Source organism: Lolium perenne, chromosome 7 (genome assembly GCF_019359855.2).
Source record: "Lolium perenne isolate Kyuss_39 chromosome 7, Kyuss_2.0, whole genome shotgun sequence".
Taxonomy (NCBI): Eukaryota; Viridiplantae; Streptophyta; class Magnoliopsida; order Poales; family Poaceae; genus Lolium; species Lolium perenne.
This window is the reverse complement of record NC_067250.2, coordinates 304,326,920-304,399,008: the sequence shown is the minus strand read 5'-3', so window position 1 is coordinate 304,399,008 and position 72,089 is coordinate 304,326,920. Positions and strand designations below refer to the sequence as shown.

The window sequence follows — 72,089 nt, the reverse complement described above, 5'->3', positions numbered from 1 at the left end:
CTCGATTTCTGACGAAACCCTAGTTACGTTGACCGCCGTCTACCCCTTTGATCGCATCCCATCGGGGGTCCCCGGTGGGCGTATGCCTACGTTTGAGCTTGGTTAGGTCATAGGTACATGTGGAAACAAGGATCATACCCTATGATCCCAAGGTTCTCTCCGGTTCACCTCCGAGGAGTTCCCCCTATACATGCGAGAATCCGCCTAAGTGTAGGAACCCCATGTCCGAGAAGCCGGGTACACCCGGAGGGGGTAGCATTAGATATAGAACCATCTCAAATCACTTTTGTGCATGCCATGTGGACACACACAACTTTTGGGGCCATTCCCTAGGTCCGATGCTCGATTTCTGACGAAACCCTAGTTCTGTTGACCGCGCCGTCTACCCCATTGACTGCATCCCATCGGGGGTCCCCCGGTGGGCGTATGCCTACGTTTGAGCTTGGTTAGGTCATAGGTACATGTGGAAACAAGGATCATACCCTATGATCCCAAGGTTCTCTCCGGTTCACCTCCGAGGGAGTTTCCCCCTATACATGCAGAATCGCCTAAGTGTAGGAACCCCATGTCCGAGAAGCCGGGCACACCGGAGGGGGTAGCATTGGATATAGAACCATCTCAAATCACTTTTGTGCATGCCATGTGGACACACACAACTTTTGGGGCCATTCCCTAGGTCCGATGCTCGATTTCGACGAAACCCTAGTTACGTTGACCGCGTCGTCTACCCCTTTGATCGCATCCCATCGGGGGTCCCCGGTGGGCGTATGCCTACGTTTGAGCTTGGTTAGGTCATAGGTACATGTGGAAACAAGGATCATACCCTATGATCCCAAGGTTCTCTCCGGTTCACCTCAGGGAGTTCCCCCTATACATGCAGAATCGCCTAAGTGTAGGAACCCCATGTCCGAGAAGCCGGGCACACCGGAGGGTAGCATTGGATATAGAACCATCTCAAATCACTTTTGTGCATGCCATGTGGACACACACAACTTTTGGGGCCATTCCCTAGGTCCGATGCTCGATTTACGACGAAACCCTAGTTACGTTGACCGCGCCGTCTACCCCTTTGATCGCATCCCATCGGGTCCCCGGTGGGCGTATGCCTACGTTTGAGCTTGGTTAGGTCATAGGTACATGTGGAAACAAGGATCATACCCTATGATCCCAAGGTTCTCTCCGGTTCACCTCAGGGAGTTCCCCCTATACATGCGAGAATCCGCCGAAGTGTAGGAACCCCATGTCCGAGGAGCCGGGCACACCCGGAGGGGGTAGCATTGGATATAGAACCATCTCAAATCACTTTTGTGCATGCCATGTGGACACACACAACTTTTGGGGCCATTCCCTAGGTCCGATGCTCGATTTACGACGAAACCCTAGTTACGGTTGACCGCGCCGTCTACCCCTTTGATCGCATCCCATCGGGGTCCCCGGTGGGCGTATGCCTACGTTTGAGCTTGGTTAGGTCATAGGTACATGTGGAAACAAGGATCATACCCTATGATCCCAAGGTTCTCTCCGGTTCACCTCAGGGAGTTCCCCCTATACATGCAGACCGCCTAAGTGTAGGAACCCCATGTCCGAGGAGCCGGGCACACCGGAGGGTAGCATTGGATATAGAACCATCTCAAATCACTTTTGTGCATGCCATGTGGACACACACAACTTTTGGGGCCATTCCCTAGGTCCGATGCTCGATTTACGACGAAACCCTAGTTACGTTGACCGCGCCGTCTACCCCTTTGATCGCATCCCATCGGGGTCCCCGGTGGGCGTATGCCTACATTTGAGCTTGGTTAGGTCATAGGTACATGTGGAAACAAGGATGATACCCTATGATCCCAAGGTTCTCTCCGGTTCACCTCAGGGAGTTCCCCCTATACATGCAGAATCCGCCTAAGTGTAGGAACCCCATGTCCGAGGAGCCGGGCACACCCGGAGGGTAGCATTGGATATAGAACCATCTCAAATCACTTTTGTGCATTCCATGTGGACACACACAACTTTTGGGGCCATTCCCTAGGTCCGATGCTCGATTTACGACGAAACCCTAGTTCTGTTGACCGCGTCGTCTACCCCTTTGACTGCATCCCATCGGGGGTCCCCCGGTGGGCGTATGCCTACGTTTGAGCTTTGTTAGGTCATAGGTACATGTGGAAACAAGGATCATACCCTATGATCCCAAGGTTCTCTCTGGTTCACCTCCGAGGGAGTTCCCCTATACATGCGAGAATCGCCTAAGTGTAGGAACCCCATGTCCGAGAAGCGGGCACACCGGAGGAGTAGCATTGGATATAGAACCATCTCAAATCACTTTTGTGCATGCCATGTGGACACACACAACTTTTGGGGCCATTCCCTAGGTCCGATGCTCGATTTACGACGAAACCCTAGTTACGTTGACCGCGCCGTCTACCCCTTTGATCGCATCCCATCGGGGTCCCCGGTGGGCGTATGCCTACGTTTGAGCTTGGTTAGGTCATAGGTACATGTGGAAACAAGGATCATACCCTATGATCCCCAGGTTCTCTCCGGGTCACCTCCGAGGGAGTTCCCGCCGATGCAGTGAGAGGATGCCTAAGTGTAGGAACCCCATGTCCGAGAAGCCGGGCACACCCGGAGGGGGTAGCATTGGATATAGAACCATCTCAAATCACTTTTGTGCATGCCATGTGGACACACACAACTTTTGGGGCCATTCCCTAGGTCCGATGCTCGATTTCTGACGAAACCCTAGTTACGTTGACCGCGCCGTCTACCCCTTTGATCGCATCCCATCGGGGTCCCCGGTGGGCGTATGCCTACGTTTGAGCTTGGTTAGGTCATAGGTACATGTGGAAACAAGGATCATACCCTATGATCCCAAGGTTCTCTCCGGTTCACCTCAGGAGTTCCCCCTATACATGCAGAATCCGCCTAAGTGTAGGAACGCCATGTCCGAGGAGCCGGGCACACCCGGAGGGGTAGCATTGGATATAGAACCATCTCAAATCACTTTTGTGCATGCCATGTGGACACACACAACTTTTGGGGCCATTCCCTAGGTCCGATGCTCGATTTACGACGAAACCCTAGTTACGTTGACCGCGCCGTCTACCCCTTTGATCGCATCCCATCGGGGTCCCCCGGTGGGCGTATGCCTACGTTTGAGCTTGGTTAGGTCATAGGTACATGTGGAAACAAGGATCATACCCTATGATCCCAAGGTTCTCTCCGGTTCACCTCAGGGAGTTCCCCCTATAAATGCGAGAATGCCTAAGTGTAGGAACCTCATGTCCGAGGAGCCGGGAACACCCGGAGGGGGTAGCATTGGATATAGAACCATCTCAAATCACTTTTGTGCATGCCATGTGGACACACACAACTTTTGGGGCCATTCCCTAGGTCCGATGCTCGATTTCCGACGAAACCCTAGTTACGTTGACCGCGCCGTCTACCCCTTTGATCGCATCCCATCGGGGTCCCCCGGTGGGCGTATGCCTACGTTTGAGCTTGGTTAGGTCATAGGTACATGTGGAAACAAGGATCATACCCTATGATCCCAAGGTTCTCTCCGGTTCACCTCAGGAGTTCCCCCTATAAATGCGAGAATCTGCCTAAGTGTAGGAACCCCATGTCCGAGGAGCCGGGCACACCCGGAGGGGGTAGCATTGGATATAGAACCATCTCAAATCACTTTTGTGCATGCCATGTGGACACACACAACTTTTGGGGCCATTCCCTAGGTCCGATGCTCGATTTCTGACGAAACCCTAGTTACGTTGACCGCGCCGTCTACCCCTTTGACCGCATCCCATCGGGGTCCCCGGTGGGCGTATGCCTACGTTTGAGCTTGGTTAGGTCATAGGTACATGTGGAAACAAGGATCATACCCTATGATCCCAAGGTTCTCTCCGGTTCACCTCCGAGGGAGTTCCCCCCTATACATGCAGAATCTGCCTAAGTGTAGGAACCCCATGTCCGAGAAGCCGGGTACACCCGGAGGGGGTAGCATTAGATATAGAACCATCTCAAATCACTTTTGTGCATGCCATGTGGACACACACAACTTTTGGGGCCATTCCCTAGGTCCGATGCTCGATTTCTGACGAAACCCTAGTTCTGTTGACCGCGTCGTCTACCCCTTTGACTGCATCCCATCGGGGTCCCCGGTGGGCGTATGCCTACGTTTGAGCTTGGTTAGGTCATAGGTACATGTGGAAACAAGGATCATACCCTATGATCCCAAGGTTCTCTCCGGTTCACCTCAGGGAGTTTCCCCCTATACATGCGAACCCGCCTAAGTGTAGGAACCCCATGTCCGAGAAGCGGGCACACCGGAGGGGTAGCATTGGATATAGAACCATCTCAAATCACTTTTGTGCATGCCATGTGGACACACACAACTTTTGGGGCCATTCCCTAGGTCCGATGCTCGATTTACGACGAAACCCTAGTTACGGTTGGACCGCGTCGTCTACCCCTTTGATCGCATCCCATCGGGGTCCCCGGTGGGCGTATGCCTACGTTTGAGCTTGGTTAGGTCATAGGTACATGTGGAAACAAGGATCATACCCTATGATCCCAAGGTTCTCTCCGGTTCACCTCAGGGAGTTCCCCCTATACATGCGTAATCCGCCTAAGTGTAGGAACCCCATGTCCGAGAAGCGGGCACACCGGAGGGTAGCATTGGATATAGAACCATCTCAAATCACTTTTGTGCATGCCATGTGGACACACACAACTTTTGGGGCCATTCCCTAGGTCCGATGCTCGATTTACGACGAAACCCTAGTTACGTTGACCGCGCCGTCTACCCCTTTGATCGCATCCCATCTGGGGTCCCCGGTGGGCGTATGCCTACGTTTGAGCTTGGTTAGGTCATAGGTACATGTGGAAACAAGGATCATACCCTATGATCCCAAGGTTCTCTCCGGTTCACCTCAGGGAGTTCCCCCTATACATGCGAATCTCTCCTGCCCTTTTTTTCCCGCCCATCCTTTTCCCGCTGCTTCTCTCCCGCCCTTTTTTCCCGCCCACCCATTACCGCCCCTTCTCTCCCGCCCTTTTTCCCGCCCACCCTTTCCCGCTGCTTCTCTCCCGCCCTTTTTTCCCGCCCCCCCGTTGCCCCCCCTTCTCTCCCGCCAAGTTTTCCCCCCGGTTAAGCCCCCCGTCGGCCGATATATAGCCCAGGCGTCTCCACAAACAGCACCCGCCACAATTCTCCCGTCATCACATCTCTCATGCAATAGAACCACAAAATCCTCTGAGCTGAGCTGCTGCTGAGATGGCTCCTCGTCGCCGTAGCAACACGGGCTTCATCGGCGTTCGCCTGCGGCCTGCGGGACATTTCGCGGCTGAAATCACCGCCGGTGGTACGCGTGTGTGGCTCGGCACCTTCTACACGAAGGAGGCTGCTGCCCGCGCATACGACGTTGCGGCTTGGAGGTTTGGCCGGCCGCGCCACGAAATGAACTTCCCGGAGGTCAGGTCTCTGACGGAAGCTCAGAGTCTCTCTACTGAGCCACTACTTCGCTCACAGGGTGAAGCGCGGCGGTACAGGGCTGGCCAGCGGCGGATTGATACCACCGAGGCGGACGAGCAGTTCATGGCACAGTGGCGCAGAGACCATCCCGGAGACGTCGAGGCAACGCGCGCATTCTGGAAGGAGAAGCAGACGTACAGGAGAGAGAGGAGGGCGGGAAAGCGGCAGAGGAAGGCCGAGGTTGAAGCAGAGTACGCCAAAGGAGAGGCGTCGACATGGGGGGAGAATGATGAACGGTGGTCGTGGAACCTCACAACCACCGCTTCAGAGGACACCCCCAGCGAGGATGAAGATTTCGACTTCTCTGATTAATATGTGTGTGTGTCGAGTCCGTGTGTCTAGCGGGTCATGTGTCGACCCAGTGTTAAGTGCTTTGTTCGTGTGTGGGTGTAGTTCTTTAAATGCTTTGGTTTGTGTGTGGGTCTAGTTCTTTAAGTGTTTTGGTTCATGTGTGTGGGTGTAGTTTCTTTAAGTGTTTTGCTTCCTCTGTGTGGGTCTAGTTCTTTAACTGTTTCGGTTCGTGTGTGGGTCTAGTTCTGTAAGCGCTTTGGTATGTGTGTGAGTCTAGTTATTTAAGTATTTTGTATCGTGTGTGGGTCTTAAGTTCTTAAATGTATCACTTTTATGCATGCCATGTGTACACACACAAGTTTTGGGGCCATTCACCCCCTCCGAGGTTCGATTTCTGGCGAAGGGGTTCTATACCGCCCTTATACATATATATAGGTTTCCCGCAAAGGGGTTCGCCAAAATAGCAGTGAGAAATAAATAAACAAAAAAAATGATTGGGATTAATAATTATATGGGTAATAATTATCTCTTTGATGCAAAAAAAAATGGAAAAACAAAAATGTGCATATCAGTCTATGTGCCGACGGCCAGCGTTGCGCCGAGGGTCACCGTCGGCACAACATTAGAAAGACCCACCTGTCAGTCTATGTGCCGACGGCCACCGTTGCGCCGAGGGCTACCGTCGGCACAGTTCAGACGGCTCCGTGACAGTTAACGGCTGGGCCCACCGTGTCAGCGCATGTACCGACGGCCATCACAGTGCCGACGGTGACCTTCGGGCACTAGCTTCCTGTGCCGACGGTCCATTTGGCGCCGACGGTGACCGTCGGTGTCGCACGCGGTGTGCCGACGGTGACTGTGCGCCGACGGGCAGCTCCGTCGCCGGTCGACGAACGCTTCTGTGCCGACGGCCCCGACATTTGGCCGTCGGCACATGGCCTGGCCGTCGGCACACGGCATTTCTCCTGTAGTGGTTGTGAGGTCAAAGTCAGACTTGTCCTGCTGCGTGCGAAATACCAGACGAATTATCAACATCAAATTTTCGGAAAACACAAAAGGCCGCCTTTCGGAATCTGGGTTTTTTTTCGAGAACCCGCAGGAGATCTGCGCGTCATTGTATTAAGAGGAGGAAAAATGTCAAATACAAGGATCCACATTGACGGTTTTGAGGCAGGATCCGCCAAACCTGTAAAGAAAACTAGCCTATTCCTCTCAAAGTCCCACCTCTACTAGCTAACCAAGCCTTCCATTCATCGACGATGATGTTGACGACGATCGGTGCAGCGGTGTGCTTGTTTTCAAAGACGCGTGCGTTCCGCTCAATCCAAAGACTACGCAAGACGAGAGTGATAAGGGAATTCGCGGCTTTGCGGTCTTTGGAGCTGAAACGTTGCGAAGCGGTGGTCCACCAGTCGTTGATCGCAAGGTTGGCGATGGGTGAGATGTCCGGTAACCGCAAGCGAAGGGTGATGCCGGCCCAAACCTCCGTCGCGAAGGGGCAATGAAGGGAGATGTGGTCAAGTGTCTCATCGACTGTGAGACAGAGAGGGCAAAGGGTGTGAGAAGGTAGGCCATGTCGCAATCGACGGTCGGCGGTCCAGCACCGACGGCGAAGGGCAAGCCAGGCATGCAACTTATACTTAAGCGGCGCGAAGGAGTTCCAGACGAGGGGCGCGGCCGGTAGGCCAATCACACCATGAAAGAGCATGCGATAGGCCGTGCGGGACGTGAACTGCCCATCATCGCGCCATTTCCAGCGGAAGATGTCCCTGCCAGAACCAACCAGAGCGGCGGGGCTGGCCCTCTGGACTGCCGTCCACAGACGCAAGTACTGAGTCACTATGTCGATCGTGAGGGGACCGACAATATCAGTGGCCCAACTGCTGTGAGCTAGCCCATCCGAGACGGAACGCCGCCGTCGAATCGCAGGTCGGACAGAAAGCACGACAGCTGGGGCGATCGCTGCAGCCGTCAAGCCGTTGATCCAAGCGTCTTCCCAAAAGAGGACATGGGCGCCAAATTGCAGTTCAATCCACACGGAGGCGTTGAACAGCGCAAGCGAGTCCTCATTGACGTGCACGCCGAGCCCGCTCCATGGCTTATCACCGTCGACCTTGTTGAGCCAGAGCCATCGCGCGCGTAGTGCCGTGTTTATCCGCCGGAGGTCATGCAGACCCAGGCCACCAAGGTGCTTTGGTTGGCAAACCAATCTCCAAGCTACAGCACAGCTGCCACATTGCGCGTCCTCTCGGCCCGCCCAAAGAAAGCCACGCCGCAACTTGTCGACGGCCTTAAAGAACCATGGGTCTAGGTCGATGGCGAGCAGTTGGTACACCATGGAAGCGGACATGACCGCTTGAACATAAACCAGCCTACCCTCCCGAGTCAGCAGCCTCGCCTTCCAGAACGGTAGTTTGGTGGCCAACTTGTCGAGCACCTGATGCAGCTCGGCCTTCCTGGGTTTGCCGATGGACAAGGGGAGACCAAGGTAGTGCAGGGGAGCTGAGCGATAGGACAGGACAGAGCTGGACCGATGGCCGCTAGCAGCTCGTCGGAGCAACGGACGGGCGCTGCGCTGCTCTTCGCAAGATTGGCGTTGAGGCCAGAGGCTAGCGCGAAACAGTCCAGAATCCCCCAAACGGCGCCCAATTCCGTCGGATCCGGCCTGGCGAAAATGACAACGTCATCGGCATATAGAGAAACGCGATGGCGCAGTCCAATCGAGGAGAGGTCAGCGAGAACTCCGGCGTGCTCGGCCGTCCGAAAGAGGGCCGAGAGAACCTCCATGGCGATGACGAATAATAAGGGAGAGATGGGATCTCCCTGGCGTAAGCCTCGGCCGTGCCTGAACGCGTCCCCGGCGATGCCGTTGATGAGCACGGAGGTGCTCGCCGTGCGCAACAGGAGCGTGATCCACCGAAGCCATCTAGGGCCAAAACCGCGCTGCCGAAGGATGCTCAGGAGAAACGACCAGGATATGCTGTCGAATGCTTTGGCGACGTTGATCTTGAGCCGCTCTTTCAGCTCAAGCTCATTGAGGCACCTCCGAAACATGCCAATAGCACGCCGATCCACATTTGGTGTGCTCTTGTCTGCCGCGGAGGTGATAAGGTTAAAATCGCCCGCAATTGCCCAAGGACCAGGTAGCAAAGGTCTAAGGGCGCGCAGCTCGTCGAGGAAGACCGGCTTGAGGTCGGCAGTGGTTGGCCCATACACCGCCGTGAGCCACAAAGGATGAGCACCAGCGCAGGAAAGCTCGATGGAAACGGAGAAGCGATCGACGCGGGATTGAAGAACATGGACCTCCTCGGATCGCCACACAACAATCACCCCACCCGCGGAACCAACAGCCGGCAAGTACACAAACCCGTCATAGCGGGCGCCAAAATATTCGACAATGTCAAAGGCAGATACAGATTGCAGTTTGGACTCCGAGATGCAAACTACCGATGCCGTTGCATCCTCTACCGCAACACGAACGGTCGTACGACGCGCAGGGTTGTTGAGGCCCCTTGCGTTCCAGACTGCTATACGAAGGTTAGGCGTATCCATGTGAAGCTCCTACCAACATCCACATTCACAGCGCACCATCAGGCGCAGGCCTCGGCCACCAAGAGATCCTCGCCAACCCCCGGGCAGCTAAGGCCGAAGAGGGCAGAGATGGCACTGACTTGCTCAGGTCCAAGCGGCGAGTAAAAAAGGCTCGCGTACTCCTCAAGCTGCTGGCTGGAGAGCCTCTCTTCCTCATGGCAGATCCCGAGCTTCTGCATCAAGATGCGTTGCGCGCGCTTCACAGCGGAAGAAGGTGCCCCGGCTCCTTTAGCTGCGAGTCGCCGGCTACGGCGGGCCAAAGCGTTAGGGATCAAAAACAAACAGCGATGAACAATCTTGGGGTCAGGAAGAGCTAGTAGAGGATCCTCCAACCGCTGCCGGAACTGACGGAGCAGCGCCGTTAGGGTTTCTACATCCTCCGCCCCCATCGCCTGCGGGGTCGCAGCATGCTCAGACAGGGCCGCAACATGGCCAATGGAGGGCTCTGCATGCTGTGAAACTTGGGCCCCACCACTAACACCCGCTCCCACAGGCGAACCGCCATCACGTGTCCGCGACAGAGAGACCGTGGAAGTGCGCTGTGGGAAAACAGGAGACAGAGAAGCGGCGTGGTCCTGCTCCATGTTGCGGTGACCCAGGGGGCTACCAGCCGAACCAAAGCGAGGCTCGGACAACGGAGATGTGTCCAAACGATGCCCATCCCCCTCGATCTCGCCCCGACGAGCGGACAAAAACACTTCTGTTGCCTCGATCGCAACACTGTCACCTCGGAGACAGGACAACCCAATGGGAGCTGCGCTGCACTCGGAGCCCACCTGGCATAGCCGTTGACATGGAGAGGCCGCCCTAGCCTGGGAGAAGGGCGCAGACACGCCACCGGTCCGGTCCAAGTGCAGCCGCGGGCTCCCGGATGCTGCAGAGCACGCCTTGGCAGCACATGAGGAGGCGCAGGACGACCGCTGCGTTGACTGCAAGCCACGGACAGCCCCAGACCCGCACCAAGGGCTGACGTCAGCCCTAATGGTGGTATCCCCATGATCGCGGGCGGCGCCGTGGTGGAGTTGGCCGCCGGAGCCCAACGCTCCTCCAAGCCACCGGACGTCAACGCCCCAAGGACAGTGGCCACGTCGCCAGCAGCGCCAGCAGCCCCGGCGCGGCGCCCGCGTCTTCTTCTGGGAGCCCTACGGCGCCGCCGGCGACGAGGAGGCACACCAGCATCTCCATCTGCACCTCGAGCTGCATCGTCCGAGCGGCCGGCGGGAGGCCGTGGGCTGGTGTCGCTTGCGGAGGAGGGCGTGTTGCCGATGAGCCACCTAACGACCCAAAAACGGATCCGGTACCACAGCAGCCTAGGCGAAGCCGTTCGCGGGCGCCCGTCAGACACTTGGAGCCGCAAACCAGACCCAGGCTCCGGCACGGCGAGCCACCGCACCGCCGGAATGGCGTCAACGTCATGAGTCCAGACGGAGAGTCTGAAACAGGACATATCTCGCCGAGTGGCCGTGGCGGGATCGACGACATCGATGATACCCGCCCCTTCCAGCATCTTGTGCGCGGTGCGCTCCGCCTAGGCGTGGCCCGGAATGCCCCTGATCTCGATATCCGCGAGGAACGGCGCCTCCCTCAGCACAGCGCCGACCTGCCGCGTCCAAGGCTCCAGATACAGGGTAAACTGCGCGGAGGACACGGAGCCCGCATGCACCATGAGATCACGCACGTCGACGGTGTTGCAAAGGACGAGGAAATCCGCGTGCTCACAGGCCCTGATGGAGAAGGCGCTGAGAGGTAGGTTGAGGCAAGCGCGGAGCTCCGCCGCAGCGAGCTTAGGCGTCACGTCTGACCGCCCTCCCGCAACGGTGACCATGACAGCACGATCGAGGTCATGCTCAAGCTGGACCATGCCCTGTGAAGGAAGCATGTAGCAGAGGTCCACCTTGTCTGGAACAGCCCGAGGCGGCTCCGCAAGCGGCGTGGCGGAGGGCGAGGAGGGGGAAAAAGGTGCGGAGAAGCCCACCTCGGCCGAGCCACTCCCGGCGACGCTCTCAGAACCGGAGGAGACCACGTCGCGCCACGTACGCACCGCCTCCGTGGCGTGCAAGGCAGCGACGGGCGCGCGCGGGTTGCCGCCGGCCGCGTCCAGCGCCCGCAGGGGGGGCGGAGCCTGCCGCGGCGGGGCCGCGTCGGAGGGGCTGCGGGCTCACTTGCAATCGCGGGAGGTGTGCTCAGAGCCCCCATAGCGGATGCACAAGGTGGCGTTGGTGACATAGGCATCCCCAATGGGCTGCCGAAGATGGTACCCGGGGTTTACTGAAGGCCCACGACCCGAAGGATAAGGAGAATTCGGAAGCCAAACTTGCTAGTTAAGGAAAGCTAGAGTTGTATTAGGAGAGAACACTTGTAATATTACGGGAGGAGTTGAAGACCTTCCCGGACTCTGTAACTTGTACATCACGAATCCCTCGGCTCCACCTCCTATATAAGGGGGAGTCGAGGGACAAAGAAAGCATCGATTCATTGTCTTACAAACCCTAGTTTTCATATCGTCGAGCACTTTTCGGCTGAAACCTTCGAGATCTACTTGCCCTCTACTTCTAACTAAACCCTAGTCTACAACCCGTAGGCATTGACAAGTTAATCCCTTGTCAATTGGCGCCGTCTGTGGGAATTAGAGGCGTCAAGGATCTGATCTCGATAGCACGTTCAAGATCGTCGACTTCGTCAACAGCAAGCAACGCGATGGATCGAGGTAAACAGATCGCAATTGGTCCTGTCGATTTTGTTCCTCACCCGCCCTCCCGTTTGAATGCATATGCGTATCTGGAGGAGCCTATGGAGATGACGTTCGGAAGGTTCCACTTTCGCGTCGAGAAGGAGGGAGCGTATCGTCTCGAAATTCCGATCTCGTCGGGATTATCGGCGGTCGATTCCGATTTTTCGAACTTCACATCGTCAATCGAGTCAGGCGAAGAGGAGACTTCATCGCCACGCTTCATCAGTACCAGGGCAAGCGAAAAGCTCGCCAAGATCTTCAGCGACATGTCCTTCGAGTCATCTGCGGACTTAGATATAAGCGATGACTCGGATAGCTTCGACAGCTTCAACTTCATCGACAGATCTACTACCATTGGCAAGGTCTTCACCAATCTCTATGATGGTGTCACCAAACTCAACATGGTTCAGCATCCAAAATATCACCAGATCTACGCAATCGGAGAACCAAGTCGCCCACAAGAGGAGACGTCAGAGAATTTCGACGAAGCAGGAAATCCGTATGTTGATCCTGCAGATCTCACGAGAGGTCTAGGAACAAAATATATCGGACCAGGAACACGAGAGATGGTGCGATTTCCGCAGGAAGTATGGGATCAAGTCGCAAGAGCTATTAACGGTACAGAGCCAATGACTGTAACGGCGACACCGGAGGAGTTACAAGCATACCAGTATAGGCTTGCACGTACCAGGCGGGAGCTCGATAAGCAGAAAATCGAATTGGATAGAAGGCAGGAAGCAGCCTCTGCATCAAGCAGGCGAAGGGCGGAGTTAAGTCGACATTCAGGAACTTCGGGAGATAGCCACAGGGAAGCTCGGAACAGAGCAAGATCAAGGCTGCAAAACATACCTGAGGGAGAAAGAGAGCACTTGGTTCAAAACCTCGACATGTCTTTTATGTCGATAGACACGAGAGGGAACATTATCCCCAAGACACCGGAAGCTGGGTATATGGCGACACAAGCCTTTATCCTTGCATCCAGGCCACCTCCCGGAGATCCAAGAGAGGCATTATACAATATGGCCATGGCAGGTGTAGGGGCCATGGGAACGGCGTTTGCAGCAACACCTCCCGAAAGAACAGCAAGGCAAAATAGTCCACGGCCTGCGGCAGCAACACCAGTTCCCGAAAGAACAAGTGGAGCAAGAGACACAGCAGCGCAAGCAAGGGTGGACAGAGCACGACAAAATAGAAGGGAACATCGGCATTCCCCAGAGTTAGATGATGAGGATATGTGTGGGCTGCCGTGCTTCACAAGGAGGGTCCGAAAAACTCGAGTTCCTTCGGGGTTCAAATTGCCCGATAACTTTAAAAAATTCGATGGCCTGCAAGATCCAGAGGATTGGCTAGTCGATTATCTCGAGACGGTGAAGCTGACAGGAGGAACTAGAGCAACAGCTATGCAGAGCATCCAGGTACATCTGAGTGGAGCTGCGCGATCTTAAATAAAGAAGCTTCCTCCAGGATCTATCGACAATTGGGATAGCTTCGAGGACGTGTTCGTCAAGAATTTCCGGTCCACTTGCAAAAAACCTGCATCACTAGAGGAACTGAGGGCGTGTCGACAAAAGCCAGACGAATCAATGAGGAAGTACATCCAAAGGTGGAATATCATTAAAAACTCGGCAGAGAATATATCTGACGAGAGAGCGATAGATGCGTTTGTCGCAGGAATCAGGCGGGGAGATTTTGTGGAGGACTTGGGGAGAACTAACCCAAAGACAGTATCCGCATTAATGGAGATAGCAAACAGATGGGCAGATGGAGAAGATGTTGTTCACAACAAACGGCATAGGTCACCAGAGGAGGACCGCGGTCGAAATTATCAAAATAGGCGACGATTTCCCCGGCAGTACTCGAGCTATGATGCTCCTGGACAAATTTCGGCGGGCTTCCAAGCAAGCGCTGGAGGAAACAATAGAGATGATTATCAGAGGAGCAACGAGCAGCGAGGCGACAATAGAGATGACTCCCGAAACAACAGGCAAAATAACAGGCCAAGGTTCCAGAGACCTTTCGTATCCCCCGAGGAGATGATGAACGGGCCGTGTCAGATGCATTTTTATCTCGACAACAACAGAAAGAGACAGTCAGGACACTTGCAAAAGGATTGCCGAAATTTTCAGGCAATGTTAAGGTGGGCAGGACACGCCAATGCCCAGGAAACACATAGAAACCCTCAAGGGCCCAGGAGTGAGATCCAGTTGCCACCTCCTCCCGCAATTACGGACGAAAATCGACACCAGCTCGGAATAGCGGCAGCACCTGCACCACCACCTTACGTTGATCCCAACTCCAATGGAGCGGTCTCGATGATTCAGAAAGGCAGGCCATCCAATAGAGCTTAGAAAGTAATCTCGCGACAGGTGTTCATGGCAGAGAAGATGCCTCCACCAACGGTCGAGTACCTCAATTGGTCAGGGCAAGACAGTGGCTTCACAATAGCGGATCATGCACAGCAAGTTCCTCGACCAGGGCAGTCAGCACTTATCTTACCAGCAGTAATTGCAGGATTCGACGTATCTCGAGTATTCATAGATGGAGGCAGCAGTTTAAACCTCATGTACGCAGATACACTAAGGAAGATGAACATATCTCTAGCAAATCTGAAACCAACCGACACACGTTTCCATGGCATCACGCCAGAAAAGCCAAGTTATCCGTTGGGGAAGATAAATCTCGACGTTCAATTTGGGACACGAGAGAATTACAGAATAGAGAGGCTGGAATTTGAAGTCGTGGATTTCCCATCACAATACCACGCTTTGTTGGGATGACCAGCATATGCCAGGTTTATGGCGGTACCACATTACACGTACCTGTTGTGGAGGATGCCTGGACCTAAGGGACCAATCACAGTTAAAGGAAGTTTCGCGCTAGCCGATAAGTGTGACAAGGATTTTCATCGACTATCAGAAACCTTTGGGATGCAAGCAGAGTACATGGCGTCAAGGCTCACGACTGATTATGATGTGTTGCCAGATGTAGGAAGGCCCAACAAAGAATCAACCTTTAATACTGAGAAAAATTCTAAGGAGGTGCAGATTCACCCGACAGATCCAAAAAAGACGACGTCTATTGCGACAGATATGGACCTCGTATAGGAAAGCGCGCTCGTCGAGTTCCTCCGTGAGCACTGGAAAATCTTCGCGTGGTGTCCAGCCGACATGCCAGGAGTACCCAGGGAACTCGCCGAGCACCACCTAAACTTGGATCCATCAGCAAGACCAATAAAACAACCTTTGCGGCGTTTTTCGGAGCCAAACCGCAAAGCTATGCTATGAGAGATTGATCGACTGGGAGAAGCTGGTTTCATCAAGGAGTTGCATACAGAGGCCACGTGGGTCGCAAACCCAGTATTGGTCCCGAAGAAAAACACTAAAGTCCTTCGCATGTGTGTCGACTTTACGTGTCTCAACAAACATTGTCCAAAGGATCACTTTCCCCTCCCGAGGATCGATCAAATTATCGACTCCACGGCAGGATGTGAACGTCTTTCCTTCCTGGATGCATATTCTGGTTATAACCAGATCAGATTGAAAGAAGAAGACAAGGTCAAAACAGCGTTCATCACACCTTATGGTGTGTTTTGCTATAGAACAATGCCTTTTGGTCTGAAAAACGCGGGAGCAACGTACCAGAGGATGATGCAGAAGTGCCTAGCAACACAGATCGGGAAAAACATACAAGTGTACATTGATGATGTCGTCATAACATCAAAAAAGGGGACAACGCTAATCGAGGATCTGAAGGAAACTTTCGACAACCTCGACAAGTTTTGCCTCAAGTTGAACCCAACGAAGTGTTCCTTCGGCGTCCCTGCAGGAGAACTTCTTGGTTTCCTAGTCTCAGCAAGAGGGATTGAAGCTAATCCCGAAAAAATCCAAGCTATCGTAACAATGAGGAAGCCAACAAAGTTGAAAGAAATACAGAAGCTAACTGGGCGAGTCGCAGCTTTAAGCAGATTCGTCGCCAGGCTAGGAGAAAAGGCGTTACCGTTCTACGCATTAATCAAGCAAGGTGAGAAATTCCAGTGGAACGAAGAGGCAGATAGAGCCTTCGAGGATCTTAAACGCACAATTTCAACACCACCAATCTTGGTGGCGCCGAAAGAGAAGGAAACCCTCTTGTTATACATTGCAGCCACACCTCAGGTGGTCAGCACGGCGCTAGTTGTCGAAAGAGAAGAAGAAGGAAAACTCCATGGAGTGCAAAGGCCAGTATATTTCATTAGTGAAGTTTTATCGCCTTCAAAACAGCGGTACCCGCAGTACCAGAAGCTAGCATATGGAGTGTTCACAACCGCAAGGAAATTGCGCCACTATTTTTCGGCACACCCGATAATAGTGGTCAATGAAGCACCTCTATCAAATATCCTGAATAATCCAGAAGCTACAGGTCGTGTCTCCCTTTGGGGAATAGAACTTTCCCCTCGGGACATCACGTATGAAAAAAGAAAAGCAATAAAGTCTCAAATTCTGCCAGATTTCATCGCAGAGTGGATTGAGCTGCAAAATACAGGACCCCCAGATTTATCGAGAACTTGGACTATGAAGTTCGATGGGTCCAAGAGGGTAGAAGGAGCTAGTGCAGGTGTGATACTTATATCACCTGAAGGCGACAAACTTAAGTATGTCCTACGGATGACGTTCCCAAACGCATCTAACAACGAAGCAGAATATGAAGCTCTCATACATGGGATGAAGATGGCGAAAGCTTGTGGTGCAACCCGATTAAAAATCTTTGGCGACTCACAGTTGGTGGCTCAGCAAGTCATGAACCAATGTGATGCAGTCAATGACAGCATGGTGGCATACAAGGAATTGTACAACGAGCTCGAGAAGTTATTTGATGGATGCGAAGTAAATCACATCAGCAAGATGAGCAATGATGAAGCCGATGTTCTCGCAAACATCGGGTCGCAGTGCCTCGCAATTCCGTCAGGCGTGTTTTGGGAAGAGATAACCGAGAGATCCACAAAGCCAAAAAAAGGCGCAGAAGAAGGAAAAGGAGGAGAAAACTTCGAAGGTTACCAAAGAAGCACTAGAGGAAGAAGAGGAACATGAGCTAGTGATGATGGTGCAGGTCCCATGGATGCAAGCGTACATATCATATATCTTAAGGAAATAAATACCCGACGACCCAGTTGAAGCAAGGCGAGTTATCCGACGATCCAAAGCCTTTACAGTGGTCAAAGGGGAGTTGTATAAGCGCAGTATTTAGGGCGTGCTACAAAGGTGCGTCGCACCCGAAGAAGGAAGAGTAATATTAAAGGATGTACACGAGGGAATATGTGGTCATCACGCGAGCAGTCGAGCCATTGTGGCCAAGGTTTTTCGGGCTGGATTTTACTGGTTGACAGCAATCGAGGACGCAAAGGAGATAGTACGAACCTGCGACGCGTGCCAGAGATTCGCCGCAAAACCCCACTCTCCAGCAGCAGAGCTGATGCCAATACCATTGTCTTGGCCCTTTGCCCAATGGGGTCTCGATATGGTGGGAAAATTACACAAGGCCTCGCCAGGAGGATACGAGTATATGCTTATTGCTGTCGACAAATTCACCAAGTGGATAGAAGCGAAGCCGATAAATTCACCAGATGCAGCGTCAGCAATAAAATTCGTGAAGAGCATTGTTTTTCGATTTGGAGTACCTCATAGCATCGTCACAGACAATGGCAGTAACTTCACGTCCAAGGAATTCAAGGCATACTGCACAGAAGTAGGCATCAAATTGCACTTCGCGTCAGTTGGGCACCCGCAAACCAATGGTCAAGTCGAGAAAGCCAATGGTATCATCTGCAACGGTATTAAGAAGCGCATGCTAGGACCGCTTGAAAAGGCTCGACATACTTGGCCAGAAGAGTTGCCAAGTGTTTTATGGAGTATTCGAACAACGCCAAATATAGCGACACAGGAAACTCCGTTCATTCTGGTCCATGGAGCTGAGGCAGTACTACCGATCGAAATAGAGCATGATTCCCCAAGAGTCACAGAGTATGATGAAGAAACTTCAAGAAGAGCATTAGAGGACGATGTAGATGCACTCGATGAAGCTCGAGACGAAGTACTATCACGGGTCACCAAGTACCAGCAAGACCTGAAAAACTACCACAGTCGACGACTGCGGCCAAGATCCTTTCAGGTCGGAGATTTAGTCCTACGGCTCAATCAATAGAGTACTGAAAAACTCGAGTCGCCATGGCTTGGCCCTTACATCGTCACAGAAGTAATCGAAGGAGGAGCATACAGGATCAAGGACAAGAAGACAGGGGTTCCCGAGAAAAATCCCTGGAACGTGGCGCAACTCAGGCGGTTCTACGCTTAGATTCGAAATATAGTCCTCCTTTGTAAAAATACAATGTACTGAAACGCCCGTGAGTTTTCAGACGCACTCTTTTCCTTTTCAGGGCACCGAGTGGGGCTGGAAAGGTTTTTAATGAGGCGGGCTCGCGGTGCTGCAATATAGTAAAAGATATTGGTGACATACATCTTTTTGGTCGACAGGCTCGGGGGCTCATAACCCACGACAGCAAAATATATATATTCTCGCAACATAGTAATTCATCGAGACAAAAAAATAGTATAAGCTCCGGCCAAAGGCTCGGGGGATTCGCAATATAGATTACACTTCACAATATAGACAACTTCATTAACACAAAGAATTCGACAAAAAATATAGACATGATTTCTCGCAATATAGTACAACTCAGTCAATGCCTAATATACTATCTATGGATAGACCTTTGTTATTTGCAGCAGTCATCGTATGATCAGCATAGCTCTCCTTGACAAAGAATTCAGAGTCCATCCGAAAAAGTTCGTCCATCATTTCTTCGGCTACAGGAGTCACAATGTCATTGATTTTGTCGACGTTACTTTTTCGCTTCGATTGCTTGGCCAGGCATTTGGAGACAATCGTCGTCAGGTCTAATTTTCGATGACAGATCTGTATCATGATCGTGGCGAATCTTGCTCCAGCAGTCAACTGAGCTCGTACAAAGTTATGAATACGAGGGGCATCCCGAAACTTTTCCATCAAACCGAGAAGAGTGTCGGGCGCCTCGTCCCGAGGAAACATCGTCTTGTAAACAAGGGACAATGTTCTAGTGCAGAAATCAAGGAACTCGCGAACCTGACAGGCGCGGTCTTGAAACCTGACAATCTGTCGGGTCCGCTCTGGAGTGGCCCAGAACAGAGAACCGTGGTCAAGAGAAAGGTTAACGAGAAGATTTGTCCTTACGTTTACCCTTTCATCTGCAGCAGTAGCGTCGAGAAAGGAACCTATTTGGCGACGGCACGAGAAATTCAAAAAAGGATACGACAGAAAGATAGAAGAAGTTCTGGCTTGAAAAAGCATACCTGACATATCCACACTGGCTTCATTCATCAGTTCGAGCATACAATTCTCTCGAGTGGTTGCCTTTTCAGCTTCAGAAACTGATGAGGACATCCCTACTACACCACTACCTCCGTCATTAATAAATGAAGATGAACCTGCTGTGGAGCTCAAGTCCAATGAAGTTCGGATTGGACCAATTACAAGGGCTCGTGCGAAGCTACTTAAACAACAGGTGAACTTGTTTCTAAACGGTACTTTGATTGATGAGAACTTTATACTGCCTAAGTCCTATTACTTATGTATCATCAGGTATCAAGAAGAGACGAGCATCGCACGAGGAGGAGAGGAGCAGCTGGACATGAAGATGGACGTCAAGATGGACGTGAAGCTGGACGTGGAGCTGGACATGAAGATATCTCATGGTCGCGCGAGGGAGGAGCGGGAGGCATGCGCGAGAGGAGAAGAAGACGTCCAGGCCGGTCCAGCACCCGGTCCGACCGGCCGCCAGACCGGCCAACCCGGTCACTGGCCCGGTCGACCGGGCGCCAACCGGACGCAAGTTTATCGTACCGGAAGAAAACCGGAAACCTCGCAACTATCCGGTTGCTGCCCGGTTGCCGCCCGGTTGACCGTACCCTAGACCGGCCGACCCGGTTGCCGCCCGGTTGACCGGACCCCAGACCGGCCGCCCCGGTCCCTGGCCCGGTTGACCGGATTCCAGACCGGATGTGTCCGAGTCTGTCTCGACCAGATCTATTCTGGGTCGGTTATTCTTGTATCTTTTCGACCAGAACTCGTCCCGGACGCCTATATAAGTGCCCAGGACGCCCCCCTAGCTGCTTTAGACCACGTTTAAGATAAACCCTAGTTCTTAGTTGTTTGCTCTAGCAAAACTATTGAATCCCTACACCATATTGCTTGAATATTGTGTAGATCCTGAAAAAGTCTTGTGTGATCTGCTGTTCCATTGGGAATTAGACGGTTGCAACTTACCGCTTCGTGGTCGGCGGCTACGTGCGCAAGTGTGTGGAGTTGCGAATATCTTGCAGGGTTGAGAGCTGTTGCATTGGCGACAGGGACCAATCGAGAGATCTCGTTGCGTCATACAAGTTATCATCCACTTCATCGTCGTGTTTCTCCGCTGCCATCACCCCGTGATCATCATCACCACCGCTGCTTACTGAGAAGATCGGGACACCCCTTATCATCTTGGTATCAGATTTCCAGTTTTCCTTGGTAAGCCATCCACAATCCACCCCCATAGTTGAGTTGTGAGTGTTTTCCTATCCAGAAAAAGCCAAAAAAAATTAGGGTTAGGGTTTGCCATAGCCTTAGATTGCACTAATTTCAAGTTTTAGTTGATTTTCATAGTTGTTTTTGCGTATCTTTTCTTTCCATCTAGTCTTTTAGGGTTTGAGTTTACTCTATCATCTTGTTTTCCTTTATCTTGTGGTGTCAGTTTTTGTTACTCCGAGTCCACATAGCGTACAGTGTGCTTGTTCCAAACCATAGACACAGCCTTTCGATACAAGTGACTAGGAACTTCCCCAGAAGAGACTAGTTTTACCGCTCGACAGGCTGCTCGTTAGGTTATTGGTGTTTTGCATATCTTTGTTGGCCGTGTTATCAAGGAGTTGTGTCAGAAAATCAAAAAAAAAAGGAAAATTGAAAAGAAGCAAAAAGAGCTACATCGCTGCGTGTGTTATACAAATAGAAACTTCCAAAAAGAAAAGTGAAGTGCTAGTTGAATCAAGTGAAGGCCTAAGTTTACTTTACTGCACCTGTAGTTGAGCAATCTTGTGCCTGTCTCGTTGAGCTTTGCTAGCGTCTCTCGTGTGCATTGCAACCTTTTCCACATATAGTTGCATTGCCCCATTATATCGCCTTGTGTGAGTATCATTGCTTGTCTACGGTCAGCGCTAGAGCTTGTTATTGGTGCAAATAGGTAGCCTACCTACAGCCCCACATATACCCTGCTTTGCCGTGTGATTTGTTCTTATACCCTTGATATTCGCTTTGCTACATCCGTGCACTAGTTGTTACTACAAGTGGTAAGCAACACTAATTTACTTTGGAACGGTAAGATCTCCTTTTCTTATCAGTTTTGAGTGAGTTGTGAGAGTACCACCATATATTTTTGATTTAGTGCACTAACCTACTAACGATGTCTGCTAGTGATCATAAAATTGTTAACCAGGAAAACAAGAGTGCTGCAGATATCATCACATGGAGGGAGTATGAGGCTCTTCGTAATGAGATGCGACATGAATTCCGCGCTCAGGACGAGGTGCTTAATGGGAAGATTGATGAGATTTCCCAAAAGCTGGATGCTACTCATGTGACCGTCACTACAATGCAAGATCAAATGACGGATGTCCAACGCAATCTTGCTGATTTGCGCTTGGCTGTTGAGAATTTCACCGCGCAACAACAACAAGAAGATGACGATGATCTTGAGCTTCAAGATGACGCACACAATGCTCGTGATGCGCCACGTGGTAATCGTCCTCACGGTTGGGTTCCACTTGGCCGCAATGGTCGTGGACAAGATGAGGAAGATGGTTTGGGTAAGCCCAAGTTTTCTATACCCAAGTTTGAAGGAGGAGCTGATGTTGAAGAATACCTCACTTGGGAGCTGAAGATTGAGAAGTTGTGGAGCTTACATCCGCATTATACTGAAGACCGGAAGATCAAGCTTGCTTCTTCCGAATTTGATGGCTATGCTTTGCGTTGGTGGGATGCTTTTGTTCGTAATCGCGAAGAGGATCGTGAGCAGCCTATACGCACATGGCGTGCCATGAAGGAGGCAATGACTACTCGTTTTGTGCCAACAAATTACTTGCGGAATATATATGATAAGCTGACTCTTTTGAGACAAGGTGTGAAGACTGTGGATGAATACTACATGGAGATGGAGATGCTTATGCAGCGTGGCCGTGTCCGTGAGTCTCTTGAGATGACAATGCAGCGTTTTCTCAACGGTTTGAAGTATGACATCAAAGGCATTGTTCGTCACTACAGCTACACCAATATGAATCAATTGTTACATCATGCAAGAGAAGTTGAATCACAGTTGGCTGACGAAGCAAAGATCAAAGGTCGAGCTACAGGAGCTGGGCGTTTCACACCCCGCGCGGCCCCATCTATGGCGCCGGCGCCCTCGACGCGCTCCGCCCCTCCGCCTAGTAAGTCGGTCTCCAATGTGTCTAACACAAAGATGTCCGAATCTGCTGTAAGTACGAGTGGCTCTAATGTGTCTACTGCGCGTAACCATGACATGCTTTGTCATACATGTGGTGGCAATGGTCACTTCAAGAGAGATTGTCCTAATCGCAAAGTCATGGTTATTAATGAGGACAATGAGTACGAGACTGGAGACGATGTTGATCCTAATGCTCCAGAAGATGATGACTATGACACTGATGGTGAAGATGCATATCCGTCTGATGCTCGCACCATTGTTGTGTCGCAGCGTGCTCTTAATGTATTGCCTAGTGCCTCTACTCAGCGCTGCAATTTGTTCCAAACGAAGGCTTTAGTTGGTCCTGACAAGGCTTGCAAGGTCATTATTGATGGCGGGAGTTGCCGCAATTTAGCAAGCAAGGAGTTGTGTACCAAGCTGAAGTTGAAGTATCTACCGCACCCGCATCCATACTATATTCAGTGGTTGAGCGACAATGGTGAGATGAAGGTAAACCACATGGTGCGTGTTGAGTTTGCTATTGGACCGTATAAGGATTGCATTGATTTTGATGTTGTCCCTATGACGGTGTGTCACTTACTATTGGGAAGGCCTTGGCTCTATGACCGTTCTGTGCAACACAATGGCTGTGCCAATACATATCACTTGGAGTTCAAGGGCAAGAAAATCAATTTACAGCCTATGACACCACAGCAAATTGTCTATGAATCTCGTCAGAAAGTTGAAGTCAATTTGGAGGATGCTTCTTTAGATAGGCGAGAGAATTGTAATGTTGTGAGTGATATAACGAAAAGTGAGAGAGTGAATTCCTTAGTCTCATTAGCCACCAAAGAAGACATGAGAGAATTTAGTGAGGATCCTACAGCCATGCCTCTTGTGCTCTTGTACAGGGGTACGGTTTTGGTTTCTAACGACATGACCCCTCTTCCTCTTGGTGTTTCTAATGTTTTGCAGGAATTTGGTGACGTGTTTCCGGATGAGGTACCCGCAGGACTTCCACCATTGCGAGGTATTGAGCATCAAATTGACTTGATTCCCGGAGCTTCGCTACCCAATCGGGCACCATATAGAACGAACCCTGAAGAGACGAAGGAGATACAGAAGCAAGTACAAGTGCTACTCGACAAAGGTTATATCCGCATAAGCCTTAGTCCTTGTGCTGTTCCTGTTATTCTTGTTCCTAAGAAAGATGGTACATGGCGTATGTGCGTAGATTGTAGAGCTATAAACAATATCACTATTCGATATCGTCACCCTATTCCCCGTTTAGAGGATATGTTAGATGAATTGAGTGGTGCTGCTATTTTCTCTAAAATTGATTTGCTTAGTGGTTATCATCAAATTCGGATGAAAGAAGGGGATGAGTGGAAAACCGCCTTTAAAACAAAATTTGGTTTATATGAGTGGTTCGTAATGCCTTTTGGTTTGACTAATGCACCTAGCACTTTCATGAGACTGATGAACCATGTTTTGCGTGAATTTATTGGCAAGTTTGTGGTTGTGTATTTTGATGATATATTAATTTACAGCCGCAATGAATCTGATCATATTATACATATTCGACATGTTTTGCAAGTGTTGCGTGATAGTAAACTTTATGGTAATCTTGAGAAGTGCACATTTTGCAAAGATAAGGTCATATTTCTGGGTTATGTTGTCTCTAAGCATGGAGTAGAAGTAGATGTGTCTAAAATTGAAGCTATTCAAAATTGGCCTACTCCCATGAATGTGAGTCAAGTTAGAAGTTTTCATGGTCTAGCTGGGTTTTATCGCCGTTTTGTGCCCAATTTTTCTACTATTGCTGCACCTTTGAATGAATTGACTAAAAAGGGTGTTGCATTTGAGTGGGGCGTTGCCCAAGATCATGCTTTTGATGAACTAAAACGATTGTTAACTTCTGCACCATTACTTGCACTTCCTGATTTCAATAAGCAATTTGAGATTGAATGTCATGCTAGTGGTATTGGAATTGGTGGTGTGTTGATGCAAGAGGGTCGCCCAATTGCATATTTTTCTGAGAAACTTTCTGGTGCTAAGTTGAACTATCCAATATATGATAAAGAATTGTATGCTTTAATTAGAGTTCTTGAGGTTTGGCAACATTATTTGTGGCCAAAAGAATTTATCATACATTCTGATCATGAAGCTTTGAAATATCTGAAAGCCCAATCTACTTTGCATAGACGTCTTGCTAAGTGGGTTGAGTTCATTGAGTCTTTTCCATACATTATTAAGCATAAGAAGGGAAAAGATAACATTGTTGCTGATGCTCTATCTAGGAAGAATATGTTATTAACTCAACTTGATGTTAAAATTCCTGGTTTAGAGGTGTTATGTGATTTGTATGCTACTGATCATGATTTTGCTGAACCATATCGCTTATGTGCTCTTGGTAAAGCATGGGAAAAATATCACATACATGATGGGTTCTTGTTTCGAGCTAACAAACTATGTGTTCCAGAATCGTCTGTGCGTTTGCTCTTATTGCAGGAATCACATGCTGGAGGTTTGATGGGTCACTTTGGGCGTGAGAAGACGCTACTCATGCTCGCTGATCATTTTTATTGGCCAAAGATGAGGAGGGATGTGGACAGGTATGTGAAGAGGTGCATTACTTGCAACAAGTCCAAGTCCAAGCTGAAGCCTCACGGTTTGTATACTCCATTACCGGCACCTACTACACCTTGGGAAGATATTAGTATGGATTTTGTGTTGGGTTTGCCGCGTACTAAAAGAGGCCATGATTCTATATTTGTGGTAGTGGACAGATTTTCTAAAATGTCACACTTTATTGCCTGCCACAAAAGCGACGATGCGTCGCATATTGCTAACCTGTTTTTCAGGGAGATTGTTCGACTACATGGAGTCCCGAAGACTATTGTTTCTGATCGTGATGTGAAGTTCATGAGCTACTTCTGGAAGACACTTTGGGGAAAGCTTAGGACAAAGCTGCTGTTCAGTACTACTTGTCATCCCAAACTGATGGTCAAACTGAGGTGGTGAATCGAACCTTGTCACAACTGTTGAGATCCATGATCAAGAAGAACCTGAAGGAGTGGGAAGAGTGTTTGCCGCATGTAGAGTTTGCTTACAACATGGCGGTACATTCTACCACGGAGCTATGTCCTTTTGAGGTGGTGTATGGTTTTAAACCCATTACTCCACTTGACTTGTTGGCTTTGCCCATACATGAGAGAGTTAATATGGAGGCATCCAAGAGGGCAGATTTTGTGTGCAAAATACATGTGAAGACTAAAGAGTTGATAGAGAAGAAAGGCAAGAGCAATGCTGCAAGGATGAATAAGAAGCGCAAAGAGATGTTGTTCAAGCCTGGTGATATGGTATGGGTACATTTTCGCAAGGATAGGTTCCCGAAGCTGCGGAAGTCTAAGTTGAAGCCTCGTGGTGCTGGTCCTTACAAAGTACTTGCCAAGATCAATGATAATGCATACTCGATAGATCTTCCAGTTGATGAGTTTGGTGTCAGTAATTCTTTCAATGTTGCTGATTTGACACCATATGACGGAGAAGACCTTGGAGCGTCGGGGTCGACGCCTTTTGAAGGGGGGGGGGAGATGATGAGAAAATCCCTACTACACCACTACCTCCGTCATTAATAAATGAAGATGAACCTGCTGTGGAGCTCAAGTCCAATGAAGTTCGGATTGGACCAATTACAAGGGCTCGTGCGAAGCTACTTAAACAACAGGTGAACTTGTTTCTAAACGGTACTTTGATTGATGAGAACTTTATACTGCCTAAGTCCTATTACTTATGTATCATCAGGTATCAAGAAGAGACGAGCATCGCACGAGGAGGAGAGGAGCAGCTGGACATGAAGACGGACGTCAAGATGGACGTGAAGCTGGACGTGGAGCTGGACATGAAGATATCTCATGGTCGCGCGTGGGAGGAGCGGGAGGCATGCGCGAGAGGAGAAGAAGACGTCCAGGCCGGTCCAGCACCCGGTCCGACCGGCCGCCAGACCGGCCAACCCGGTCACTGGCCCGGTCGACCGGGCGCCAACCGGACGCAAGTTTATCGTACCGGAAGAAAACCGGAAACCTCGCAACTATCCGGTTGCTGCCCGGTTGCCGCCCGGTTGACCGTACCCTAGACCGGCCGACCCGGTTGCCGCCCGGTTGACCGGACCCCAGACCGGCCGCCCCGGTCCCTGGCCCGGTTGACCGGATTCCAGACCGGACGTGTCCGAGTCTGTCTCGACCAGATCTATTCTGGGTCGGTTATTCTTGTATCTTTTCGACCAGAACTCGTCCCGGACGCCTATATAAGTGCCCAGGACGCCCCCCTAGCTGCTTTAGACCACGTTTAAGATAAACCCTAGTTCTTAGTTGTTTGCTCTAGCAAAACTATTGAATCCCTACACCATATTGCTTGAATATTGTGTAGATCCTGAAAAAGTCTTGTGTGATCTGCTGTTCCATTGGGAATTAGATGGTTGCAACTTACCGCTTCGTGGTCGGCGGCTACGTGCGCAAGTGTGTGGAGTTGCGAATATCTTGCAGGGTTGAGAGCTGTTGCATTGGCGACAGGGACCAATCGAGAGATCTCGTTGCATCATACAAGTTATCATCCACTTCATCGTCGTGTTTCTCCGCTGCCATCACCCCGTGATCATCATCACCACCGCTGCTTACTGAGAAGATCGGGACACCCCTTATCAGAAACGGCGGCTTCCTTGGTAGCTATGGCTTCTCGAGCTTGTTGAAGTGCACTTTTCTCTTTTTCGGATGCCTTGCGAGATTGCTCCATCATCACAAGTGTTTGCTTCTTCGCATGCTGAAGTTGTTGACGAAGTTCTTCCAAGTCTTGCGATAAACTCTTACTCGAGGAATCTTCATCAAGTTCACTATTCACAAGTTCTTTCTTCGAGCGAGAAGAGGTAGGCAAAACATCGGAAGGAGCAGGAGTTGGAGTATAGTTATCGAACGTCAACTGAAAGAAAAGGCTCGACATCAATCATCAAGAAAGATAGAATTCCATTGATTTTTAGAATATTTACAAGACATTACAATGGAGAAATCCCTAACAAACTAGTGTGGTAGGCGTCGCCAAAGATACTTTGGCGACAGCATCAAAAGAAAAAAGAAAAGAAAGAAAGGGTGGTCTACTTGACCTCCGGCTTGGATGTGCTTGGAGCAGGAGTTGGTTTAACACCAAGGTAGGCAAGGATTGGCTTTGAGGGAGGTTTGGCAGCTCTAATTAGAGATTGCCACTTCTTCGTTTCCATCTGCCCTATGTCGCCAACCTTGGCCCAGTCGATATTTTGCTGGCTATCAGCAATCAGCGCGATGGTGCCCTCTACGCCAACCTTCAGGCCCTCTTGGCGAAGTTTGAGCCCAAGATCTTCCGGCACGTTGAAGCCTTTGGCAAGAGCAACAAAAGTGTTGGGCTCCTCTTTCTTCGGGAAGAAGTAGGGGAAAAGCTTCGACAGACCTGCCTCAGCATCAGCAAGGCCTTCGAGTGCTTCATCCCCATGGATTTCAAGAAGGGTCAGCGCGTCGAGAAGCTCGTCGCCTTCAGGACCATCCACTTCGTATTCTTGATGAGTTCTCCCTGAAAACAAGCAAAGGGTAGCTCGTAAATAAAGAATGCTCGGAAAATGTGAAGTAACCCGAGGAAATGCACAAGGATTCGAGCACTTACTAACAAAATGTCGACTCTGTACCTCCAAGCGACTGAGGATCTTTTCCTCTCGAGCAGCTTGCTCAGCTATTTTGTCGCTCAAAGCAGTTTCTGCGTCGTGAAGCCTCTTCCGAAGATCTTCAACACCAGCAGCATCTGCCTCGGCCTTTCACTACTAGGAAAACAGCTATAGCTGGCAGAATTACTGCCAACGCATCAAAAACGTGTACGTCGGTTCTATTTAACGCCGGCGCACCATTTTGTTGCCGCGTCAGCGGTGTCACTATATCCCCGGTGCATGTAGAAATTGGATCGCCGGTGATAGTTGTTGGTCTGATTATTTCTGATGTGGCCAAATATTCCCGGCGCGGTAAAAATGTTGTCCGCCAGCAACAGTTTGGCACAACCGGCGCGGCAAAAGGTAGGTGCGCCAGGGCTAAAATCGACTTCTCACCACGCGCGAGTCATTCTTCTTATCCACCACGCGAAAGGCGAGTCATTAGTTCTCCACAACCTTATCCACCTCGCAGCTCCGTCTCCACCACGCGAGTCATTCTCCTCCACAAGTTTCCTTATTCACCTCACAGCTCCTTCTCCTAGTGCGTCGGTGCCTGCACGGCGAGGAGAGCCGGGGCCTGCGCGACGAGGAGAGCGGGGAGGACCTGCGCGGCGACCAGAGCGGGGGGCTGCGTGACCAGGAGAGCAGGGAGGACCTGCGCGGCGACCAGAGCGGGGGGCTGCGCAGGGGCCAACATGGCGAGAAGCGCGTCGAGGATGGGAAGGAGCGCGTGAAGGAGGGGCGCGTCGAGGAGGGCCGCGTCGAGGAGGGGCGCATCGAGGTGGGCCGCGTGGAGGAGGGGCGCGTCGAGAAGCCTGTCCTCTTCTTCATCTCTCTCGTGACGTGACGGTGCGCCCCTCCGCGACGCTCTCCTTCGCGCCGGCGCCCCTCTTCAGTGGCGCTCTCCTTCGCGCCGGCGCCCCTCTTCAGATGCCGCGTCATGCGATGGTGCGCCCCTCCGCGGTCACCGGCGATGGAGCTTGCTTCCTAGCGGCGGGATGGAGAAGGGACTTGATTACTTTTTTACTTTTTAGTCTAGGGTCGTATTTGCAAATTTGTTCCCTGTGTGTGAATGTGACGAGGCTCAACTCGTGGGTGCGGTCAGATCTGGTCGGCCAAGCGGTGGACCAGGCTTTTTATGTTTAATTAATCTGCTACCCCCGGCGAACTTAAGATGTGCGCCGACATTATTATTTGATACCACCGGCGCACCAGCTACTGCGCCTGCACTAGACCACTATCACCGGCCTATTCCTACTGACGGGCTGCAGTGCGCCGGCAGTAGGCAAATTCAGCGCGCCAGCAGGAGCCTGTTTCCTTGTAGTGTTTTCAGCATCTGCCTTGGCGTTCTTAGCATCTGATTCAGCCTTTTTACGAGCCTTTTCACTTTGCTCCAATTTTTGAGCAAGTGCATCGGCACGCTTGTTGGCTTCCGCAAGTTTTTCTGCCAAAATAGTCAAAACCAGTCAAAATCACGACAAGAAAGGAGTGAGAAGTCATGGGCCAAAAATATTACCTTCAGCTTTGCTAGCATATTCACGGTACCCGACGAATTGGGCACCGAAGCGGATGAATTCCTTAATCAAAGGCTGATAAAGAAAGATAGAGAAAGAAGGCATCAATATAGTCAAAAGCTCGACAGCACAAAGCAAAAAAGAAGCAAACAATGAAAAAAGTCGATAGCATCGGAAAGTACTTAGGGACTTACATCATCTAAAAGAGGAGTCGTGGAGCCACCCAATTGTAAGGCAGGCTCCGTGATTGATTCAACCCTTGCCCTTTTTGGTGAAGGAACAAGGGGCTTGCAGGAGGGGTCGGCTGATCGGTGTTTTGTTGAGGAGGCGAAGATTCTTCTCCTTCAACTTGCACTTCAGAAACAACTAAAGTACGCGACGTACTCGTTCGAGCAGTCGTGTTAATAGCTTGCGCCTCTTCCTCGTCACCACTGCAGTAAAATGGCGACGATATAAGAAGCAAGATAGACAAAAAAAATGTTAAGAGCAAAACAATAAGAAGCAAAGAGTAACTTACGAGCTGAGGAGGACATCATCGTATGGATTGAAAGCTGCCTTCTTATCCGAAGGACTAGCTTCTTCGGCTTTGGAGGTGCCGGAATCTTCGACTTCATCCCTCTTTCTCTTGTTCCTTGGAGAAATAGCAGGAGGAAGGGAGTGTGTCGAGGCGGTGGCCTCAGACTCAGCGTCTTTTTCAGAAGAAGCCGCGGATTTGTGAGAACCCGCGACTTCACATTCAGGACGCGAGGTGCCTTGGTTGTCATCATCGACAACAGTACGGTCTTCAACTTCTCCACCCTCAGGAAGAGGAGGTAGAGAAGCGAGAACAGGGTGGTTCTGAGAAAAAGTGTCGATAAAAAAGAAGTTATGCAAAAGAAGCTAGCAAGACAGTAGTCGATAAAATATTAAAACTCGAGGAGACAATATAGCAACTAAGAGGAAAAATTACCTCGGGAAGAGGATTGGCGCCACTATATGGCGTAATGCGGCAAGAAGATGGAATTGGATCCTTCTTGTTGAGCGATGAGATTTTGCGGATAAGATTTTCAAAATCCTTCAAAGGAAGGTCTTTTGAGAGCCTGTCGACATCTTCTTCACCAGCATACTTCCAGAGAGGATTTTTGCGAGCCTGAAGAGGCTGCAATCTAATCCTAAGGAAATAGGCAGTAATCTCAATACCCGAAAGTTCCTTGCCGCGGGTGTTCTGTAGCTCATGGATGCGAGTCATCAGCGTTTCCGTCACCAACTTCTCAGCTTCGGTAGCTTCAGCATCCCAGGAACGGCAGCGAAGAATCTTGGTTTCTCCGTCAAAAGGGGCGATGTTGTCCTCCACTGGATTGGAGCTTTCTTCATGGATATACAGCCACTTCTTTCACCAACCTTGGACAGAGTCGGGGAATTTGACGTCGAAATATTCGACGTCAGAACGAACACAGATAACAACGCCGCCAATGTTGTAGGCGATGTTGTGGGAGCCATTACGGCGGAGGCAGAAGATACGTTTCCACAGAGCCCAATTAGGTTGGACCCCGAGGAAACACTCACACAATGTGATAAAGATCGACACGTGGAGGATGGAATTGTGCGTCAACTGATGCAGTTGAAGCCCATAAACAAACAGAAGACCCCTAAGAAACTCATGGATTGGGGGAGAAAGACCTCGGATGAGGTGGTCAACAAAACTGACCCGATACTCGATTGGAGGCTTTGGATAGCTCTCCTCCTTGGGGAAGAGGAGCGAGCTCTCCTTCTTGTTGAACCCCATCTTCTTCAGCAGATTGATGTCTTGGGCAGAGATCTTGGATCTCTCCCACTCGGCGCTTCCCAGATCCGCCGTCGCCATCTTCGACTCTGGAGTGTTGTGCCTAGTCAAACGGATGCAAGGCGGCATCAATGAGCTTGGCGGCGAAGGGTGTGAGTGTGGTTGAGCGCTTGAAGCAATGGGAGCAATGGAGGATTTTGCAGAGGAGAAGCAGAGGTGCGGCGCGAGCGAAAGGACTAGAGGAGGAAGACGATGCCTTTATATAGAGGTGCGGTGAATCGACGCGCCGTTGGATTGAGAGATTGCGGGACAGATGGTGTACACGTGGACAAGGGGTAAAAAGTAATTTCATACAGGCGCGAAAGCACAGGAGCTACAGTACGTGCGCCAGGAAAAGCGGAGGACGTGTGTCCCCCACTTGCACGACGTGTCAATACGATACGTAATTTGGGCCCGCAAGGCAGCGAGAGAGAACTTCTCGCGTTTTCCAGGAACAGCGGTCGTGGCTATCGTCAGCAGTGATGTCACCTTAGCAAGAGAAAATTTCGACTCAACAGCTTCATAAAAAAGGCGACAGCAGAAGATTATGGATCATTTTGAGAGCCTTTGATCAAATACAAGTTTTTGATCAAATGCTCGGGGGCTACTTTGGAAAAATGAAAAATTCGAGAAAGACAAAATAGAAATGGCGAGAGTCTATGATCAAATACAAGTATTTACTCATAGCCTCGGGGGCTACTCCCATCGGGAGCGCTGTTCGCACCCGAGAGATTTGAAAAACTATGCGACAGGTGAAAAATATAGCGACATAAGGGGGGAGCCTACACCCAAGCACAAGTCCTTGGTTGTAGCCTCGGGGGCTACTCCCATCGGGAACGCTGTTCGCGTGCCCGATGAAATTATAAAAAAAAAAGAGAAAAAGAAGAAAAAGTGAGCATATTTCGAGTTATATAAATAACTCGACATATACTCCCATCGGGAAAGCAATATAAGTCATCCGTTGACTCAATAAAATGTGCTATTCCAACAGCCGAAAAAGCACTCGACAATATATTCTTAGAACGCCAAAGTTGCGAACAATTTCTGAATGCCGCAAAACTTTGCGAAGGTAAGACCCCGGATCTGTTCTGTGTGGCGTGGCGCCGTCTCTGAAGTCGGTTTCCCACTTTTTTCCGTATCAATAGATACGAAGAAAAATCCTAACGGACGCGTTAGGTACCCGATAAATATGACTGGGACTCGACAGAATGGTAAGACCTTAAGCGGCACCTATCGAAGTTTACACCAGTATCCCGAGATCATGTCCAGAGACGTGATCTTGGAGTAGGGTTTTGCGGATTGCCACTAGAGCAGTTAACTAGTACCTGATTCGTCAAATGAACTAGCCCCAACTACCATTATCCCTGTACAATATAGAAATTCGTATGCAAAGATATGTGGTAAAGATCAGAGTTATCGAATAAATATAAAGGTGGAGATTTTCCCTGACTCTACGATTCAAGCAAAATCTCGGGGGCTACTGACATAGGCATCCCCAATGGGCCTGCCGAAGATGGTACCCGGGGTTTACTGAAGGCCCACGACCCGAAGGATAAGGAGAATTTGGAAGCCAAACTTGCTAGTTAAGGAAAGCTAGAGTTGTATTAGGAGAAAACACTTGTAATATTACAGGAGGAGTTGAAGACCTTCCCGGACTCTGTAACTTGTACATCACGAATCCCTCGGCTCCACCTCCTATATAAGGGGGAGTCGAGGGACAAAGAAAGCATCGATTCATTGTCTTACAAACCCTAGTTTTCATATCGTCGAGCACTTTTCGGCTGAAACCTTCGAGATCTACTTGCCCTCTACTTATAACTAAACCCTAGTCTACAACCCGTAGGCATTGACAAGTTAATCCCTTGTCAGTTGGAGCATTGTGCGGAGATGTGACCCTCCTGGCCATAGTTGTAGCAGCAGCCGTGGAGCACGGCGGGGATCCTGGCGGCGTTCCCACCGGGAGGCCTGGAAGCCGGCGGAATCCACCGTTCCTGCCTGGCACGGTCGTGGGCGCGGCGCGCGTTCCGGGCGCGGCGAGATTCAGAGATCTGCCAAGGGCGACCGCCCGCGCCCGCATCCGCAACAACCGTCGCCGCCACTGCCCGTCTGGTGCGGCCACCCTGGGGCGGCTGGGCCCTTCCCCCGCGTCCCAACCGCTCAAGCCCAGCCGGTGGCCGGCAGGCGCCACGACGAGCGAGCGCAGAGGAGGGGGCTGGGCGCGGGAGGTGACAGAGTCCGCGCTCAGGTCGGGGTCAGAGAGAACAACCATGCTAGCCATAGGAAGGGAAGGTGGGTGGGTAGGTGGAGGCCGCCGCCGCCGGAGAGGGCGACGGAAGCGCGGAGGGGCGCCCTGCGCCACTCACTCACGCTCACTCAAACGGAATCTGGGTTTTCAAATTTTGAAAAACACATTTTGAAATTTCAGAAACTTTGATATTTCTTTTTGCACGTGCAGATAGTTGTACCGGTACTAGCACATTCAAGGTCTAATACCCGACGATAAAACTACTGACGTTCCCAAAAAAATGTATGTATTGCCACTCAAGTCAAAATCTTAATATATAAGGACTCACTGATATTTTTTTATGTGCGATAGCGAAATGATCGGTATGGTCGACTAGAGGGTGGTGAATATGTGATAATAATTTTTATATTATATTCCAATTTATGGCAATAATACAAATACAGGTTTTTTAGATATTCAACTAGGTGGGAAACCTATATGTAAAACATACAAGATAGATACAACAAGTAAATGATATAGATGACTGCAAGGTAGAGATGATGATGTAACTCCCGAAACTCCTTCCTCTATGGGAAGTACATCTCTGGTGTAGAAGAGTGGCGGCACAAAGCCTCACCTTATGAGTCGTAGTATATGTCTGCTGCCTTGCTTCTGCATGAAAGCACCAGGTGCGGTATTACTAGAAGTACCATAGGTACTAGCAATTAATTTAGGGGAATGAATTAGCGGAACTACTAGAGTGTGATACTACCCGGGTACTGCACCAATATTAGAGGTGGCTAGTCCCCCTTTGGGTAGTAGCTACCTGCAACAGTAGTGTCGCTCCAAGGAAGGGACAATACTATCGGTTACCAAACAGTTACTACTGTACCAGGTACGTAGTGGGCACAGACAATACCACTCCTAGGAAGGTAGAATACTACCGGCCTGGTAGAGCTCTAAGGGAAACTTATGGAGAGGGTTATCTCTTCCTCGATTTGGAAAGGCTTTTGGGGGTGCAATTTTTTGGTTTGTGTACCTGAACATGATTACATCCATACCTTCCTTACCGGACCATTCTTGATAGTACGATTTTCCTACGACTCAAACAAATTGAAAAGGCTGGAATATTGTCTTCACTCTTATCCTTTTTGAGAGGTATCAAACCATCTTTTGCCACGTTTGAATATACCTATATTGCTCATATACGGGATTAGTCCGCTAATTATGTTGTTCTCTACACCAAAACAACGTAAGAAGATAAATTCCCTTTTATTTAGATATTTACATGCTCTACAAATATCTAGCAAGATTTTTTTAAAGAATACCATGTTTCATAAACTTAATCAAAATACAGAATGGTGCCCGAATTTACATGCACACATATAAATATCCTAGTGTACACCTAAGTGGCATTAATGGCCATGGAGTAGATAAGAACTTACTTTACTTTATATGTACTTTAAATTAGGAAAAAAAATTAACATGCGAGAACTAAATCCTCAATCCTAAATTTAAAAGAACATATAAACATCTTAAGACAAAATATATTTTATTGTTCCACAATTATATTAGCAATCGAGACATAACATGTACGTGTGTGTTTGTTTGGGAGGGGGCATAATGTATTGCTAGTAGAAATAATGTTGCTGTTATGTTGGTTATATCTGAAAAATACTAAAAGCTTATATATTTTTGTTTAGTTATGCGTTGTTGGCTATACATTTAACTCGTAGTAATTTCCCTGTTCATATAACGTGCAATGAAACACAATAATATGTGCATATCTTATAAATGGTAAACCATAATGTACTTGGATGGATCAAATGACTCGATACATATTTGGTTGATCAATAGAAGAAATTTTGTAAGACTTACTCGTTGACGCCTTAGTATTCAAGATGGAGTTTCTTAACAAATAATCTATGTAGAATAGTTAAAAATGATATTATAACTTAAGTAATAAGAAAAAAATATGAAAAGTAAGATATCAATGTACAATATATTCCAAACGAATTGTCACGGATGTGACATATCTAAATATCAAATGATTAAACCTTTGCGTAGATATTCCATCCATTGTATGTGTTTAATATAAATTAGGAAAAAAATGTGGAGGGCGGCGGCTGCTGCTGGCCTCCGCGTCGTTGGCTCCGGGAGCGAACCGTCGCTTGGGGGCCATGGCGGCGGTTCGCGTCTCGGAGAGTGGACAGTGGGGAGTGGGGAGTGGACTGGAGGGCCAGATCCCTCCAGTCCACATTTAATAAGCCGCCGCGGTAACCGACTGGTGAGCCCAAGGGAGACGAGGCGAGCATCCGGATGCGGCCGGACGCCGCGTGCTATCCGCGGCCACGTAAACCTGGCCTAGATTTGGACCGGGTTTGCATCGTTCCGGACGCCGCGACCATCCGCATTTGCGGTGCGTGGCCGCGTTGGGCCGCGTTTTTGTCCGGTTGGACCCATCCGCACGCGCGGACGCGGGATGGGTCGCAGCGTTGGAGATGCACTAAGTTCCCATAAGGGCGACCCAAACCCAAAAACGGACTCCGGATGGGTCCGGATGGGTCAAAACTGCACCCAGCGGGGCAACCCATCCTAAAAGCGGATGCTCCCGGCGTCCGGTTTGACCCAAAACTGACTCAAATCTGGGAGCGATTTGGGTCGAGCCGGACACGAGCGCGCGTCTATTCTGTCCGGCCGGACACGCATTCTGGCCCATTTGACAGAGAGACAAAGGCAACCAAATGGACCCCGCAGCTCTCCTCTGTCCCCCTTTCCCCCATGAAAATCCTTGGTACAGCCGCCGGAGTTTGGCTCGCCTCGTGGACTGCCGCCGTCACCTACTCATGGAGGCGCCGCCGGCTCCCTTTTTTTCACACCTGCCGGAAGTCGCTGGAGGCGAAACAAGCTCCGCGCACGCGGTGAGCTTGGAGCCGCGCCGGCGACATCAAACGGGGCAGCGTCCGCTGCGAGCTTGGAGCCGCACGTGCTGTCCACCCGGCGACGTCGAACCGCGGCAAGGGGCCGCGCCCGCGGCGAGGACGGGGCCGCGCGCCGACGGCGGCGGACGGGGCCGCGCGCCCACGGCGGCGGACGGGGCCGCGCCCACGACGACGAGGACGGGGCCACGCCCACGATGGCGACGAACGGGGCCGCGCCCGGGGCGGCGAACGGCTGCGGGCAAAGCCACGTGTGTCGGGCCGTGGCGGGGTGGGGGCGGAGGTCGCCGGGTCGAGTCGACGCGCGCAGCTGCCGTGGCGCGGCGGGGTGGAGGTGGCCGTGGCGAGGACGGGGCCGCGCCCGCGGCGGCGACAAACGGGGCCGGGCGAACGGCGACGGAGCTGGCCGGGAGCGCATCGGCGGGGCGAACGGCGACGGAGTCGGCCGCGTCGGCACGGGCGGGGGCGGAGCCGTGGCCTGGCGGCGACGAACGGAGCTAGCCGCGTCGGCACGGGCGGGGCCGGAGCCGTGGCCTGGCGGCGCCGGAGCCGGCCGCGTCGGCACGGGCGGGGGCGGAGCCGTGGCCTGGCGGCGACGAACGGACGGCCGCGTCGGCACGGGCGGGGGCGGAGCCATGGCATGGCGGGGCGGGGTCGCTGGGCTGGTTCTTGCCAACTAGTAGTAGTATAGCTGGAGAAGAGGAATAGAGATGAGTCACTGCGCGCGTTGGGAAAAAAATAAAGCCACGGACGCCATCGTCCGCGTCTCCAGAAGGCGATCCAAACAGCAAAAATCAAACGCGAAAACGGCGTCCGTTTGGGTCTCTGCGTTGGAGATGCCCTAAGTCCTTAACTAAAACATGGATGTGTTGTCTTGTGGCACAGTGTCACATGCGCAATGCAAGGCAACATCATCACATTACAGGTGGGCCAGATCCCGATATGTGGTGAAGGACTTATCTCTAACAAAACGAAAAAGGTAACCAACAAGTAAATGGCGAGGAAGAAGAACACGTTCTTGGGTGAAGATCTGCAACAAAGCTCCGAGGTTATGATCAATGATCTGTTGTTTTCTATTGTTCTGTTTATTTCTTACCTATTCTAATAGGGCTACTACCTCCATTCTCTAAAATAAGACGTATAAATCTATACCTAATAATAAAGGGAGGATTGTTTCCTTGGTCAACACTTTTTTTTGGACCATTTTACCCTCTCACTAAACCGCAAATTACAGAACATGCCACCCCCAAGTGAAAAAAAAAACGTAATTCGATTGTTTCTGGTTCGTTTTCCTCATGGGCCCAAACAAAAAGAAGAGTCCACTTCCTAGGTCGGTTGGTACAGGAAGGAAAGCGAAGAGAGATATTTGCAATATTCACTTCCTGATCGAGGAGGACTCTGTTTGTACCACGATCTCTAGATATAAATTGGTACCATCGCACGGAGCAAGCCGGCCACAAACATAATAACGTGGTACTATCAGTATCATCAATCGATCGTCGCGCGATGTCGCAATACGCCATCATCGAGTTCAACTCTGCTGCCGAGGCTGTCGCTGCCACCAACGCCATCGTCCAGATCGATCTCGTCGCTGGCTCGCTGGATGCTGCCGCAAACAACGTTAACCGCAGATATGACTAATTTCCCTTATCCGTCCGTCTTCGCCCATCGTACAACACTGCTGGAAAATTTCAAGATTGAGCCAGTTGATTGATGCGTCTCTGATCCGGACCGAACAACATTATGTTTCTATGAGCTGTCATGGCGTCCAGGTCTTGGGAGATATCAAGACCGATAAGATCGATTAATTACATCTCAGCCCGTGACAGCTGAGGTGGTCAGGAGCTTCAGTGCGTAGTCCGCTCGATCGGCTATGGACAAAGGTGAGCTATGGCCGCTCGATCGGCTGAGCTTAGTTAAAGGCTGGCTCAATGAAAGAGCTACATGCATGCTCTTGGTTCGTGATCATCGCTGATATGATGGGTTCATTAAGTGGAGGTGGCTGCAATTGTGATGCGGAACAGCTTAGACGCGGAGATAAAAGCTATGTGATGTGTTGGAACAGCCTGGTGACGCTGCTTGATCACGTCGGCGAAGCACGAGGTGACGAGGACGTCGAGTGCGCTGTCATGCCTCTCCACGCAGTTTGATCCCCGACGATGTAGAGACTGGAGGAGGCAGGTTCCACCACGGCGGCGCCTCTTTTCTCCAAGACTTCCTAGCAGAGAAGGCGGCCGAGGTGATGCACATGACCTCCACTGCCGGCACCGATCGGGGGTGTGGCTGCTGCCACCGGATCGAGACGGCGCCACGCCTACAACTATGCCTAGCTAGCGAGCTCTCAAGGTCGCTGTCTTCGTGGATCGGCATCACCTTCGCCCTGTGATTTTGGCAGAGATCACTCGGAAGCATGGTGTAGGGTGTAAGACGACTTTTTGTTTCGTACCGTATATCTCTGTAGTCTATAGAGCACTTCAAAGTTCTAATGATCGCGTCTAGGCACTAGCTGCGTGAAGCGACTCCACTGTGTTCGATCGAGAGCCTTGGCCGTGGACCGTTCGAGGTTCTCAAGGAGGCAATCAGGCAGGATCAACTCCACTGGCTGATCAAAGTAATACACCAGGTCTGCTTGACTGTCCAATGCACAAATCCGGTTGCTTTGCGTATAGCCTCGCGTACTAATCGGTTGCTCTGCAAAGTGCACACTGGAGCTGCCCCCTGAATTAGCCTTGCGCTAGGGCTGTCACTTGCTCCTGATGTTCACCTCAGTTGGGGAGGATAGATTATCCACGACACTGCTAAATCACCCGTTAAAGCTTCCATGCCTGCTTAGTGCTTAACCTGGAGGGATGCGCTGGCCCGGCCTAAAGAATCTGAATTGGCTGCGGCTATTCATGGCCTCTATGCAGTCGAGTTAGAGGCTGTCCGTGCTGCTTCTTCATATGAAGAACTAAATATATTTCTGAATGTATTGTTACGAGTCAAAAATATATGTTTCAGGTATGCGTCCCAACAAAATGTTGCTTTCCTTCTTAACCCCTATGCAGTTTTTTTCACATTGTTCTTTTGAAGAGTCTAAATTCTTACCCTATGGATAATTATTTATTGGCTAGCTCAATTACATATTGCTTTCCGGTTAGATGTGCCAATTTCTCAATGACGTTTATTGCTATAATTTTTTTTGAACTATAGATAAAAATATAGTATTGTAATAGTGTTGCTCATTTGAACTCAATTCCTTCATTTTTTAATCATCGATCTTTGTTCCATGAAACCAAGGGTAGATCAGATACGGTATGTTACCACCATTATAACAAGTTCGCGATATTATAAGTCGATAAAGCAACGGTTTCACATAATCCTATTCTCAGGATTACTCATGTTTGTCATGAATAGAAAAAACGTGACCACCTTCATCGATGGTGGAACATATGAAAAGTGCAATCACAAATGATCGCCCGAGCGATTGTGTTTTCTGTTTTCCGGTGCAACGCACGGGCGGTTTTCCTAGTCTACCCAAAAAGTCAAACGATGTGAACTTCGACCATTTTTTTAAAAAAAAGAACTATGAACTTTTACCATGGCAAATCAATATCATTAGTTACATCATGATATGCGTTTTTATATTATACCAATATAGTATCAAAGTTCTCAATAGGTATTTTGGTAAGCTTGGTCAAACTTTACATTGTTTGACTTTAGGAAAAAAATATACACCTTCTTTTACGGAACTGAGGTAGTATATTGGTAGGAGCACTTGTTACGGTTCCAATGAGTTCTTTACAATTTTTAACATGTATTACCTACTTTTGGATGTTGTAACCTTCTAATACCATTTGGCCTTGTACACAAAACTTGTTTTGTTTCCTCAAGGATCGATGCATTGGAAACTAATTATCCTTCCATTTCCTATTCAAGACCATTTACACTGAAGTCGCTTTCCTCATTTCTGTCCTCTAATGTCCGTTTCGCCTGTTAGGTTGCTAGCTTTGCATACTGCGTCAAGATTTGTATCATGTTGCATAAGTTCTATCTTTAGAGAAGGAACTATTCTCACAGTTGTGTCGACCATAGGTTGATCATCAGCAAGCGAGTACCAGCGTGATTTCACTATCAGTCTATTTCCCTCTTTTTGCAAGAAAAGAAAGAATAGATGTGCCTCTCAAGCTAGTGAGTTGCTTTGATTCCTCCCTTGAATTATTACAACCACCGACTTGCTTAGTTGCTTACCGTCATCTTAGTTACATTTTTTTGCAATTACGCTTTTGTACATAATGCATCAAAATCGATTTTTTTTTGTATAAGAGTCATCAATAGCAAAACATTATCGCAAGCGACAAATATTCGCGTAGCACATCACGACATAACAACCACCAAGCTGATCGATTCTGTACTCACAGTAAGTCATTGTATGCTTTCTTTACATTACTACGCACAAGAAGTACACTCGCAGAAAGTACTGTACCATGCACTACTGCTATATAGATGAGCTTGTTGGACTGCAGGGCCATCAGACACTCACACGACTGTCCTGCTCTTCACTAGCCACTTTGTGTCTGCTTCCTAACTGTGTGGCTGCACCACTTCTCTTGCTCTCTCCTCCTACTCTGCTCGCTTGCCAGGGTCAAGCTTCAATCGTCCAAAATGTCAACCAACTGCCTCAACTTCTTCTCGGCCACGCCGTCCCCGGAGCCTCCGCCGCCGCCGACGATGGACTACGACGTGGTGGTGATCCTGGCGGCGATGCTCTGCGCGCTGTTGTGCGCGCTGGGGCTCAACTCCGTGCTCCAGCAATGCATCGCGCGGTGTACCCGTCGGGCCGTGGCCGGCCCGGTGGACTGGGTGGTGCACCGGCGCGCCAACGCCGGGCTCAAGCGCGAGGTCCTCGTCGCGCTCCCCGTCGCCACCTACAACGCCGATGCTTCTCCGGCGCAGAAGCAGCAGGCGTCCGCCGGCGCCGGGTGCGCCATCTGCCTGTCCGACTTCGCCGACGGCGAGAGCGTTCGGGTGCTCCCCGTGTGCGGGCACCGGTTCCACGTCGCCTGCGTCGACAGGTGGCTCGCGTCGCGCTGCTCCTGCCCGACGTGCCGGCGCCGCCTCTCGCCAGATCGAGGTGACGCCGGAAAAGAGAGCCGCCGGGAGCTGCAGGTTTTGAACGCAGTGTGATCAGCGATCGGCGATCCCCTCTTCTTATTTCGGTTATTATGTCAGGTTCTGCGTGTGACCGATGCTCAGCCCGGCCATAACCTGTTCGATGGTTTACACTGCCATCTTGAGAGATTTTCATTTTTGTTCAATAAAACGATGATCAGGCGTTTAACATGTTGCATGGCTCTGGATTTTTCACCGAAGATAGATGTTTTCTATGTTAATTTCAACTTTAAATTCTTTGACCATACATCCGTTCTACGAGTGCACGGGGAATGCGACATGATCAACTAGCCGTGGAGATATGATCGTGACACGTAGTTATGTCGCAATCAGGATAAATAACGCGGTAAAGAAAGAGAATTTGGACGTGATTCGCAGGGTTATCTTGGCTCTTGGGAAAAGGTATGTGATGCCCCCATCCACCGGGGGAAAGCCACTTGAAGTAAGGCAGGAATGGGATGTCATGAGGAGGGTGACCCTGCCGGTCACTCGAGTCGCCCAACAGCATCCCAATTTTTTTTGGTATCAGTCATCAGCATAAAAAATTTGGAATACTTTCCTGAGATAGATATCGATCGAGGGTTAAGACAGCATGCAAGAGGAATACTTTCCGGATCAAAGTACAGCACAGAATGCCACAGGGATAAGACAGCACAAAGTTTTAGGTTTAGAGCAGCGTCAAGCGAAGCATAGGCTACACAACAAATATGTCCCAGGGAGTCACAATTTCCTACCTGAAGGTGCAACACAAAGATGGATGTCACCAACAGGGCAAAACAATAACACGGCCCTCATATGGGAGCCAGCGAGTGCTAGGCCAGCTTACTGCCCACCCGCAAGTATTCAGTTATTGGCAGATCACCATGATCATTCTGCTGCTTCAAGTCGACGTCGATTGGTTGTGTTCATCATACAAAATTATTCCAGGATATGAAAATTGCCACGAATAATGCAGCCTTCACTTCCTACACTACACGAGGAGACCTTCTGTGCTAATAGTATTGAGGCATCAGCGCTAAGCGTTGACAAGAGCCATGTGGCCAATCAGATCCAACACCCGGTTGCTGGAGCAAGAAAACATAACACCATATTCAGGCAAACTGAAGATTCGTGAGAAATCCAAGGTTTGAACCGGTTGGTGCAGATAGTTACCTGTAGCCCCACTCGTTGTCGTACCAAGAGACAAGCTTCATGAAAGAAGAGCTTAGACCCATACCAGCATTGGCATCAAATATGCTCGACCTGCAGTGTAGAGAGATTTAGCAACTCCAATTCCCCTGCAGCCCATGATAATTCATGGGAACAGACATGAATGCTTACCTTTCATCACCAACGAAATCATTTGAAACAACATCCTCATCGGTATAGCCTAAGATACCTTTCAGCGAACCTTCTGATGCTTCCCTGGAAAATAAAGATTGCAAAATGGGTAAAAGTATTTTTTTTTTGTCAGTTGGCTAAGCATAGTGTTGGACTGATAACGTTTAACAGGCTTATGTGAATACAAAGTTTAAGAAATAGCGGTGGGATATTTATTTACACTTATTAATTGTAGGAAAAAAGATTGGCCTTAATTCATGTCAAGATTCAACCAACAAACACTTGTTCTATTTCTTAGTTTCAAGAAGTCATGAGAACTACTTTTACACTGCATGATCAAAGGACACTTATAGTATGTACATGAATTTGATAGGTACCAGGTCAGTACACACCGCTCTATATTTCTTTTCTAGTGGTATTTCAATATTAACTTCAACACGTCAATAACACTATTGCAGATTTTCACTTAATTATGATTATAGTATGACAAGCTGCAGTAGTAATCCTAGTCTCTTAGAAAGAATCACAGTCAAAAGATCGCATACTATACCGATAAGAAAACTTGGAATACTGAACTTGATAAGAAGTTGACTTTAACAGGAAGAACAGAGCAAGGTAGTGTCAAAAAAGGGAATGTAATCAAGAGATAACAAAGTGCGAGAACTACTCGATACGTGTACATACTTGATAGCTGCTTTCACATCTTCATAGGAAGCGCTTTTCTCAAGCCGGCAGGTCAAATCAACAACAGATACGTTAGCTGTAGGAACTCGGAAGGCCATGCCAGTCAGCTTTCCATTTAATGCTGGAAGGACCTTTCCAACAGCCTGTTATTAAAATACGTTCAACATAAGACAACTGCAACGAAAAAATATTTTGCACTTTCTCAGTGAGCCAATATAACCTTTGCTGCACCCGTAGAGCTAGGGATGATGTTTTGGCTAGCCCCACGTCCTCCTCTCCAGTCTTTCATTGAAGGACCATCAACAGTCTTCTGGGTGGCTGGACACATCAAATAAAACTGTTACATTACGACTAAATTATAACTTCTTATTTGAGAATAGTGGTGAACCCCTCAGCCTATGACAAGTATTAACAGGAAGATATAAAACCTGTTGTGGCATGGACAGTTGTCATTAGGCCTTCAAGAATGCCAAACTCCTCATGGACAACCTGCAAACAATAAAAACAAGAATCATCACAAGGACACTGATGACACTACTTTGCTATAATGAATATATATGAAAAACATATTATGTCTATGTAACAAATCAAATGGAAAGGTTGATAACCTTGGCAAGAGGAGCAAGGCAGTTGGTGGTACAACTTGCATTAGAGACGACATTCATGCTAGGGTTGTAATTCTTCTCGTTCACTCCAACCACGAACATGGGAGCATCTCCTGACGGAGCAGATATGACCACTTTCTTTGCACCTCCCTATTTAAATAAAACAGCAGAATCTCAACATTTGTGTTGTATGTTAATGGATTTTTTTTCTGAGACATTATATATAGACCATCAATGGATATGAATGAAATGAGAAGGTGAACCTTCAAGTGTGCCGAAGCTTTGTCGATTGTTGTAAAAACACCAGATGATTCAACAACATATTCAGCTCCAAAGTTACCCCAAGGGATATCTGAGGGGTCCCTGAAATTAAAAGTGAAAATCCATAAAATGAAGTTAGTAAACAAACAAAGCGACAAATTACATGGCAGGAACATCTCCACAAGATAAACAATACAAAAAGTATCTTGAATAAAATTATAGCTAAAAAAATTCGGGGAAGTACATGGTACATAACAATTTTACCCCAGTGAACATCAATCAAAGATGACATCTCCGTTTAATTTTGCAATGATTATTATGTGTGCATGCAAGTATACAATACTACAAAACTGCACATGAGCACTCAGCTACTTCCAGAATTGGTGTCAAGTAAAGCCTATCCTTCTTTGAATAAAGCTTGGAGGATAAAAAAATACATATACTGAGTAACTAGTGTCCATGTATTCGCAGTAAAAAAAACACTTGAAATTTTAATATGACACTTATTGGAAATTGGGTTGATAAATAAAAGAGAGATATCTGACACCACCTAAAATAAACTTAGGGGCAAGTAATTTTTGAAGAAGCTGACTGCCCAGACTTAGCAAAACAGCAAGGACAAACATATAGTTTATGTAAACAACAATATATATTCAGCTAAACCTGCAGTGTTCCTATTGTCCCATAGTTACCTTTTGCTTGTAACTGAGACTTTCTTCCCATTAATCTCCAAGGTTGACTCATCCAGAACTGTTATGGTTCCCTTAAATGGACCATGGGTAGAATCATACTTAAACATATAAGCCTGGAAAAGGAAGAATACAATGGATGAACCAAATGGCAACTTTCAGATGAAATATGATGCCCCTGATATATATAGCTAGAGATTCAAATCTGCAGAATGAAAGGAAACAACAAAGGTACAATAACAGTAAACATGCCCGTTTTCTCACTGAGGATTGGACATAATTGATCCTACAACCATGAATGATGCAGGCCAAGCTCCTATTTTCACGCAAGATACAACTACAACATATAATATAGCACACAAAAGATGGCTTGTAAGCAATGTTAAATGAAGTGCTCCTAAGCGCACGGTTAAGCGTGCCTAAGTGTGGAGTGGACACAAAATGCCTAGCGCATAATTCCGCTTAGCGCTTTAATCCTTCAGAAGAGGGAAAAGCGGAGACAAAACGCTCGCTCAGCGCTTAATAGAACCTTGCTTGCAAGTTCAAGATTCCATACACATTAGCAACTAGAGCAATAAATATCATATGGATGTAATATTTTGAAGTACTCCTACAGATAGATGTTTGGTTCAAGCTTAATTCATATGTGCAAGTAAAATGAGATCAAATATAGCATCTCTTCATTAAAGAAAGAAGTGTATAAAGTACAATGATGCATAACAGTGTCTAAGAAACATTTCACAATTGGGTGCATTTTCTTCTTTGTTAAAGGACATGTTGTGTGAGTGCGCCTGTTTCCAGAAATATATCAACAGGAAGTGCCTGGTGTTATTAATGAATAGAAATTCAAAACTACACTGAACATCATCCAATTCTCATGCAACAGCTCATTAAAAATATCATATGCATCTGAAAAAAAAGATCACTACTTCCCCATTTCATTTGATGAAGAAACAAACAATTATAAATCAGAAACAATACTCATTATCTAGCATTTCGAGAACATTCCAGCAGTAGTTCTGCAGTCTAAAAAAGAATACTTTGGTGTTGCTTCCTTACCATGTATTTAGCATCGATAAATGGATCATTAACAGCCACAACTTCGATATCATCCCTACTGACCGCAATTCTCAGAACCAACCTCCCAATTCGACCAAAACCTGCAACAAAAACACAAGTGTACCATCGTAACCATAGACTAAAAAGATTTAAAAAGCAAGTACAACAATCATAAAACTAAACAATTGTTAAAGCATAGACCAACTATTCAAAGTCTAAAATGCACCTACTAAACATTATGAGTCTTAATGTATCCAGACCAAGTTACAATAATTTGGCAATGCCATATATTTTCTCATCTATGAAAGGAACTCACCATTGATGCCGACCTTGGTCTTCTCACCACTAGAAGATTCTATGGAAAGTGAGAGGGTAAAATTGCGTCAAACTCAAACACAACTGCAGGATGAACATATCTCTATATCATGTTTTGTGAATTGAGCATCTTACGAGGGGTGGCAGGGGGTGCCTGTGTAGCAGTGGCTCTTACCGGCTCAATGCTTCTAGCACTGCAGAGAAAAAAAAAAGCAGTGTTACAGTCTTACAGAGAACAAATGAAAAAACTGGCTTGCAGATGATATGCAATGACCATGAACTGCAAGTGATTGAAATCAATCACAAAACTGGTAGGCTAAGACCACAAGGATTTGGGGTATCAAAATCATTCCTAACAGAAAATCGCCAGTTCCTCAAACAATGGTGATCTCAGTCATCCAATTTTAGCGATTCATATAACGACAACTGGCAGTTATTTGATAAAGCTGAATGAAATAAGGCGACAGGAAGACAGCTCACAGCGAGGAGGAAGCTCCGAGGGAAGGGAAGCTGCAGGCCACCTTGCTCCTCACGCACGACAACTGCACCATCAGCAAAACCGAGGGAAATGATTAGGCGTTGACAAGTCGAAGTTTGCAAAACTGGGCTCTCTTTCTGAATTAAAACAGGTTGCATAGTTGTGCTTAAATCAACATAGAACAAATTTGGATCTTAATTCAGGATAGTACGAACACATTTAGTAGATAGCCTAAAATCGGGGATATACAGCGGTTAAAAACGCAGGTTAAACTTAAATAGTACCTCGTCAGATACAAGAAGGAAACCAAGTTGGCGGAACAAAAAAAAGCAGCCAACTTTCGCCGTTTATTCATTCACAACAACAGTTCAGTTGCAGGTTCGCCATCGGTTTCATCGAACGGGAAAAAGTTCTCCGAACAAATTTTTACAGGAAAACACAGAAAAGTGCGGAGATCCGGGATGGTGAATGAGACCTTGATGGGGTCGGCGGCGCGGGATCCGGCGGCGGCCGGGGACGCGGAGGCGGAGGCGCGGAGGGAGAGGGAGAGCGACGCCATGTGGTGCCGCTGGGGGATCAAAGCCTCGACCAAGAAGGCGCGCGCAGTTGTTGGACGGAGGCGGAGAGGGAGGAGGGAGACGGCGGCGTGCGCGCGCGCTGTGCAGCGATCTCCTTCTTCTTCGCGTCTCGGTCTCGGGCGGAGTTGTTTATGAGGTTTTATTTCCTTGGCCTGCCTCGGTCCCGTTTTGGTTTCTCCGGCCAGTGTACAGCCAATTCGCCACCTTCCATGCAAGTATTTTCCAAAATACGACAATCAAGTTAAGTTAAAGACAAAATATGGTGTGAAACTTAGTTTGATTTGAGGACAATATAGCGTACTGTTTTAAATTGGGGGTAGGCGTAGAATTTTACATGAAAGATCCTACAAACCGAAATTACAACACGGTCCTTTTCTTTTACATTCACGACCCCACGGAAAATCGCAGAAACAAGATCGGGTCCATAGACATAGTCAATGATCGTTGACCTTGAGACGTGGCCGCCCTTGCTTCCGTCGGGGATGAAACCACTTGGGGAAGCACTGGCAGTGACCGCATCGCCGCGACCAGAGAATATCATACACTCAAGGAGGAAGAAGAAGCTCGCGCACCGAAGGCCAAGGACACCAATGCCATCCGCATGGCCGAAGATGGCAACAACAAGTACGATTCGTCACTTGGGACCTGCCGCCGAGGTCACATGCTCGACATACCCCCAATGGCACCTCTACATCATCAAAGCAACACAAACAACCCCCCCCCCCCCCCCACCCCACATGTCGCCTCCAAGATCTGCCAAGAGAAGTAATGGATGTGCGAGGCCACCGTGCAGCTGGTAGCGGCACTTATTTGGGACGGGTGATGTGATTAGTCGAAGAATGTTGAATCTTGTGCTCACATGCGGACAAAACTATATCCTTCCTCCTTGGAAGCACGCTAGAGATCTCTGTTGACTACCGCACAGCACGACGCCAATGCGTCGAAACGAAGAAAGACCCCAGGCATATCCACCAAAGCCGACCAACGGGAGAAATAGAACCAAAGAAACAACCCATATCGAAGGGAAGAAGATGTTGGCCCTATTTGCCGAGATCCCTGCGTTAGATGTGCTCACCACCAACTGGGTCCATCAAAGCTCGACGACGAGGAAGAACCGCCACATCATGCACCAAATCTAGCCAAGAAAGACCGGTGCCCTAGTCCAATCTACTGGTACAGCGCCACAAACCCTAACACAACTCTATACAACCCGCCACTGCCACGCCGGATGGCATCGCCGCCGGGGTAATAGGGTGGCCGATGCTGGGAGCTCTTTCAACTCTCAAGGAGCAAGGGGAAGGAGAGAGAAGGAGGAAGAGGAAGTCATTGCCTATGATGTCTCTTTCCAGAAAGACTAGAAACACAATCCCTAGAAAAGACCAGAACCGTAGTAGTGTTGTAAGATCACCACCTTTCATTAAGATAGAATAATGTTCTTTAGATGCATATGCATCAAACATGTGGTTTGAACTATTCTAAAAGCCCATAGTCTGATGCATCATACGTTTTCTTTTGAGAGGAATTCATCATAAGTTGGGAGTATAAGTGTACAACAATCCAACAAACCATTGATGGCTAGTGATTTTTTTTGTAAAAGAAGGCAAAAGTTTTTCCTATTTCATTGATCAAGAAGTGTTTGGAATATAAGAACTAGCCCCGTGACTCGGTTACAAAACCTACTACCGTGGCACGAGAGAGATCACACTAGTAAAAAAAGACCCTTTAGTCCCGATTGAACCGGGACTAAAGGGTCGGGACTAAAGCCTCCCCTTTAGTCCCGATTGCTTATGAACCGGGACTAAAGGTCCATCCACGTGGGTTCCGCGCGTCGGGGCGAAAATATCTCTAGATTTTCTAATTTTATTTTTTAAATTTTTTTCACTCCACTTTTTTCCTATTTTTTCAGAATTTCTATTATTTCAGTTATTTACATAGTTTAGTCTCTATCTCTAACTACACTTATCTCTAGTCAAATTACTTACTCGTGGTCAAACTTCCCGCTCGGTCACTCATCCTCCCACTACTCTAACACTAGCACACTTAACTTCCGAGTTTCATTCCGTCTCGCATCCAAGTGCTTCGCGCCCATGTATGTGATACTAGTATCATATCAATCCTATTAACATGTTGGTCGATGTCACATTTATTTTTTGTTTGAATTTCAAATAATCCTTTTAATAAACAAAAGTAATGATGTAATAATAATCTTGAATCAATAAATAAACATTAACTTTTTAATTTGTATTATTTGTATTATTTTATTTTTTTCCCAAACCTAAAATCTAAAAATTTGAAAAACTAAAAATTCGGTAAAAGTAATAGTAATCTTTATGCAGATGCAATTATTAATTTTAATTTTTTTTAAAAAAATAAAAATATAAAATCCGTAATTTATAGCAAAAACTAAAATCTTCCTGCTTTCGTATTTTCATTTGGAATTTTGAGAATCTAAAATTTGGCTAACCGGGTAAACCCGGGTAAATTCGGATGTAACTTTTTCCCACGATGATTTTGATATATTATACGTTTTTTCCCGACGTCGTATGCAAAAGTTAATGTGGTTTTACCATTTTTCAAACATTTTTTGCAAAAAAGGTGAAAATTCGAATTTCTTAATTTTCTCTAATAGTAGGTTGTGTAACATATAGGAATCTCAAAAGATTTTATTTTTTGAATTTTTTATCATTTTCTTTTCTATTTTACAGAGTTAAAAAGGCGATCCACGGGGGTGTGTGTGTGTGTGTGTGAAGGCTGCGTGGGGAGTAAGAACCAGAAAAAACCTACCAACCGAGACTAAAGGGTACCCTTTAGTCCCGGCCGGAGCATTAGTCTCAGTTCACCAACAGAACCAGGACTAAATATCCCATTAGTCCCATGTCAAAGTATTTGGGGACTAATGGGTTGGGATGGAAGGCCTTTTTTCTACTAGTGTCAAATGTTCCGCACCCGCTAACCCCCAAAAGAGCGGTGTTAGCTTTAATACTTGTGAGAATAGTGGATGCTCGGCGATTTGAATACTAAGAGCATCTCCAGCCGCGTCCCCCAAAGCAATTTGGGGTGCGCCGGACCAAAAACCGTTCCAGCCGCGTCCCCCAAAGCCCATTTTTGTTGGCCGATACGGTGTCCGGCGCCCCGAGCCCATCCCCGTCCCACAGGGGACGCTCCGGGGACGCCGGACACACCGAAAAGCGAGGCGAGGAGTGGCGGGGCCGACCCATCAGCGGCACAATAAATTTTAACCTAATCGTCGCCTACCTCACGACGGAAGTTATTGACTTTGCAGCGACGGTGCAGTTCCCGCAACGACGGTGCAGTTCCCGCAGAGGCGCAGCGACGCGTCCCGTCGCGCCTAGCTCTGCGTGCCGGCGTTAATGAGCGCCACCGCTCCTCCGCCTCCCTCCGGCCTATAAAAGGGCTGCCTCTCATCGTCCCTCTCACACACAAACCCTAGCGCCTCTCTCCCAAACCCTAGCCGCCACCATCTCAACAAGACTCGACGCTATGTCTGGTAGAGGCGGAGGCCGACCTCGCGGCCGTGGCCGTGGTCGTGGTCGTGGTCGTGGCCGCGGTAGAGCTGAACGCTCGCCGTCGCCTCCCGCGCCGTCGTCTTCATCGTCAGAGATGGACGTGGAGCCGGACGTGCTGTTCGAGTTCATCCTCATCCTCAAGGGCGACCCGTGCGGCATCCAGAGGCTGCCGGACTCCTTCGCCGAGTATGTCGCCGGCGACGACCGCCCGCGCACGATGCATCTGTGGGAGGCTTCGTGCGGCTACTACCGGTGGATCGTCGACGCGATCTACGACGCGCGCGGCAAGATGTACCTCAACATCAGCTGGGAGAAGTTCGCGCGCCACCATAGCCTCGAAGCCGGCTTCATCCTCCTGTTCTCGTACTTCGGCGACAGGTACATGAGCGTCAAGGTCTTCGACGAGACGCGATGCCGCTGGGACTACCACGGCGACAACACCGACGAGGAGGACGACTGAGTGTTGTTTCTTCGCAGCGAATACGTGCACGGAGGTTTCTGGATGTTCGTCTCATCGGTAGAACCAACAAGGGCACCATCCTCCCGCTGGATTTTCCAGTTTGGGTGACTGGGTGTGCCCTCGAGTGTTCTTTCTTAGCAGTGAACACAGGAAACCTTCGATGCACGGCCTAGTTAGGTTTAGTTTTTTTGCAATATTTTATATTTGTGTCCACCATGGTTCAAACTATGTATTAGTTTGTGGAAAACCATGTTCCAAACTGTATCTTCGTGTAAACCACGTTCCTAATTATGTATTAGTTTGTGAAAATTGAAATAAAAATGCCAAAAAAAGTATTTGAAATGTTTGGGGGAGGCGTTTGGGGGATGCGGCTGGGGAGCGACGTCCCCCAAACGCGGCACGAACAAAACACGTCCCCAAACACTCAATCTGGCACGGTTTGGGGGACGCTTTGGGGGGCGCGGCTGGAGATGCTCTAAACTTAATGCTAGGAAAGTTCACTAGAAACCTACACGTGCAATCTCCCAATCATGTGCGTTGGTTATATTATTTTTGCCTTTTTGCTATCTTTGGTTTTTAGCCCGGTTTTTCATATACTAACTATTCAACTCTCTTCTTAAGTAATGAAAAAGACAAAGCTTTTGCATTGTTAACATTCATTTGTTCCGTTATTTCTGTCGCCATCTTTGAGAGGCTTGGTTTTGAATTACACACCCATCATGAAATTCAATACCGTAGCTAGCGCATTATTTTCGATGATCACAACCCAAACCGACTAGGAAGTAGGAACTGCCCAATTATGGAGCACGGAGAGACAGGACCAAGGCGTGGCACATCAAGCTTATGATCAGATCCCACATGCATTTCTTTCTCCATTTCATAAGCTCATTGGCAAGTAAAATAACCGCGACACATCCAATTGAGAATAGCAGATTCGTGCTAAAAGACAAGTGGCGTGCGCGACCATGCGTATCTACGGTTTGTCAGGTTTCGGCCAAGGTGACGGATGCGTTCTGGGCGAGTCCGCCATAAAGCTGGCCGAGCCGGCCCCAAACTCTCGGAGAATATGCCAATTCGCGTGCGAACAACTCCACCCCAGATTCCGGGAATCAAATTATTGGGCAGATGGACGGTGCAAGTAAGACCGGCGATTTACACAGAAATAACCCTTTTGTCAAACTATAGCACAGACTGACCCTCCGGCGAAATTATTTCACCCATCTAACCTTTTTGTGTAGCGCTCCTCCCATGGGCGCCACATTGCGCCTGTCCTGCCGGCGCCACACACCCATCCGACATGGCCCGTCGACGCTGAGCTGGTGAGCCGATCCGACGTGGCAGCCCGTGTGGCGCCGCTCGCGCCGGCGCCACACTTTGGAAGTGTGGCGCCCGTGGCAAGGGCGCCACACATCCACTTATGTGTGGCCGCGCCAGCCCGCCCAGCCCGACCCATCTTCTTTCTCCTCCCTCTGTTCTTCTTCTCTCACAGGAGGCGGTCGGCTCTCTCTCTCTCCCCCCTCTCCCCCCCACCAAATCCACCACCAAATCATCAGATCTGTCCGTGGAGATCGTTCCCAACTCGTTCCTTGAGGTAATCCCCTTCGAATCTTTTCCATTCATCCACTAATTTCATAGATCTTGCTAGATTTGGACATGAACCCTAGACATGGAATTTTTTTTTTGTGCACTCTATATTGTAGTGTATGTGTTGAAATTCATAGCCTCATGTATGCATGTGTTTAAACCATAGATTTGTTGAAACCTAGATATGAAATTTCACATGTATGTGTTGAAACCCTATGTATGTATGTGTTGAAATGTGTAATATCTACCTAGGAAATGCATTCAAATGTGTTACATATGCGTAGTATTTGTGATGGAATAACTCATATTTGTTAGTGGAATGGGTCATAATATGGTGTTTGATGTAAACATGTAGGATGGCCGGTCCTGGTGGCCGGCGAGGCGGTCGAGGCCGCGGCCCTGGGCGCCCCCGGGGCCGGGGAAGGGGCCGCCGTGGTGGAGCAGCAACGGCCCCACGCTCACCGTCACCTGCACCCTCCTCGTCTTCGCATGACGAACGCTGCTTCGAGTTCCTCCTCCGCATCGACGACGACCCACTCGGCATCAAGCGGCTACCGGACAAGTTCGCCGAGTTCGTCGATGGCGTCGAGCCGGCGCAGTTGCATCTACGGGAGGCCAGCTACAACTTCTGCCGCTGGCCCGTGGAGGTCCCGTTCGACGGGCAGGGCAAGATGTAGCTGCACACGGGGTGGGACAAGTTCACCCGTGACCTCGCGCTCGAGCTCGGCTGCCAGCTCACCTTCCTCTACGAGGGGGACGGCGAGATGATCGTCAAGGTGTTCGACGACACAGCCTGCCGCGTGCACTACCACACCGGCGAATCCGGCTCGGACACCGATAGTTAGAACTTAGAGTGTTGTGAACTCTATCTTCATTGCTACGTGTTGTTTGAATTCTAACTTAAATTGTATGAAACTATGTGCTACGATGTTAGGTATGATGATGTTATGTCTATGATGTGTGTACAAAATTGCTGTTGATATGATGTGTGTATGAAATAGCTGTTGACATGATGGCAGTTTTGTTGGAATGTGGTAGGATTTTTCATGGTTTTACACAAGTCAATGTGTGGCGCCCTTCCCGCTGGCGCCACACTGCACTGTGTGGCGCCCCTCTCATCGGCGCCACACATCCATTTGTAATTGCCCAAAACATATTGTAAGACAAATCGTCTGGGACTTAGCCGTTTTGGCGAGGCTCTATGTGTGGCGCCGATGCCACGGGCGCCGCACCTCACAGTGTGGCGCCGATGCCACGGGCGCCACACAAAGAGCCTCGCCAAAACGGCTAAGGACTAATCGTCTGGAGCCCCTGGATGTTTTCGACCCAAAAGTTGATATATGTTGGCATGTGTGGCACCGATGGGAGGGGCGCCACATAGTGCACTGTGGCGCCAGTGGGAAGGGCGTCACACGTTGACTTGTGTTAAACCCATGAAAAATCCTACCATATTCAAACAGTTTTGAGTACAACATTGCACTGAATATGTACGACACAGCATAATGGTTCAAACGACAAATAAGGTTCGACGACATCAAGGTTCCAATTACAATAAGGTTCAACGACATGAAGGTTCGAGAAGATCAAGGTTCACACAACATCATGGTTCGACAACATATAAAGGTTCGACAACATAAAGGTTCGACAACAAGAACATAGCCAAAGGGACATCACTGCGTGGCAAAGGCTCCCTCCCCCCTCGCCTTCTTTTTCTTAGATTCTTCAGCCAATTCTTCATTCTCCCTTATGTCACGAGCCAACTGAACGACCGAATCGAAGAAGTGGTGGCGCTCCTCCGTCTTTGCATCTTCCGCTTGAGCTCTTTCCTCCTTGATGCGTTCAGCCTCCCTAGCCACCTCTTCTAGGTGCATCCTATTGGCCCTCTCCCTCGCTATTTGCTCAAGTTGGCAGCTCCTCAGGAATTTTGCCCGTGCCTCGCGGTCCCGTTCGGCCTTCAGCTTGTCATTCCTCCTCTTGTTGCGCAATAGGTATTCCTCATACCCCTTTGCATACGGTCATCTTCCTCCTTCTTCTTAGCTATCTCCTCCCGCCTCTTCCTCTCAAGTTCTTCCTTCTCCCTTTTCCGCATCGTCCTTACCGCCTCCTCCCAAATGGACTCCTCCTTCTCATTGCCCTCCCATGCCCCCTTCCCCTTGGTGGGTTGAGTTGCCATACCTGAAAACCAAATTGAAAAACCAAAGTTAGTCATGGAATAGGAAAAATAGAAACTAAAATGCAATTAGTAACTTGGAGACACATACGGATAAGGCCCCGCTAGGTATCCTAGCATACTAGTACCCCGACGGCCACCATGCCGACCTCTACTAAGCCCAACATGAATCCTTGGTTGCCTTGGACCTTGTCGCCATTGTGTTTGATGCCTTGCGGCTTGTTGCCTTGGAGCTTGTTGCGTAGGAGCTTGTTGCCGTGGGGCTTGTTGCCTTGGAGCTTGTTGACTTGGAGCTTGTTGCGTTGGAGCTTGTTGCTGTGGGGCTTGTGTGCTTGGAGCTTGTTGCCGTGGGGCTTGTGTGCTTGGAGCTTGTTGCGTTGGAGATTGTTGCCGTGGGGCTTGTGTGCTTGGAGCTTGTTGGCTTGGAGGAGGTTGACGCGGAGACGGTTGGCTTGGAGCTTGTTGGCTTGGGGTTTGTTGGCTTGGGGTTTGTTGGCTTCGAGGTTAATTTGAAGCTTGTTGGCTACTTGATGCTTGACTTGTGGTAGCATCATTGCCCTTTGATTTTTTGCCGGATGTGCACTTACTTAAATTGTGGCCCTTACTATTGCATGATCCACAATTAGGTGCCTCGCGAGCCTCTTGGAATAACTTGTTTCCCGAATGACCCCATCTATCCATATCTCCGTGATACCTCTTTGTCTTTCTTCTTCCACGTTTCACAACCTTCCATTCCGGATCTGGCCAAACTTGCACTCCATGATACTCCGGCCATTGTGATTGATCCAAGTAAGGAGAAAACCTTGGAGCCCATGTCCTCTTTGTGGCTTCGATTGAGAACTCGGACTCCCGAACGGTGAGCGGGTTATTGTAGTCGACACGTCTAGTGCGTGCCGCTGTTAGCAAGTGGGAGCAAGCCAAATGAAGCAAAGAGGGCCTCCTACATGTGCATTCACATGTCTTTAGGGAGACACGGAAAGCCCGGCCTCCGTGTTGGACACCACCTTGTGTGGTGCCTCCCGGTTCATTCACTTGGTAAACCCAGTCAACATTGTCATAACATGTAGCAGTTTGGGAGTCCGCCTTCCTCGCCTGAAATTCCATGAACTCTTCAACCTTCGTTGGGAACTCGCAATTCCTAGCAATTTCCTTCTCCGTTTCATCGGTGTAGTTCTGGAAATAGACATTCAACTTCTCGAATGTGTATTGAATGATTGCCGTCACGGGCAATGCACGGACACCCTTCAGCACATTGTTGAAGCACTCGGCCATGTTGCTTGTCATTTGGCCATATCTCCTCCCATCCTCATCATAAGCTCTTGCCCACTTTGAGTTAAATATGAGGTGTCTATGAAGAAACTCTTGACCACCCGCGTTGAGGTCTTTGTGCTTCAGCAAGCCGTTGTATAGGTTTGCGAAGCGGCGCTTAGAGTAAGCGAGGCAACAATCTTGAAGAAGGTCAGACAACTCTTTGCTCTTGCATGCCCGGTAGAAGTTTGCACAAAAATGCCTCATGCACCATCGGTGATGCAAGGGAGCATGCCCGGGAATTGCCTCTTCCACCGCATTGAGAATTCCTTGATGACGATCGGAGATGACACATACTTCCTTTGAGGGTGGTATGACCCTCGTCCTCAATATATGGAAAAACCATTGCCAATTATCATTGTTCTCAATCTCTACCAATGCAAAAGCCAGTGGTATGATACGTCTCCGACGTATCGATAATTTCTTATGTTCCATGCCACATTATTGATGATATCTACATGTTTTATACACATTATATGTCGTATTTATGCATTTTCCGGCACTAACCTATTAACGAGATGCCGAAGAGCCGATTCTTTTTCTGCTGTTTTTGGTTTCAGAAATCCTAGTAAGGAAATATTCTCGGAATTGGACGAAATCAACGCCCAGGGTCCTATTTTTGCACGAAGCTTCCAGAAGACCGAGGGGGAAAGGAAGTGGGGCCACGAGGCGCCGCCACAACAGGGCGGCGCGGCCCAGGTCTTGGCCGCGCGGCCCTGGTGTGTGGGGCCCTCGTGTGGCCCCCCGCGTTGCCCTTCCGCCTACTTAAAGCCTTCGTCGCGAAACCCCCAGTACCGAGAGCCACGATACGGAAAACCTTACTGAGACACCGCCGCCGCCAATCCCATCTCGGGGGATTCAGGAGATCGCCTCCGGCACCCTGCCGGAGAGGGGAATCATCTCCCGGAGGACTCTTCATCGCCATGATCTCCTCCGGAGTGATGAGTGAGTAGTTCACCCCTGGACTATGGGTCCATAGCAGTAGCTAGATGGTCGTCTTCTCCTTATGTGCTTCATTGTTGGATCTTGTGAGCTGCCTAACATGATCAAGATCATCTATCTGTAATTCTATATGTTGTGTTTGTCGGGATCCGATGGATAGAGAATACTATGTTATGGTGATTATCAATCTATTACCTATGTGTTGTTTATGATCTTGCATGCTCTCCGTTATTAGTAGAGGCTCTGGCCAAGTTTTTGCTCTTAACTCCAAGAGGGAGTATTTATGCTCGATAGTGGGTTCATGCCTCCATTAAATGCAGGACGGATGTGAGAAAGTTCTAAGGTTGTGGATGTGCTGTTGCCACTAGGGATAAAACATTGATGCTATGTCCAAGGATGTAGTTATTGATTACATTACGCACCATACTTAATGCAATTGTCTGTTGTTTGCAACTTAATACTGGAAGGGGTTCGGATGATAACCTGAAGGTGGACTTTTTAGGCATAGATGCATGCTGGATAGGTCTATGTACTTTGTCGTAATGCCCAATTAAATCTCACTATATTTATCATATCATGTATGTGCATTGTCATGCCCTCTCTATTTGTCAATTGCCCGACTGTAATTTGTTCACCCAACATGCTATTTATCTTATGGGAGAGACACCTCTAGTGAACTGTGGACCCCGGTCCATTCTTTTACATTAAATACAATCTACTGCAATACTTGTTCTACTGTTTTCTGCAAACAATCATCATCCACACTATACATCTAATCCTTTGTTACAGCAAGCCGGTGAGATTGACAACCTCACTGTTTCGTTGGGGCAAAGTACTTTGGTTGTGTTGTGCAGGTTCCACGTTGGCGCCGGAATCCCTGGTGTTGCGCCGCACTACATCCCGCCGCCATCAACCTTCAACGTGCTTCTTGGCTCCTCCTGGTTCGATAAACCTTGATTTCTTTCTGAGGGAAAACCTGCTACTGTACGCATCATACCTTCCTCTTGGGGTTCCCAACGAACGTGTGCTGTACATGCCATCAAGCATTTTTTCTGGCGCCGTTGCCGGGGAGATCAAGACACGCTGCAAGGGGAGTCTCCACAATCCAATCTCTTTACTTTGTTTTTGTCTTGCTTTATTTTATTTACTACTTTGTTTGCTGCACTTAAATAAAACACAAAAAAAATAGTTGCTAGCTTTACTTTATTTACTGTCTTGTTCTCTATATCAAAAACACAAAAAAAAATTAGTTACTTGCATTTAGTTTACTTTTGCTATCATGTCTAGCTCTGCACCTGTTACTTCTTCACCTGAGGAATTAGTTTTTACTTTTAAACAAGGGGATGAGGAGAGTTTTAAAGATGCTTGGTCGAGAATTTTTACTTCTTATCGTAAAGCTGAACCTCAAATGACGCTAAGTTTCCTCCTTAGTAATTTTTATTTTGGTCTTATGATTCGCTATAGATATGCCTTGGATGCTGTAGTGGGAGGAGATTTCCTTCATTGCAATGGGGATCAAGCTTTTAATGCCATAAAAAAGTTGGTTGCATCACATAATTCAGCTAATAACTTTGATTTAGCCCTTATTAGCATTTATAATAGATTAAACACTCTTGAGACAAGCGCATCTCGCTTGAATGAAAATTATAGATATGTTCGTAACCGTCTTGATCAAGTTTTAGTGAACTCTGAACCTTCATTATGGGATCCTACTATTAAAATTGTTATCGGTGACCAAACTCTTCATGCCAATTGTGATATTATGTCTGAATTTTGCTTAATGCCTAAGAGTATTCATGAATCTTTGCAACTTTGGGGATTCATTGAAGGGGGAGAAGGAATAACTCTTATTGATAACTCTGTTATAATTCATAAAGGAATAGCTGCGGGTGTGCATACAACCATTCTTGGGAGAACAATATCCATTGATTATCTTGTTATTGAATGTGCAGGAACAGGACAAATCACACTCGGAAGATCCCTGCTGAAACTATTGGGAGCAGTCATAGATATGGGAGAAGGCACCCTAAAATTCACCTCTACACCCGGGGGTAGACACATATTTCCTAAATCAAAGAGTAAGAAAACGAACAATAAAGGTAAGGGTAAAGCCCAAGGTAATGTCGATGCTTCATCTCTTGATAATACTTGATATACACTTTCTGCGCCTAGCTGAAAGGCGTTAAAGAAAAGCGCTTATGGGAGACAACCCATGTTTTTACTACAGTACTTTGTTTTATATTTGAGTCTTGGAAGTTGTTTACTACTGTAGCAACCTCTCCTTATCATGTTTTTGTGCCAAGTAAAGTCTCTATGGTAAAGTTGATGCTAGATTTGGATTGCTGCACAGAAACAGCATTGCTGTCTGTCACGAATTCGCGCAGAAGTCTCTGTAAAAAAATCAAAAAAATCTGCAATTTACGTGCGTGATCCTCAGATATGTACGCAACTTTCATTAGTTTTGAGTTTTTCCGTTTGAGCAAGTTAAGTGCCCCTTCCAGGTTCGTCTTTACGGACTATTCTGTTTTTGACAGATTCTGCCTTTTATTTCGCATTGCCTCTTTTGCTATGTTGGATGAATTTCTTTGATCCATTAATGTCCAGTAGCTTTGTGCAATGTCCAGAAGTGTTAAGAATGATTGTGTCACCTCTGAACATGTGAATTTTTGATTATGCACTAACCCTCTAATGAGTTTGCTTGAAGTTTGGTGTGAAGGAAGTTTTCAAGGGTCAAGAGAGGAGTATGATATACTATGATCAAGAGGAGTGAAAGCTCTAAGCTTGGGGATGCCCCGGTGGTTCACCCCTGCATATTTTAAGAAGACTCAAGCGTCTAAGCTTGGGGATGCCCAAGGCATCCCCTTCTTCATCGACAACATCATCAGTTCCTCCCTGAAACTATATTTTTATTCAGTCACATCTTATGTGCTTTGCTTGGAGCGTCTGTTTGTTTTTGTTTTTGTTTTTGTTTGAATAAAATGGATCCTAGCATTCATTGTGTGGGAGAGAGACACGCTCATTGTTGCATATGGACAAATATGTCCTTAGGTTTTACTCATAGTATTCATGGCGAAGGTTGAATCTTCTTCGTTAAATTGTTATATGGTTGGAATCGGGAAATGCTACATGTAGTAGTTCTAAAATGTCTTGAATAATTTGATACTTGGCAATTGTTGTGCTCATGTTTAAGCTCTTGCATCATATACTTTGCACCCATTAATGAAGAAATACATAGAGCTTGCTAAAATTTGGTTTGCATATTTGGTCTCTCTAAAGTCTAGATAATTTCTAGTATTGAGTTTTGAACAACAAGGAAGACGGTGTAGAGTCTTATAATATTTACAATATGTCTTTTATGTGAGTTTTGCTGCACCGGTTCATCCTTGTGTTTGTTTCAAATAACCTTGCTAGCCTAAACCTTGTATCGAGAGGGAATACTTCTCATGCATCCAAAATCCTTGAGCCAACCACTATGCCATTTGTGTCCACCATACCTACCTACTACATGGTATTTCTCCGCCATTCCAAAGTAAATTGCTTGAGTGCTACCTTTAAAATTCCATCATTCGCCTTGCAATATATAGCTCATGGGACAAAATAGCCTTAAAAACTATTGTGGTATTGAATATGTACTTATGCACTTTATCTCTTATTAAGTTGTTTGTTGTGCGATAACCATGTTCCTGGGGACGCCATCAACTCTTTGTTGAATATCATGTGAGTTGCTATGCATGTTCGTCTTGTCTGAAGTAAGGGCGGTTTTCACAATCAAATGGTTTGGGTATGCATACTGTTAGAGAAGAACATTGGGCCGCCAACTAAAGCCATGAATCATGGTGGAAGTTTCAGTTTGGACATAAAACCTCAATCTCTTATGAGAATATTAACTGTTGTTGAATGCTTAAGCGTTAAAAGATGAGTCCATTATCTGTTGTCTATGTTGTCCCAGTATGGGTGTCTAAGTTGAAGAATGATCAAAACCGAGAAATCCAATGAGAACTTTCTCCTTAGACCCTTGTACAGGCGGCATAGAGGTACCCCTTTGTGACACTTGGTTGAAACATATGTTATGCAATGATGATCAGTGTTAACCCAAGCTAATTAGGACAAGGTGCGGGCACTATTAGTACACTATGCATGAGGCTTGCAACTTGTAAGATATAATTTACATGATACATATGCTTTATTACTACCGTTGACAAAATTGTTTCATGTTTTCAAAACCAAAGCTCTAGCACAAATATAGCAATCAATGCTTCCCTCTGCGAAGGGCCTTTCTTTTACTTTTATGTTGTTGAGTCAGTTCACCTATCTCTCTCCACCTCAAGAAGCAAACACTTGTGTGAACTGTGCATTGATTCCTACATACTTGCATATTGCACTTGTTATATTACTCTATGTTGACAATTATCCATGAGATATACATGTTATAAGTTGAAAGCAACCGCTGAAACTTAATCTTCCTTTGTGTTGCTTCAATACCTTTACTTTGATTTATTGCTTTATGAGTTAACTCTTATGCAAGACTTATTGATGCTTGTCTTGAAGTACTATTCATGAAAAGTATTTGCTTTATGATTCATTTGTTTACTCATGTCACTACCATTGTTTTGATCGCTGCATTCATTACATATGCTTACAATAGTATGATCAAGGTTATGATGGCATGTCACTCCAGAAATTATCTTTGTTATCGTTTACCTGCTCGGGACGAGCAGGAACTAAGCTTGGGGATGCTGATACGTCTCCGACGTATCGATAATTTCTTATGTTCCATGCCACATTATTGATGATATCTACATGTTTTATACACATTATATGTCGTATTTATGCATTTTCCGGCACTAACCTATTAACGAGATGCCGAAGAGCCAGTTGCTGTTTTCTGCTGTTTTTGGTTTCAGAAATCCTAGTAAGGAAATATTCTCGGAATTGGACGAAATCAACGCCCAGGGTCCTATTTTTGCACGTAGCTTCCAGAAGACCGAGGGGGAAAGGAAGTGGGGCCACGAGGCGCCACCACAACAGGGCGGCGCGGCCCAGGTCTTGGCCGCGCGGCCCTGGTGTGTGGGGCCCTCGTGTGGCCCCCCGCGTTGCCCTTCCGCCTACTTAAAGCCTTCGTCGCGAAACCCCCAGTACCGAGAGCCACGATACGGAAAACCTTACTGAGACGCCGCTGCCGCCAATCCCATCTCGGGGGATTCAGGAGATCGCCTTCGGCACCCTGCCGGAGAGGGGAATCATCTCCCGGAGGACTCTTCATCGCCATGATCGCCTCCGGAGTGATGAGTGAGTAGTTCACCCCTGGACTATGGGTCCATAGCAGTAGCTAGATGGTCGTCTTCTCCTTATGTGCTTCATTGTTGGATCTTGTGAGCTGCCTAACATGATCAAGATCATCTATCTGTAATTCTATATGTTGTGTTTGTCGGGATCCGATGGATAGAGAATACTATGTTATGGTGATTATCAATCTATTACCTATGTGTTGTTTATGATCTTGCATGCTCTCCGTTATTAGTAGAGGCTCTGGCCAAGTTTTTGCTCTTAACTCCAAGAGGGAGTATTTATGCTCGATAGTGGGTTCATGCCTCCATTAAATGCAGGACGGTGACGAGAAAGTTCTAAGGTTGTGGATGTGCTGTTGCCACTAGGGATAAAACATTGATGCTATGTCCAAGGATGTAGTTATTGATTACATTACGCACCATACTTAATGCAATTGTCTGTTGTTTGCAACTTAATACTGGAAGGGGTTCGGATGATAACCTGAAGGTGGACTTTTTAGGCATAGATGCATGCTGGATAGCGGTCTATGTACTTTGTCGTAATGCCCAATTAAATCTCACTATATTTATCATATCATGTATGTGCATTGTCATGCCCTCTCTATTTGTCAATTGCCCGACTGTAATTTGTTCACCCAACATGCTATTTATCTTATGGGAGAGACACCTCTAGTGAACTGTGGACCCCGGTCCATTCTTTTACATTAAATACAATCTACTGCAATACTTGTTCTACTGTTTTCTGCAAACAATCATCATCCACACTATACATCTAATCCTTTGTTATAGCAAGCCGGTGAGATTGACAACCTCACTGTTTCGTTGGGGCAAAGTACTTTGGTTGTGTTGTGCAGGTTCCACGTTGGCGCCGGAATCCCTGGTGTTGCGCCGCACTACATCCCGCCGCCATCAACCTTCAACGTGCTTCTTGGCTCCTCCTGGTTCGATAAACCTTGGTTTCTTTCTGAGGGAAAACTTGCTACTGTACGCATCATACCTTCCTCTTGGGGTTCCCAACGAACGTGTGCTGTACACGCCATCATGGTACTAAACGGTTGCTCGCATCATTTGCTATTGCCAACAGTAGTGTGCCCTTGTACTGCCCGGTCAAGAAGGTACCATCCACGGCTATGACGGGCCTACAATGTTCGAATGCCCTCGTGCATTGCTGGAATGACCAAAATGCACGGTGAAATACCCTCACTCTTTTACCGTCATGCAATGTCATTTTGGTTGCGGAAGGCTCCACCACATGCACCATGCCCGGGTTAGTTGAGGCCATCACTAACAACAACCTAGGGACTCGGTTGTATGCTTCCTCCCAATCACCGTACAACATCTTGAATGCGGCTTGTTTGGCCTTCCATGCCTTCCCGTACTTGACGTCGTACGCAAACCGGGATTTGACCGTATCTTGCACGGACCTAATGCTCATGGTAGGAAGTGATGATATCTCCGCCGAGAGCTTGTATGCAATGAACTCGGATGTGAGTTGACGGTGGTCCGGCTGCGCATCCTTGCCATCAAGCTTCGGCCTCCGGCACATGTGAGTGGCTACACAACTTGTTATGTGCCAAGAGGGCCCTTTTTTGAAAGGTCTTGCACGGACAACCCATGGGCACCTTTTATCCACACATTTTAGCGTGTACCGCTTCTTCAAGTCCGAGTGAACAACAATGTAAGGGCGATGATGCTTAATGGAGAACTCCTTCAACCATATCTTCAATTCCAAGAAGGTATCAAACGTGAGCCCTTTACAGATAATAGCCGTCCTACCATCCACATATCTCTTCGAAATTGGCCTAGCTCCAAGAAGTAAACTTTTGCCACCATCAACCACGGCTCCATCCGCAAGACTAACATCACGGAACAATGGTACCCGGATATCCCGTCCGGTTACCTTCTTGAAGATCTCGGCTCTTTCGGCTTCCTTAGCCGTCAAGCCATCCTCGTCAACCTCCTCTTCGGGTCCATCATCATCCGAGTCCGACGCATAGCATCGGGAATAAGGAATGGAGTGGTCCATCTCCTCTTGAGTCAAATATTTATCCAAATCACCGACATTGTTGTCATTCATCTCGAAACCATCATCACCATCGTCATGCTCGTCATACTCATTATCCAACGGAGGTTGTTGGGGAATGGGAGATTGGACAATGGGAGATTGGGTGCCTTCTTCTTGGCTCATGGGTGGTGGACTCCTCTCTCGAATGGGGGAGGAGGGCTGGTTAAGGTCAAGCTCGATACGAGCATCAACCGTCTTGGTTGCAAACAACTCCAAAGCCTTGTCTTGTGACCCGGCAACCGTCTCCTTGTAAACGGACCAACGTTGCTCGGAGTTGACACGCATTGTCTTCCAACGGGTGTGCATTCCAAACCCCACATTATGTCTTCCCTCTAGCTCAACACCATCATTTGGCTCATTCCAATTCAACTCAACCCTCACTTGTGCTACCACCTCCGCAAAGCTAGGGCTAAGGTCAAACACCAAGTCAACCTCTTCCGGGTCCGGCTCTATGTTTCCCTTCAAGAAAGCATCCTTGTCCACATGATGAACATGAACAATTCTTTCCATCCCCCTAGCATAATGGGAACAACACATACACACATGTGTTCATTAGTTAGCATAATCAACATAATCTACCCATACAAACTAGCACACTACCATTTCTCCTACTTCAACAACCCTAACATCCAACCAAATGCATCTCCACCCTCAAATCTACCAAATCCACATCTAGGGTTTCACATGTAGATTCAACCAAATACACAAAAACAATGGATGAAAAGAAGGGGAATGGAGGAGATTACCTCAAGGAACGAGTTGGGAACGATCTCCACAGACAGATCTGACGAAATCCAAGAGATTTGAGTAGGGATTTGAGGGGCGGAGAGAGAGAACCGGGCGCCTATGCTCAGTGAAGAAGAACAGAGGGAGGAGAAAGAAGATGGGTCGGGCTGGGCGGGCTGGCGCGGCCACACATAAGTGGATGTGTGGCGCCCTTGCCACGGGCGCCACACTTCCAAAGTGTGGCGCCGGCGCGAGCGGCGCCACACGGGCTGCCACGTCGGATCGGCTCACCAGCTCAGCGTCGACGGGCCACGTCGGATGGGTGTGTGGCGCCGGCAGGACGGGCGCCACATGGGCATGTGTGGCGCCCATGAGAGGGGCGCCACACAAAAGGGTTAGATGGGTGAAATAGTTTCGCCGGAGGGTCAGTCTGTGCTATAGTTTGACAAAAGGGTTATTTCTGTGTAAATCGCCAGAAAGACCACCTCGTGCCGAAGATCTGCTGATACACATCATGCACCATGTCTCACCAACCCCCGGTCCACGTCCATCATGGATTTAAATGGCCGAATATTGCAATTTTCAGATCTTTTATCATACTTGTTTAGCTTTTTTTTTGTATCGAAGGAGATAATGGTCGAATAAGGATTTAAATACAGATCATATCAGATTGCCGACGTGGAGCGAAAGCCGGGCGAACTCGGATCAAAAGCGGATAATTAAAGAAATACACACATAAAATTAGTACACGTGTAGTATGTAAACAAACTAAGTCCCTAGTCAACTAATCCATTGGTTAACATATGTTCAAGGTTTCCTGATCATGGACATTTATGTCAATTAACAATAGAATCATGTCATTGGATGAATGATGTGATGGGCACACACCAAACATAAGTATTCCAATGAAATCCAGTCATAAAGTTCATCATTGCAATTAATAGAAAAATGATGTAACTTACGCCTTAAACCGTGAGATCATATATAATCATTGTCACTGGAGGCTGTCCTGACTGCATTAACAGTCACACTGTAACAGGGTGATCATAAAGATGTTGCTCAGGTATTCTGAAGGGGTATGTTGAGGCGTATGCATTAAGATCGGGATTTGTCCATCCGCGTGACTGATAGGTACTCTGGGCCCACTCGGTGAGATTACATCTATGAAGCTTGCAAACATGTGACTAGGTCACGTGAATATACTATCACAGGAATGAGTAAATGTGTTTTGTCGGTAATAAGATTGAACTAGGTATGGAGATACCGATGATCAGATCTCGGACAAACCAAGTATCGTGAGATAAAGGGGATACGACTCGACATTTAAGGTTCAATCGTTAAGGTTTTTCGCGGAAAGCATAGGGACCATTATGGGTTTCCAGATCCCGTTGTTGGAGATGTCTCCATCATGTCTATACATTCCCGAACCGTAGGGTGACACGCTTAAGGGTTTTGACGCTTAGGGTTTGATTTGGGATCGTTGGAGAAATAAGAGAGATCGAACTCCAGAATCGAATCATTCTGGACATGTATCAAAAATGTTCCGGAGTCAATGAATTGTTCGAAGATTTATATAATATGTTTTAGTATTTAACTAAATGAATTAAATATTAAAATGGATTTAAAATTAGGACCTAATGGGCCACCATATATATGGCAACCCTTTAGGGGGGGCGCCTCCACCCATGGGAATGGGGAGCTGACGGCCCATGCAGGTGCCTCTCACTGGGGCGGCGGCCAAAGGTGGGGCATCTGGTGGAAGTGCCACCTCCTCCCCCATGCCTATATAAGGAGGGTAGACCCCTCTCCTCATTTATCCCCTTGGTTTTTTTGACTTCTCTCCGTCTCCCTTAAGTGTGGTTCTGAAATATTGGAACGTGCATGGGATTTGAGATCTCCACCACACGCACACCATCGTGCTGCTGGGTCCTCGGTTCGGATCTTTCTTCTCATGTTGCTTCACTAGTGTCGCGTCCATGGGACGGAGGACACCAAGGGTTTCCACCCCTTTTTGTTCAGCAAATGCGCACTGGGCGCTGCAAACATGATCAAGCACAACACAAACACACAAGATTTTTACCCAGGTTCAGGGCACAAGATGCGAAACCCCAAGCTTCTGATGGCCGAATGAACTGCTTACACAAGATTTTTCTGATCTTCTTGATGGCCGAATGAACCGCTTACACACGGAGATGAGATTCCCTTTCCCTTCGCCTCTGATACAGCTTTTCCCCTCCTTCCTCCAAGCCTAAACTTTTACTAGCACATGAACCTCCTTTTAAATCGCAAGGGGTTGGTACAAGGGTTGAGGGTATGTTAGACACATGTTTGCAACGGGTTGCGCCAAGGGCGGGAGCCTCGCGGTGAGACACCATCCATCTATCTTGTCCTCCCTCGGCATACTGCAGCCTGCCGTTGATCCCGTTGAACCGCCAAAGTTTCCTTAGAGATACGATGCTAAGTGGCCGCCATGTACTCCCAGGACGAGTTGACTTGCTCTATCCGGGATTGCCTCTCTCGACTGCTACAGCTCGCCGGGGACGCTCTAGGCGGTAGGGACCTCATGCCGCACCTCCGTTCGGGATGCATCGCGCAACGAATATGGCGGGTGTGGGGTTGCCACGGTGGTTCCAGAACTCCCTGTCAGAGGTGAACCTTGAAGATCTAGATCTTGTTGGTCTCGATGGTCTTCTCCGGCTACATCTTGACGAAGCACTTCTTCCAGTGGTCTGCCTTCGCCGCAGGCACCCGACGCGATAGGGACCCTAGTTCCCGTGACGTTGACACTAGCTCCCAGGCGTGGCCCGGTGGCCCCTAGAAGTTCTGACAAGTGACGATGCCTCCGGGACAGTGGATGGCGCAGGACAGAGGCCGCCGGGCTACGCCCTCACTCCTGGCGACGTGGGCAAGGCGGACTCCGCACATCGGCACCAACAGGTTCGAGCGAACATGTGTGACGCACCGACGGTTGACACGGATCCAAAGGGTCAGAAGCGTAGGGACCTGACTTGCCTGACTTCCACAGCCCCATTGAATTTCGCGCCAGCCATCGAAGGGGCAACCATCCCGTCGTTCCACAACGGCGGTTAGTGAGAAACGGTGAGGAACCAAATCTTCTCCTACCATGCGTCGCATACAAGAACTGCCTCCCCCTAAGGGGTGGTTGTCCCCTCCCTTGCACACCGCTCCCTTCCTTGTCCTCCACCTAGATATGCGTTCTCTCTCCATAGATCCAAGTACTCCTCTCTTCTCCACTACTCCAATGTCTCCGCCCGAGGGTTTCTCCAGTCGGAGCAAGCCCAAAAGCGGCTCAATGGCGGTGCGCGACAAGGACTAGGCCAAGTGGCGCACCTCGCAAGATGTCTTCACGCCGGGTGAGGACCTGTCGTCCTTCTATTGCCTGGCGGACGTGGTGGCCTCCTCATCCAACGAGAATGGGTCAACCAATACCCTGTCGACAAACACCTCCGAATCAACATAGTGGTATGTGTGTGTGTGTGTGTGGGGGGGGGGGGGGGGTACTCCTGATTCCTTATGGTCGACTTAGTCCCGCCGCTCTTGGCCTTCATGGTGGCGGTCCTGGCGGAGTACGGCCTCCTACTGGCCTTCACCCAAATGGTCTTCTCGCGTTAGAGATCTCCCAGCATCTCTGAGAGGCCTTCGTAGGGATTCTTCCCACCGTGGTCTTGTTACGCCACTTCTACTATCCACGCCTGATGAACCGTGACATCACCGACAGGGTCATGTTCATCCTCCACAGCCTAGATGAGTGGCGTGACAAGTGGTGCTAGGTGCTCTTCTCAGAGCCCAATGAGTTGCTAGCCGAGCCAACGGGTCCTCCCGAGCAGGAGAAGTGGACGACGTTGGGGGAGCACGACACGGACTTCGCATGTACCTTCGAGCGCATCAAGGAGCTGAGAGCACTCGGGTTGATGGGTAACTAGGTGACAGACCGTTTCCTCAAGCACTACCTAGCTCCCCTACATCGCCGCTCTGTCCCCGCCTGGCTACTGAAGCATGTGCACGATCGTGCCCGCCTCTTCACCGGCAGGCACTCTGTTCCGACCACATCCGATCTTGATTGGAAGGTGGATCTTCTGTGTGGGGGTGCCTAAGGCATAAGCTACCTCCGACGGAAATCCAGACCCTCTTTGAGGAACGAGACAACCTCGAGACTCCATTGTTGCCCAGATGCCACAATGCAACAAGATCAGAATTGTCCATCGGTGGGGTCCCCTGGAGGAGATTGAGCGGCACCTACGAAAGCAGATTCCAACCAGCTCCTTCGGGAAAGGCAAGGATCCCGCAGAAGCAGAGGGGGCCCCTCCTAGGGCCGCCCAAGGCGCCCGCCTGGCAGCAGTGACCTCTTTCGCTCCTCACGACACCATAGCGAGAACGCCGCTCCAAGTATGCTGCCTCAACCCCCAACGAAGGATCCTTCGTCGGGTGTGCAGTACAACTTGGCTCCCGATAAGGATGATCACGTGCCGCTGATTCGCCGACGGGGTTCCTCCACCCCAAACCTAGGAGGTGCAACCTCTCCCCCGCAGGCTCCAACCAGGACTCCCCCGGGACCACCCCCGATGATAGCGCCAATTGATGAGGGTTAACCTTGGCAATATCCATGGATGATGGACTTAGGGTTTCGAGGAAAGGTGGTGCGTTGGTGGTTCGTTGATTGGTCAGACAAACAAGGCTATCCGACAGATTGATTACGAGGCTAAAGCATCGTAAGCTAGAGCAAACTAGGGTTTACAACAATGATTCGATCTCCTCCCACTGGATCCTCCTAGCCTTTATATAAGAGGCTAGGTCTCATAGTGAAGTTTGGGTCGATTTACACTTGCCTAACTATGATAATGTCAGTTCCTTGTACATGCCTTTCCTTGTACGACAAGCCTTGCTTTGCGGGCTTCTTCTTCTGGCTTTGTGGGATTCTCCCAAATATACACCAGGGTTTCCTAAGTAGCTGGCCCAATTATGCAAACCCATGTCACCCGGGGATATCCATCCCCAGGGCTTCATCGCCCCCGACTAGAGACTCCCGGGCTGAGCCCATTCATGGGTAATGCTCAAGCGCCGAATTTGTCTCAGAGCGCGACTTCCCGCGGGACTCCAACCTGGAGCCCGAGTGAGTGTGCCTCATATTCTTCTCTTCCTTTATCCTCTTGTTGTGTCGGCTGGTATTCATTTTTCAACGATGATGTGGCATTGCTAGCCAAGCGCCCCTGTGAGAATGGCGACAGCTCCGCACCGGCAGCAAAGAGGACCCCGGAAGTCCACCCAGGAGCCGCGATCGCTGGTTCGCTTGGTCCCCTCGCCGCTCCTTCCCTTGGGAAAGATCCAAATTTGGACAGAGGCCCTGGTCCATCCATTAGCTCCCAAGGTAATCCTCTTAAACCGAGCACCCGGTGCGCTAGTCCGATTTTGTTTGGCTCACGCCTTAGGCCTTCGTTACGCAGCAAAAGTCATGCACCTGCCACCCGTGCCCCGGGTGAAGGAAGTGTTGATGGTCTCTTCGGCGTCTGAAGATGAGGAGGAGGAGCATCCTACTGCCAAGAGCCCTAAGAGCCTCGGGCGAGCCCCCTCCCCCACCAGTCCTGGCAGTGGGATAGGTGCTCGCGAGGAGCTCCCTTCAACCGCGGCACCGGATCTCCCCAGCGCCCCTAGCGGGAATGCCGCTTCCTCTAGCTCCACGCCGCTCAGCCGGGATCGTCGATGAGCTTCCCACCCTCGTGGGCGACCCAGACACCAGCGTATACTCCCTAGCCAACCAGCAAAAATGGAGCGATAGTTTGTCTTCAAGATCATCTATGATTTAATCGAGCGATAGTGTTATTTGTTATGTTGTTAATTATACTAGATGACCCGGTGCGCCCAGGCGTACAGGCAAAAGCGAGCCAGTATGTAACCATAAGTTTTAATCAGCTGATGTTTATTTAGTTCAAAAATTCAGTAGATCTTTGAGATCCTTTAAACTTGCCATGCCCCGGCGCCAAATGGTAAAAGCAAGA

The 72,089-nt window shown here is 48.7% G+C and overlaps 2 protein-coding genes across 2 annotated transcripts; one reads left to right on the top strand and one right to left on the bottom strand.

Moving 5' to 3' along the window:
• Positions 1–41,335: 41,335 nt before the first annotated feature.
• On the top strand, positions 41,336–42,191 carry LOC127311927 (probable E3 ubiquitin-protein ligase ATL44). Its single transcript, XM_051342420.2, has one exon. The coding sequence runs from the start codon at positions 41,510–41,512 to the stop codon at positions 42,029–42,031; it is 522 nt and encodes a 173-aa protein (XP_051198380.1). The 5' UTR covers positions 41,336–41,509; the 3' UTR covers positions 42,032–42,191.
• A 599-nt stretch (positions 42,192–42,790) lies between these two features.
• LOC127311926 (glyceraldehyde-3-phosphate dehydrogenase GAPCP1, chloroplastic) lies at positions 42,791–48,150 on the bottom strand. Its single transcript, XM_051342418.2, has 14 exons — positions 47,903–48,150; positions 47,430–47,491; positions 47,085–47,143; positions 46,951–46,989; positions 46,635–46,735; positions 45,579–45,691; positions 44,889–44,988; positions 44,629–44,775; positions 44,449–44,509; positions 44,241–44,338; positions 44,021–44,163; positions 43,337–43,420; positions 43,169–43,258; positions 42,791–43,080 (listed from the first exon to the last, which is right to left on the bottom strand). Exons 1-14 carry the CDS (start codon positions 47,984–47,986, stop codon positions 43,032–43,034), a joined length of 1,230 nt encoding a protein of 409 aa, XP_051198378.1. The 5' UTR covers positions 47,987–48,150; the 3' UTR covers positions 42,791–43,031.
• Positions 48,151–72,089: the final 23,939 nt, after the last annotated feature.

Excerpts from the sequence above, each read along its gene's own strand:
- LOC127311927 (XM_051342420.2), top strand. The coding sequence starts at position 41,510 with ATGTCAACCAACTGCCTCAACTTCTTCTCGGCCACGCCGTCCCCGGAG.
- LOC127311926 (XM_051342418.2), bottom strand. The coding sequence starts at position 47,986 with ATGGCGTCGCTCTCCCTCTCCCTCCGCGCCTCCGCCTCCGCGTCCCCG. Across the intron at positions 47,144-47,429 it reads CTCGGAGCTTCCTCCTCGCT|TGCTAGAAGCATTGAGCCGG; the intron begins GTGAGCTGTCTT and ends TTTTCTCTGCAG. Across the intron at positions 46,990-47,084 it reads GGCACCCCCTGCCACCCCTC|AATCTTCTAGTGGTGAGAAG; the intron begins GTAAGATGCTCA and ends CACTTTCCATAG.